Below are 72,089 nucleotides of genomic sequence, written 5' to 3'. Positions count from 1 at the left end.
TTCTTCACACTTGACTGTTACAAGATACTTGCTATAAAAATGCAAGCTTAATTGGAACTCCAAATACAGCGGTCGGCGCCCATTAGGGCGCCCATGGATATCCATGTCACCCGATCGTTAGCTATTGGCACAATAATTGAATTATGGAAATCATTAAACGAATCAAGCTAAAGGCGGTCTAGGTACACCGCCATGGTGCGCCAATACCAGCGAGGATTATAATTTATAGCATCGCTAACATGTTCCATTAGCGTTTGGCAGATTGAAGCCGAGCCATCCAAGCCCTGCGAGCGAGGTGAGCCTCGCGAGCTGCGCCAGTGGTCTTTAATTGCACCCAAAACGGGGACCTGCTCCACGGCGATCGAGCTTCGATCCGCAATTGCAGTGTATATGGTGAAAAAAGAAACCGGACCACGGCGAGAAAGTATGCGCAGGAGCTTGCACTGCCCGGCTGGCATTAAAAAGTCGTAAAATGGTCCCCGTGCCAGGCTCGATTTACCTCAATTACAGTCGTTTACCAATCCCATAGCCAGCCGGCTGGCCGCCCGTGGCCGTGCATTTATCTAATGCTTCCACTTTTCGCACCGTTAAGGTGCTCACGAGGGCTCATTATCGAGATGGCCGAGCGCGTGTGGTGCCAAGATCTGCCGCGTTCGTCACGCCGCATCCCACAGGATCCCAGGCTCCCTTTATGAAACTCGTTCGGTGACCAAAGTGGCCTGGCTACTGGAAGACGCCATTTCCAGTTTTTTCCCCCAATGGGCCGTGGGCCGTGGTGATGTGTCAATAGTGGCTGCAGTTTGCTGGCTTTATTATCGGTTGCACTTAGCTCATTACGGCCAACCGGTCGGACGGCCGATGCGATGTGCGTGATGAGGCGGCTGATGAGGAGGTTGCTGATGATGTTTAGGTGGCCATCGGTTGACATCGGCCGAATCATAATCAACCCGAGGACCGACCACAACTGGATGCCGTGCGGATGCTTCAAGGCGGGCTCCATCCATCTTGATGCCTTTTTCTCGTTTTGTTAGGCGGCAACCCGGAAATGGCGGAAGTTTGTTAATGTATTGTGATGGAGCACGGAGCCAGTTCAGAGGGCTTCGTTTGGGGAACACACTACTGGCAACGCATTTACCAACCGTGGTGTTGGCTGACTCTGCGTCACGTACACTGAACGCTGCCACATTGCCAATGCATTAGCCGAGCACCATCGGGAGGATTCTTTCTGCGTCATCCGTGTTGGCTCCGGTTCCGAGAGCAAAATGTGGCCTTCTGCCGTGTGCGCAACAATTGGCGTGTGGCAACACGAAATTGACGTTTTCCTGGCCGGCTGCTGTCGAAAGTGTCGAATCATTTCTTGCGCCACCCAAACCGCGAAGAAACGAATCCTCTTCGCCAATGCTTACCGAGCGGGAGTAGCTTCGACCACGGCGAGAAATGACTTTCAGCAGGATTACACGAACCAGCGGCAGAGGTCCTAGAGGTTCGGAGCATCCGAGGAAATGATTTATTCTTTTCTTGGGGCCAACATTTTGCAGACCCGACCGCGAACATTGTTGTGTATCAACAAACTGTTGATGCGACCGGCCGGTTCCGGTTGCAAATCATGCGTTTTATTGCTTTTAAGAATCCCACCGAATGATCCGTGGCCGTGAAGCGCGTTGTGAGACTGACGAAGAGATTAAGCAAGTCAAGGTCCTCCACAAAAGAAGCTTGGCTGTGGATATTTTAAAAATAATCTCGCCGCTCAATTGTTGGATGATGAATCGCAGGATGATGCTTTGCGTGGCCAAAAGCGGGGCTACTAAAGCGTCCCGTAGGGCACACATCCGTTCAGTATTCGTTCAGCATGGCGCTTTTATTGAAATCTTTTGAAACGAGACACACAATACCCGAAGGTGCCTCGTTTAGGTCAGTAATTGGCATCGTTACTGACAACACTATTCACTTATTCGCTCGGCCACTGGCCGGGCGGGCCTTGAATTGCCGCTGGGGACCGCACCGAGCAGGCAAGGGACACTATCAATCTGAAAGTTATCCGAAAGATGCAAAGATGGTAATGGTTTGATATGTGCACCCCGAGGTCGGAGATGCACAGAGCATTGTCTACACACAAGAAGGGCGAGCGAGCATAAAAGCGTGTCGCCAGACCGGATTCGCGGGATCGTAAAGCGGACCCATCGATCGATGCGACGGACGGTTGACAAAAGCACTGAAACTGGGCCACCGATTGATCACGGCAACCAACCAGCGTTACAATGGACTCCTTCCGATTGTTTTCCCGTGCACTCTTTCTCATTTCGGTGCTATGTATCTCGCTCGACGGAGTCGCATTAAAGGTCCATTAATGCGTGTATCGGGCGAGGGCTTACGCCAGCAACGCCTTAAAAGGCATCCGCCGGCTATCTTCGGCGCGCGATCACGGCGAAGACCACGACGACGACGACGAAAGCAAAAGCCAAGCCAAATCCTCCGTAACATCGAAGGCCGTCGGTACGCCGGCGGCATCGGCGAGTGCATAAATGTTTACGATATGCGAAACAGATTGGTCGTAAATATACACAATTCCTAATGCTTCGATCAGTCCCGATCGTGACGGCGAAACTTTTGCCAAGCCGATTGGCCTTTGGCCACGGAGCGGACTTTGGCAAATATTCGCAGCATCAGGGGAGCCCGAAAGGGCCGGCCAGTTACAGTATGTTCACAGTGACACTAATGTTAAATGATTACCTACGCCGATTGTGTGGGGTCCTGGATTGGCGACGGGCCGGTAGACCTTTTGGGGTCAGAACTTTGCAGAAACATGCTTCGTGAGCCCGGCGACGTGACAGGCCGTATCGGCCAATGCCGGCATCCTTTTGATATTGATATGTTGGCCTGGCTTCTAGTCGTTAGATTCGTCAACGTCTCGTGGTCCTCGTGAGAGGGAAAAATTCACTCTTTGTTTCCCCGGTTATGATCCGAAGTCTTTAATAAGTGCCTCGCCAAGTCCAGCCCCGCCGTTGCTTAATTTAAAGTCCCTCTTAACGGTTTGTGAGTGTGCGACATCTGCCGTTCGTTCCGTGTCTTTTTAGTGCACACCACCCAAAACACTATCCAGAGAGTGTGGTCGTTAAGTACATGGATCCAACGCTGCACCTCGGATAATGTTGCGGCTCCCGGGCGAGACGATGTACCTCGGCAGCTAGGCTTTATGAAGGCAATTAAAGTGTTCGCTCCTGAAAATCCTGTCCCTCGCCGGCCCCGGTCGGAGGCTGTGGTGTTGTTGGCTTGTTCGGGAGCCACGTGTATGTGGCTCTCGGAACATAAAATCCACAATGTACGTGAAGCGAGCTCGGGATGTTATGATTCGACCTCGCTACACGTGTGTGCGTCGGATGCAGCTGCATACACTGTCCAGGAGCGCCGGGAGCCATAGTTGGCCCAACTCGCCCAACCGCTTAGCGAAGCTCGTAAAAAGACTGTAGACTCAAAATTAGATTTCAACGTAAAAGCCCGTCTCGGTGCATGCTACGGAACGGGTCGCGTGATCCCTGGCCGATGGAAACAATGGAAACAAATCCTGCGCACTCATCCTACGCCGGCCACCTTCCGGTCTTCACACGCGGCGATCTCATCGTCCTTGGCTCACTTTCACCGGCGAGAAAGTTTCTCCGGAAAATTCGTTTATCCTCTTCCATTTGTGGATTTTCCACTCACACCAGTCGGGTCTGTTTTTATTTCGTTCGAACCGACACGCCGATTTGGGGAAGGTTCGTTTTTATTGGGGTGGTGTCCTCCTTTGGTGTCGGACCCCCAAAGCATGGCTTCTTCATTTCGATGCCAACGACGACACGTCACAGGTGTTGATGGGTTTACAATCTTCGCACGTACCACAGACACGTGAAAAGTGGCCGTGCGTGTTTTAATCGTGTTTCGCATGTTTTTTGCCCCGATTCGAGCAGTTCGGTGGGGGTTTTCGCATTTGAAAATGGCCAGCACATCGTGCGACCGTTAGGTGTGCCACATTCGGCGCAGGCGAATGAGCCGCAAAACCTGTGTCCTTATCATGGTGATCATAATTTTCATCATCCTCATCATCATCGCCACCACGCGGCCGGCTACTGTAATGGACACTCACGCCTTCCCAGATTGACGTCTCGGCTGACGTAGAGGTTGTCTTCGCGGAGCGAAGGACAGACAGGGGATGTTTTACAACCACACGGGCCAATCATGTACCGAGCGCCCCGTGCACTTGATGCACCCGAGACGGAGCTGCTCAATCTACGCCGTGCCACTACTACGGGTGCTGCTCCGTTAGCTCGTCGGAAGATTTATTGACCGGTTGATTAATTCGCCGGCGGCACGGTACGCCGAGTAGACGAGAGGGTTTTGTAGACGACGCCGGCCACCGGGCCAGTCGTCTGTACCGCAAACCCCGGTGTGATCCGTCCGTTTCGGCCCGAGGGTTCCAGTTTTCGGGTGTGGAAAAACTGAAGATGTGCTTGTGGTTCGGGGATAGCAGAAAGAGGTACAGAGTAAAAGCGGGAGTCACCTCTAGAGCCAGTGGCATTCGAAGTGATTTACGTAGCCCGGTGCCGGTTGTGAGCCAACCGTACTTTGTTCTAATTTGCTGCCACAACAAGCGATGGTTACGATCGTACAGGACGCCCCAACTCGGCGTATCCTTGATCCCTGAGCGCGGTATCTTAAAGATGTGACATATTAAAGAGAATCCTATAAGCGAGATTAGTAATGCCGAGAAAAAAGTGTACTAAATTGTGCACTAAAATCATTCATAATTTTATCACAATTCAAGGGGCTTCAATAATTTCGACTCAACAATGACCTGCTCGGTTCCCAAACTAATTATTAAACTAATTTTAATAGCTGTCCCCTGTTTGGCTTCCAACAATGGCGGATCCACAATCTCCACAACGTCAACTGGACTTGTGGGTTGTGGGAGACTTTCGGCATCGGGAGTCCGCAAATTCCACTCGACATTCATTTCATTAAAACATACTTTGCAATCAGCAATACAGCTAATGCTACCCGGGGTTTAATTAGTGTTGCGTCCACCGGGCACGGTCGCCCGCCCCATCGGCGCCGTTGCCCCAAATAACCCTGGACGCTGCCGGGGAATGGAATTCCATTTCAAAATTTCGTCACTCCCGGAGCGCCCCACTTCGTGCGCTCCATTCCGCGGCACGGATTGACATCTAGGCGGTGGGCCAATCGGTGGCCCACGTCCATCATCTAATTTTCAGCCCATCCATCGGGTGGCGATGGCGTGGTGTCAAATCACGTGAAATTTGCCCAAAACGGTGGTTCCGCCTAATGACCCGGTTCCCATCTAATGTCGCGTGGTCCCCCCACTTTAGGGACGACTAGATATGGACCATCGTGCGAGTTCTCCACACATCATCACCTCAGCTTCTGCATCGGGGTTCGGGTGTTGGCGTGGAAAAAAAGAAAAGTGGCCTCTTGCGTACCCGTCACTTCACGTTCACCGAGCTGACCACGTTGCTGCAGTACTAAAATCGAGGAAATAAAACCCTACGATCCGGCCGAAACCTGCTCGGACTTGGGCTAATGGTGCTCGTAAAATCTATTTGTAAACACGATCGTTTCGGGAACGCACTTTTGGGTTTTTTTTATTGCGCCCGGATTGGAGGGCTTTTCGCGTTTGCGAAATGGTTTCAGGCCCTCTCGGAGTGTGTCTCGCCGTTGCTGAGATGTTTTGTTTTATTCGAAGCATGTAAAAACCTTTAAACGGCAGTTTGTCGCTCGCTCTCTCTCCCTGTGTCTTGTGGATAGACACTTGCCGATCGGTGTCTGTCGGTCGGCTGGTCACGCAAGAGGAATGATTTCAAATTTCCAGAATTAATTGCGAAATAAAACATTCGAATGGGCCACGTTCGACAACATTTTCGTTGCGTAGCGGACGACGTTTGAGCGAACAGAATTGCCCAACAGGCACCGGCAGCGTGAGTGCCGTGAACGCTACATTCCATGTTCTGGTCGCTGTACGACACGTGGAAAGGATTAGATGTTTGTTTTTTGTTTGTTTTTGGTGCCCACACCAACGGCCGGAGGCACACAATCATGTTAGCAAAGTGTCAACGAACATTCCGACATCCCGCCGGCGAAACGTGGGCACCGCTCCAAATCGTCTTACAAAGCCGATCTAATCCTCGCGGACGGCACACGGGAAATGTTGTGTCTTTCGACGCCCGCGGCGCGTGCGGCAACATCTTAGGCGGGGGGTGGGGGCCGGGTTTGCTCACCGGATGTAACACCTTTCGCGTAGGGCGAAAAACGGTCTAATAGGTTCTGCCCGGGGCCGGGCAGCGGGTTTTGGGGTCCGGAATTATTAATTAGTGCTGGCGAAAAATGTGTGGCAAAATTTATTTTTACGCACAGTGACAGATTCCGTTTCGGTGTCGATGTCTCGTTGCGACAGAGAGAGAGAGAGAGAGAGACGTGGTGTAGATCATGTTTTGAAAATGTTTTGACGCCACCGTCGGCAAGCGGAAAGAGCTATGCGCTAGCGAAATGTGCGTATACGCACCCGACCGCTTCAGCTTCCGATGGCCCAGGTGGGGTCAGAGGGTTTCATTTTTTCCTGGTCTATTTTTGCACAGATTTCGTTCACGATACACTGGCGATCGCGAAAAGGGCAGAGATCGCCACACCCGGAGGATCAAAATAGGATTGCTGATTCGAAAAAAAATTAAGATAATATTAAAAGTTAAAATCAATTAATTTGATGAAATATTAGGTTATGGCAAGATCAAATTGGGTAAAAGATCAATTTTAATGTTTAACCTTTCTTTCCTCGAAGTGATCCATCCAGACTACTAACTTTTTAATTTTTACTAGCTTATTGAAAAAATTAAAGCCATTTATTCAATCGCCAAACTATTGAATTGATTTTTAAGGTTTTTATTGATGCGGTGCTAATCTGTTACTGAAGAGCACGAAACATTAAGAACAGATTGTTTGGCAATTTTTATATTTATTTAATGCAAATGTACCTGAAACCAGGCACTTGTTTGTATATTAATTAATATTAGTATATTTGTATATGCTCATAGTCCTCGGTAGAAAACTGCATCACCGAAAAAACGACGCTCCGCTTGGCAATGTCTGTGTGCCGGGGACCCACTATTTTTGATCTGGTTAATAAAACTCATCTCGCACGCACCGGAATGATTTATTTCCGCTTAGTTTTATGTTTGCTTGAAGCGAGGCCACGCAGCGCAGGGAGATGCGAGTGTTGCGCCGGAGACGGACGCCTGACCGAAGACAAAATAAACTTTCGACTCCGCTTTGGGGTTCGCCGTCGCTGGCGAAACTTATGAATTATTCCCCATTTTGTATGTCATAAATTGTGCCACTTATTTTTGGCCACTGGCTGGCGCTTACCGGGTGGTCACACCCCTTGTCGCCGAGCACCCAGAGAGCAGCAGCCGGGCTTAAGGGCGTTGCCCAAAGCCAAACCAGGACAACCAGAGCGGAGAGCAATCGGGTGACGGTAGAAACAAATCAATCAGCTGTCAGCTGGCCGCCGGCCGATCGAATCACTGTCACCGCAAATGTCACTTTCTGGTCCCTTAACGAATGCCAGCCCTTGCCGGTCGCCGGTCTCATCCCCGCGCTAATTTGGGTTCCTCGGCGACGGTTCTGCCTGGTGCCGGCGTTGATCCGGCGATCGATCTCGACGGTTAGTTTGGTGCCGATAATCGACATGCCACACGGCGCAAAAGGTCACCTACGACCGTGGGCGACCGGGGGTGCAAGGGGAAAGAAACAACTCGTCTCATTGATTACCATCTCGCAAGGGGCTGCCACACATACCGTACCGCACCCGCTCCGAACAGGTTCGATGGTAGGAATATTACTTTTCGATCGACTTTTTCTGCGGTTTCGGTTCCTGTCAACGACCACCGAACCACCGGATCAATAGTGGTCTGAGGATAACAAATTGAATCAAAGTTCTAGAACACCGACCCCACACCGGCAACAGCCTGTGGCGTAGATTATACTCCCATAATCCAATCTCCTGCCAGCCTACGCCGGGTGGCCATGTTCTGTTCCGGTCGTTAAGATAACTTTTTGGGCTGCAGGATGCGCAAAAAAAGCCTCAAACTGCGGTCCCAAAGTTAATCGAGGTGCCGCTGGTCGGCTGGCAGTAAAAGAAAAGGTGTGAATTGGCAGTGAGCCCACAAAGTGGCACCGGTTAATGGGTTGCCAAACGAGGGGACGAAATCTAATTTTATGGCTCCACTACAAGTGGAGCCGAATTTTCGAACCAACCGACCGAGTCCGAAGCGTGCGGGTTGCTGCTGCATGCAACCTCCAAACACGTGGCTGCCGTGCGCGATGATTGAAATGTTCGTTTGCCGTGACCTTTGGCCGGGCATGACTAACGCGAGGCAGTTGCAGTTGTCGCACCTCACGACGACCCCGGGGGACCCCGCAACACGCAGCGGCGCAGCATGTAAATGTGCTTGACATTTTACAATTTGTGCCGTTACACGCCGGCTGGCACACGTTCTCTAATCCCGCTCCCGAGAGGGTCCGTGTCACGTGTGGGCTTTGGCGTACGGTCACAACAACAAACCACAGCGATGAAGCGAAGGCTTACCACCCAGTGACGGCCATGATGTCATGTTTCGTTGGCTACGTAGCCAATCGGTGGGCTACGGTGGAGCTAAAAATGCACCGTGCTCTCGGGCTCACGAGTAATCACTGGGCCCGTGCGTGCCACGGCAGGCCGTCGGTCGCACGGTGAGCCCGAGCTTGGTTTTTGTTTCCTACAATTTGCATGCGCTTTGGAGTACCTTTTCAAGAGAAAAGAAAAAAAAAATTGCATAAAGCGATTCCCTCTAACGAGCACTTCCATGCTCCACATAATCAATAGTTACTTCGGGGTTGTTTTGAGCAGCATTTTTTTTTTTCGGGGCTGTTCACTTGGTCGGACGGGTTTCCTCTGGGTCGTGGGCCTCCGGGGTTGAGCCACCTTTTTTTTCGCCACCTTCTTGCGTGACGGAATCGGTGAACGGGGCGCACTCCAGAAAAAAAATCCAGAGCTACGGTTCGTTGGAAAGCGGGTTTCGGGGTTAGCATTGTTCGGCAAACCGTCGAAGGAAATCGAGGAAAAAAACGAGCGGCCTGTGGGAACTAACGTTGGGCGGAGTGAAAGAACCGTAAGGAGACGAAGGTTTTCAGTAGTGTGATTAGTGATGTAAATTTTCCATTGATCACCCATCCGGCAAAGGAAGCTTGCATAAACTAATAAACTTCAGGTTAAATTCTTGTTTTAAAAACAAATATTTTCCTGTTAATCTATGCTACTGAAAACTGAATTCAAAGAGGTCTTCCAAATAACCAACATGAATATGAAACAAGCATATCTTTTAATAAACGCATTGACTTTATTGACTTATTTCAACTCATCTGTTGCGCAGGGGTATTGCCTTTGAAAAACAAACTCGTCGACCAAATTCAACCAATTTAACTTACTAGTGCTACCATCTTCATGTTGAAGTCGGAAACATACTCATTCCTGAATATGTTTATTATCAACATTTAAATTTAACACTGCTTTGGTTCGTGTAAAGCTGCTCACCATAAACCTTTTACATACGTCGTGCAAAAGTCAAATCTACTTAGAAAGACAATAAATTGTCTCCACAGCGGAAATCTAAAATAAAAAAAAAACGGAAGTGTGGCCGCGACAACAATCTGAAACTGCGATCGGTTTACTTGTCCCGTAAAAAGCGCCCATTTACCGAGGCAGTAAATGTCACCGGCAGTAAAATATTTACCGCTCTATTATCAGCTGAGGCACCTTCGAAAACGAAACAAAAAGAAAACGCCGGACGTCTCAGGCCGGTGGCTGTGGTGGCTTAAAGATAAATCCGGGCCGCCGGCGGTGGTGTTATGTGGACCACCAGGCTACGTGACCAAATTGGAAAGCGAACGAAGGGTAAGGGATCGGAGGCCGGATCGGGAAAAAATTAAAGCACCTTAAGCGTCCGTCGGAGCCGATCCCGGAAGTTATGGTAATTTCATCTCCGGACTAGCACACGGACTAATCAACCGGCCGGGACCGGAAACCCCCGGAACCTGCAGCTGCAGCATCCGTCGATGGTGATCAATATCGGGAAGGGGTTCGAACCTAATTTAAATTCCGTAAAGCCCCGAATCCGATTTCCGGTCGCTTCCGTTTACCGTGCTCGGAAGTTTGACTTTCGTCCGTCGTTTCTGCTCGGTTGTTGAGGCGATGCTGGTGAACTTTCGGTGGTTGGTTTGTTGATTTTACCAAAAGGGACTAGAACGCAGGCGAGAGCAAAGTGATTGGATTTTGTACCTTGCTCGTGGAGGTTTTCTTCCCAACCGTGAGTCGGGGGGTGCAGTGTCCAGATCGTAGGGCTTATTGCGAAACACTGCAGCACGCTTTCGCTTTCCTTCCCGCTGCTTCTGGATGACGAATGTGCAGCAGCTTGCGGCCGGAAAAATCCGGTGGGCTCCCCACCGGGCGGCCCAATGGTGTTGGCAATTTATTAATAAACACGCATCCAGCAGCTGAGAAGCTGGGAAAAAATCATGTCGCACAGCGGGCGTTTTGGGCGGGCGTAGGGCGCAGCTCAACATAACGCCGCCGGGAGACCGAGGCGTCTTACAACTGCCGCCTGCAGGCAACGCAATATATCTAATATGTATAAGACGCCGCCGGTCAAAAGTCACCGTCCGTTGGAATGCGGCAGCGTGAGCGAGTAAGCGACAACGGTCGGCTCGGGAGCGAGCGAGAGAGCACGGTCCCAGAAAGTGAGAGACTTTGGTTGATAGTAAAACTGCAAGAAAAACATAACCACAAGGTGAGGTGTGCGAAATTAGGTCACTTCTAGAAAGATGGCAGACGGGAAGCATACCCGACGTGCCGAGGAGATAGCGGAAAGGATGGAGAAATATTTATGCGCGAATGTTAATGAACCGTACAACGGTGGGCGGAAGAGCATGGCGGGATCGTGCCGTGAGCTGGTCGAAAATTGTGCAAATTCAACTCCGTTTCGTTGGCTCTGACGTCAGCCGATCGGGAGCAGCTTCGAGGCGAACCCTTGAAAAGTGTCGGAAAATGGATGCCAAGGATTCTGGCTTCGAGGAGACTTAAAAAGGTGGAATATTTTAAAGTTTGGAGACGAATTGACAAATGACTGCTGACCACTCGTAAGTGGCAGCTTTCGATCTGATCTAATTAAGAAGTTGAGTCACGGTGTATTTTTGGTATTGAAATTACCGAATAGAGTTGGGAAACAGAATTAAACACTTTTGCCATTTTATGGGACCTTCTTTGGATGCTCTTCAGCGGCATTTCATGATTACCCGAAAGGTCAACATGAGAAGACCAATCCAGACACTTATCCTATCCTATCCTATCCGGGCTATCCTCGCTTTTCTGATGAATTTTTTTGCGATAATGACACTTTAATTGATGAAAAAATCGAAATTTTAAATGAATACAATTTTCAAGTCACTATCATAAAAATATAACTATTTCTTTGAATATACATGATTTTGTTACATAACAATTTAATATCAATAAGTGGACTGACCTTCAACTTCTTAGGCACAATGAGAAGGGAATCTGCGCTTCTACTGCTCAGGATTATTCTGTTTTCTGGTTTGGTAAGATTCCAGATTCCCTTTTGACAGTGAAGAGTTAGTTCGCCATTTTTTATGAAACTATCTCACCTTCAATACGCGCACAACACCCAACGCACTTCTATTGTGCAATGATCCCACACTTTATTTTTCGCTCCACTGCTCCATAGGTTTCTTTCAACTTCGCGAAAGAAATCTCCGATCGTCCCCGCGGCGTGCGCCATTCGGTTGGCCCTCCGACAATTAGTCCGGCATGTCGATGTCGAGCGTACACTGACCTTCGATAATTGTCGCCCGCTTAGTATGCTGCCTGCTAGGCCAGCCGGGCAGCATACTTACCGCCGGTCACCCACCGGGAACGCGATGGTTTTGATGAATGACAAAAGTTAATTACGGTGACGGGGTGTAGAAATTGTGCAACACGCGTGCTGACATTTTGGTGGCAGAAAGATTAATTGGTTTGTCACTCCTCGGTGCGTCCATTGGGATGACGTTTCTTCGTTCGGGAACAGCTTTTTTTTTTGCTCTGCTTTGGTTTGGGAGGGCGTGCTGCGATGCTGAGGAGAAATGTGCTCAGCTCAGCCCGTCAGTTCGAATTAGCGTTTAATGATCGTTCGCTTCCGGGATGGGTTGGTCAGAAAGGCAATAAAGAAAAACGGAACACGCTGCGCGGTAAAGCACGAGCACCTTTCGCCGAGAACAGGTTGCCTCGCCGGTGAACCGCGGGATGCTGCCACGTGGCCGCAGGGGTTGTCAATTTCACTAATGGTGTTGGTGCACCCCACCGTCAGAGTTCACCGTGAGGGTTAATGGTTCGTTTAAAAACTAATTTGGGGAGTGCTGCGGTGCGAGAGGTCCCTGTTCCGGACGGGCATGTCGTTTTCGCTGTCAGTGGCCGCGGAAAGATACAGAGCAAGGTGTTGAAACACGAGTGCCCCCGCTGGTCATTAGGCAGACGAGTCGAATTGGAAGTGCAAAATTTTGATTGAAGAGTAGCATTTAATTAACGCCATCGCTTTTTACAAGGTGAGTCTCTCCTGTTTTGGAGGAGCCGTGTCATCGTCGTCATGGACACGACATAATGTCGCCTCGTTATGCTCTTTTGACACATTTTGATTTACCGATCGCAAAGGTCTTCAAAAAGAAGTCGAGAGTGCGTCGGCCGGGAATCGAACCCGGATTAACCCCTTCACAGGAGCAAACCTAAAAACTGCAGCAATTTAGTGAGTTCTGATAGCATACTTCTACTGAATTGGCATTTAAAATAGTTAAGAGTTTTCCTTAAACAAAAGTCCATAGTTTCGTATCGCAAACAATTGTGTATATTGCCGTTGGATTGATGAACACTTTTCACTCTTATTTTCTTATTATTAAACATCAGTAACTGTTGGTCCGTGGACCGCCATCCAGATTGATCCACGCTATGATTCGCACACTTTTTAAGGTCCGATCCAATGAAGAGGTTTCATTATCGATCGGACCTCTTCGGCGAATGGTACCTTTATTCGAAGCATGACTGCGCAGCTTATTAGCATCCCCTTACAAAGTAGCAGTTGCGTCGGGTGCTCGATTGTGGCATTCGCCTGCCGCGCCAAGTCTGCCGCATCTCTCGAGCATCAACCACTGTGATTAACGAAACGGTTTCCACACTATCCTCGCCGGAGACGCATCACCCCAACGGGGGAAAGAATACCTTTTAATTAGGGTACATTACCGTTGCCGCGGGCGCCACCGATGAGTGGGATGGGGGCTAGTGACCCAAACAATGAAATGAAAATAATTTACAAAAAAGCAACACTGATGAAACTCGGGCCCACTCGGATCGGAATCGGTTCCGTGGCAGGGATCTACCGTACCAAACACCACTGGGGGGCAGTTTATTCGCGAGCCTTGACGGCCTTCGGCCAACCATATGGTCCTCGCGAATCGGTTCGGTTGTCACTTTTGCGCATGCTGCTCGCGTGTGGTGCTGCTGGTCGCGCATGTGACGCCGACGACGGCCCTGACGGCTTCGATCGGACGATCGGAGAACTTGCAACCCCTACGGTGTTCGTGTCCTACAAAGCCGGCCCGGCCCAAAAAATCACCGCAGCGATACACCGAGCATACTAATTCTGGTCCGTGGCCGGACCAGCCCGGTAGGTTTCGTTTTATCGCTGAAGGAAGTGAGAGTATCAATTAGGGTCGACGATCGCTGGGATCGTGGGGGTTTTGGGGATCGAATATCGCAGACACAGGTGTAGGGTTACCAAGAGTTGTTGGCTGATTCCCAATTTCCACTGGTTCTTTGCCGAGGTAACGAAGTCAAGAAACCGTCAGCATCCCTTGCGAGATCCTTGCGTTCTGAACCTTTGCAGACCTGAGCTGACAGTGTGCCTGACGCTAGTGACCAAAAATGTAAACAAAAGAAAGGTCAATAATAATGATCGATTAATAAAAACATGAATCAAGCGTGGTTCACCTTGAACTGGAACTGGTCCGCGAAGGGTGCCGTCCCTTTCTGGCTGCCCCAGCTCAGGTCCGGTGCGCTCTGTACGCACACCGCACCGCTTCGGTGGTGTGCGCCTTACGCAATAAGGTCTGCCGTGAGTTTCACTCTTGCCGGCTTCTGCTTCTTCGCCTACTGCTACTTCTTCTGCGGCGGGCCGATCGGGAGCGCGAATCAATGCTCAACCATAGTACCGTTGCCGTTCGGGAGGGGGGTGGCGGTCCACCGGCGGGTTGAAGAGATTGTCCACACGGCCAGAAATGGTTAGGTCGCGCAGGTCGGGAGGGTCCCTGTCGAGTCTACCTCGAAATGTGGCCCGAAGGTGCCACTACCTTCGGCGACCTCACGGGGGCTGCAGCGACCCGTCGGAGCTGTCAGTTGTTGGGATTACTTTGTCCGTCTTGTCCGGGGCGCCCCCCCCCACCGACGCTCCGCGTGGCCGTCATCGTTAAGTACATCGTTTTGGTCGCGCGCCGCAAAACGACTCCGGCAGAGGGGCCGCGAATTAAAGCGTAATTATGAATCGCTTTGCCACAATTTGCCTGCGCGACTGATGAGCGACATAATTCATGGGAATGCACCGTCCCCCCGTTCGATACGGACAACGGGAAGTCCCCGTCTAACCACCGTTTGCGGCCGTTTTTCATTTTGGACTTTCAATTACAGATTATTCCGGTGGCAAAGCCGATAATTCGAAGCGGAAGCAGTTGGACACTACAGGCGTTTGACGTGCTGGAGTTATGCGAGACCCTGCGCTGAGGAGCAGCCATGCACCCCGAAGGTACGGTGGACATGGAGGAACTTGAAGTTCTGTCCGCGACCCCCAGGGATCCGAGACAAGCGAGGCTCGCCCGTTCCACCAGTGAGTGCAGAGGTGACGCAAGGTGAGTGAAGTGACCGACCGTCTTAACCTCACCCCGCAAAAGGGTGTTCCCGCGCGTGTCTGTGTGTGGTGGGGGGCGCCGTGCCCATGTATCGTCGGTTCGGAGGCGCGGGCCGAGAGTTACGAATCGACAAAAAAGTGCGTCCCAAGTCGGGTGTGTCGGCCAGTGGCCGGGAGTGTCGTCGCCCCGTCGGTAAAACAGAGATCCAACCGGTCACCGGACACCGGGCATGGCACCACGAATTATTCTCGCCCGGCGGTGGACGCTGGTGCTGGTGGTGAAGTGGCACGTGGTCCAGGTGTTGCTGGTGTTGCTCCTGTTCCAAACCGCCGGCCAGCATCGGGCGGCCGGCCTGACGCCGACCGTGCCGACCACCGGCCAGACGAAGCTCATGCTGAAGGAGAGCCTCCTGATACCGTCGATGGACCCGGAGAAGGAGGCCAAGGCGATGTACGAGAAGGCGCTGCAGCAGTACGGCGTGTACGGCAAGACGCTAAAGGAGATCTGCAAGCCGTGGATCGCGCGCGGCTGCCAGTGCAGCGGCACCAAGGAGGAGGTGGCCCTCGCTTGCCGCGGCCTCGGCCTAGACGCCGTCCCGGCCGATCTGCCGACGGAGCTCGTCAAACTGTGAGTAGCCAGAGTCCCCGCCAGAGCCTTATCAAACAATTATCGATTGCGTGCCAGGAACTCGTTCGGGATATTTGGACCACCGGATGGCCAGGAGATCAAAGATAGGACCGATCCGTGGTAGTGGGGAACTTATCTCCCTGGAAATGTCCGTCTGACATGAACCTGTCTTGTAGCGAGCCAGTGTATTCTGGACTTCGACTTTGGGAGCAGGACGAACCGTAGTCCGACTCGGACTCGGTTGGGCAACGTGGACCAAGTGGAACCAGGTGAACCAGGGAATTCCCACAAAACTATCATCACCCCAAATGGTGCCGTGTCTGACACGGCGGCACCATGGCACAGACTATTCTGGGACTCGAGCGAAGCCAACCGCTCCTCAGGTGTGACACTGCGGTTCTCTGCGGTTGTTTTTCCAAGACTCATTTATTTCTCTTCTCCACACTCTTCCAATGCACCGGCGTCTAATCCAGGCCGGAGCTACGGACCGATGTAAAAACAACGATGCAATGAACTCATTTTTCATAATACACCCAGGCGGGGCAGGGGTCCGACCAAGGGGGTGTTTCCCCCAAAAACCCACGAGAAGGGACCTCGGTAATGTCACTGGCCGTCGCGTCACCAGCGCGGGGCGTTAGTAGGTGACTATTTTTAAAAACGCCAAACGAGACACAATACACCAGTGCGCGGTGCCGTTACCGCGGATCAGCTGCAGCCGGACGTAATGCGTAGGGGAGACGTACTGAAAGAGGGAGATCTGGTCAGAGGTCTGAGCGTTGGAGTTGCAAACGATACCGCCAGACGTGAACCGTTCTTTGACTCGGCGTCTTTGGTGCTCCAGAGTTTGGGGCGAATTGTTAACGTACTTTGGTACAGAAGTAACATGTTCGTATTTTTAGTACCTATTTTGCATGTGATATCAGTACAATACAATTAAGATTGGATGAAAACAAGTTAGTTGAAAATTAGCGGGCGGTGTTCTTATGACATAGACAAGATTAGATCACTAAATCCAGCTGTCAAAATCACGCTTCAGAAGTTCTATTTTTAACCCTTGCTTCGGCTAAGCAAATGCTTTATTTATTAATTCGGCTTTGAATAAAATCGGTCGCATTTTAACTTTGCTGATGAAGATGATCGAATCTTGAACGACTAAATCAAGCAGATGCTCCGCCAATCTCTCGATCATCGCTGTGTATTTTTAGTTTCTTTGCTCATTTCCTTTTGCGATCGACAAGCATTTCATGAGCATGAGTTCCTTTATTGAACCAAAAGTTCTCAACGATTCCACTCCCTAATGTATAATGTCATGATATCCAAAAGTTGACTAAACTTCCTCGGTAGCCATTACGCGCATGGCGGACATGGCGATTTATTTGAAAGCAAAATAATTATTTTCTTCACCTCAATTGATTTTCTTCACTTCCTGAAGGGCTGGCTAGGGTCTACGCCCATGGGAACCGTCCTACGCCCGGCTGTGGGAAATAAGTTATCATGTTTAGGGCACGATCGTTAGGCCGATACGGTTGGTGGGAATAAAAAGTCCGATCGACCGGCCAATTGGCCACGTTCGTCTCGGCCGCCAGTTGGAGTGTAAAAACGCCAAACGCGTTTCATCGGAACAGGTTTCGCGGAAAGGTGAGATCGGTCATCTCATAGATGGTTCATGTTTTTCTAAACCGTCCCGCCCGAGTAGAGCATCGCGTTGTTGGCAGAAAAGGACAGCCCCTAACGATGGTTTCAGTGAGACTTTTTCTTGCCTACTCCACGCCTCAGATGGGTGGTTACATGGTATCACTTAAGGTGGTTCCCAAAATGGGCACGCATTTCATGGCACGGCATCAGTGCTCCGGGGCGGGCCTGTTAGGAAAACTGGCCAGCGCAATCACGGAGTAAATCCTTTTTGCATCGGCCCACCTTAACTTTCCACAGCCCAGCGTGTTGTTTTTTCAGCGCCGCCGTTGCGTGGCGAACGGGTTTCACCATTAATTAGATACAATAAAGTTGTAAATAAATCAATTTATAATTTCGATTAATATGTTGCATCGCCGATAAGCTTGACCGCGAGGCGCGATCATTCGCCGATCGTCTTGGAGCATGAATTTTCTGCCCGTGTGTTTTTTCGTCCGTGTCCGTCTCATGCTTGTCGGTGCAACCGATGCATTCCAAGGATTGTTGCATTCCACGGCACGTGTATGTGAGTTCCCGTGCTAGAGTGGGTTTGCTCTTCCCGGCAGCCAACCCCTATCAACAGCCCTACCGGGGCGTCTAATCGAAGGCAAATGCACTTATGCAATCCGGTCTGGCGGCAAGGTGACGAGCACATTGGCGTTCCTCGGGCCGAACTGACAGCTCACGCATCACCTTGCACCACGCCCGGTCACGAGCCCGTTGCACCCAGTTTTATGATTGACAGCTGGAAGGCTCCAGACATTAAGCTGCCCGTGACAGCGTGTCACGATTAACGCCGGAATGCCGGCCGCCGGTGGGCAACCGAGGTCCACCGATTGAACACCGAATCGATCGGCATCGACCCGAATGCAATCGGCTGAAGTTGACAGCGACCCTTTCGGGCGGTTAACCATTAAGAAAGCCTTCTGGGCCTTCTGGGTCCAGGGGAACCGCTGGGTGTTCAGAATTGTGACAACCCGTCGGTCGAACGAACCCTCGAATCCGTCGGTCCGGTCTCGGGTGTCCAATTTCGGGAAAGCGATCCGGGACCGGAGCCGTGGAACTGCGGAGCAGCGATCGATGGCAGCGTACGAAAACGATCCTCTGCGTGTCCTGTCTCGTGGCGGACGTCTGTTAAACGGGTTTTCGGTTGGTGGCTTAAGTGGAGTGCCTTTAATAAGGGCCACTGCCAGGAGCCTACGAGGGGTGGGAAGGGCGGCGGGGGAACAGTGGCGCTTAATTGCAGGCATGACATTTAATTGACTGTTAAACGTGGTATGATTTATGCAGCAGGATTTGGTTGTTGTTTTGCCAATTTTGTTTTTTAGTCCATCATAAGCTTTACGGACGGACAGGTCTTTTGTGGCGGCGAATCAATTGCCTCGAACTGGGTACATTCACCGGAAGAAGTTAACTAAAATAAATCCTTTGAACAAGTAAACAATCTCTTTATTAATACTGCATTCAGTACACATTTATTGGCAAACAGCTCATCTTCCATTTTGAGTGTTTTTGAGCTTAAATAGGGAATGATGAATTGAAGAATGATAAATTTCAAATGAAATTATTTTTATTATAACCAACCAATAAGTAGCAGATAGCCTAGCAAGCACTAAATCCCAACTGTGAGGAACATTGTGTCAGTTCTTGAAGTTCTGATCAATTCTAAAGTATTTAAATTATTTCTTCAAACGTTGTTTAATTTTGTTCGGCAAATTGTCACTCTAATCAATAAACTTGTTTGAATATTTGTCTTTTACAAACAATAATATAATTAAACCAGTAGTTGTTGGAGGTCTTGTGTTAAATATCGCTCCATCAAATAATGGCAAAATAGCGTCTTCACCACATATTGGCCCACCTATTACGATCAGTTCGCGTGAATAAAGCCAAAAGTAAATAAATTATTTCTAGCCTTTGTCGAAAACCGTATCCAAAAAAAACACGATCACTCGACTGGATTACATGTTTCGACCGTTTTTTTTGCCCATTTGTCACCTAATCCCCATCAGCCGAAACCTGCGCCGAGACTTTCGGTCGGATATTGCAGATTAAAATGATTTGTCGAAATGGATTACGAGTCACCGACGCTCCGTTTCGGCGGCCACTTTTGCGATCGGGACGCACCGTGCGAAAAGATGCGATGCACTTCACAGCTGGCTTCGGGTGGCGTTCGTAACTCAAGCACTGCAACCGCCCTGGTGACCCCCGTGAGCACAAATCGTGACGAAAAAGCACGCAAAAAAAAGACACGAAAAATATTATTTACGATTACTGCCGTGTGACAGATTTTGATGCTGGCTGAGGCCGGCCAAAAGCAAAAGGATGCAAAAAGGCAGATTGTCTCTTCTTTGCCTCTCTTTCTGGCTCTCTCTCTCTCTCTTGTTCGTTCGGTCGCTTCTATCTCCCCTTCCGGCGCGTCATATCTCTCGCCCGTAACAACCGTGTCGTCGGGCTGGTGAACGATCATCATTATGGGGGCTGGGACATGTCATTACCGAAATCCGTTTCGAAACCCGCCCGCCACATACACGATCGGTGCATTTTGGGCGGTGTCTCCAGCCCGGAGTCCGCCTGGGGGTCACGGGAATTTATTCCGCCACCAGACGGCGTCAGACGATGTGACGTGTGACGCGACAATTTGCTGCGCCCCGGGGGCGCACACTCAATATTATAAATATGTTTTAATGTGCACAATAATTGCATCCAGAGTGCACAATAAAGCGCTAAATTATGGGCGTCGCCAGGGAAGCGCTACTTCCTTGCGGTGCGTCGCCGACGTCGCGCGGCCGATGCCGGCCCGATGTGACCGAATAATAAAGAAAGCCACGTTAAATTACGTGATTATTAATTTTATCTGAGTTTTTGTTTTCCACCTTCGCTGGTGCGTGTTTCGTGCGTCTGGGTCGTGTTCCGGTTGGAGTCGCGGCTTGCCATTTTGTGTCCACCGATGCCAGCTGCACCGATGAACCTATGGATCGGTGCACTTTGGCCTGCGACTGGAGGAGAGTGATTCTATAAATTATGTGCAATTATTATTAATGGAAAAATCCGTTTTCGGGCTCCGGCAGCATTTATGGTCAACTTTCATTAATTTGCCAGTGCTTAATGACACTTTGGTCGAGGGCACCCAAGCAAGTGATGCGCCCATGTATTTGTATACCACCGTATGGGCGAGCATTTATTTTCCAACTTTTAATTTTTTATCGCCCCTGTCGGTCGGCGAAAGGACCCCAGACGAACAGCGGACGAAGAAGAAGCAAACCAACCGACCAGACCATGCCAGGGAAGGATGCAATTAGGCGACATTCGGTGCGATTTACGGCCCAAGTTTAGCAAATAAGCGATCCGGTTACCACACACTCCACCCCGCTGATGGTGGTGTTTAATTTTTATTTACCTTCGTTTTGGCCCTTCCACTCAACTGGCTGGCTGGCCATCAACGGGCGCCGTTTTGTTTTAATCATATTTCTGATTGGCTGATTGATTTATTTAACGACCCACCCAAATGGAGCTCGGCCGCCCGACCGGCTAGCCGCGGAGGTCCCTGGTTCCGTTTCCGTCGTTTGGGGCCAATAAAAGCACAATAAAGAAAACGAAGTTGTGTTTTCTTACACACTCGGCCAAGATACTGATTTATTGTCATGTGCGTCTGGATCGCGACGCCTGTTTCGGGGAGTGCATTATAATTGGCGAAGGCGAAGATTATAAATTTTTGTCCCGCCCGGTCCCGGGTCCCGGGCGGCTGAGTGCTAACCTTCACATCCGGCGCCGGTGGTGGTATTAAGGTGATTGAAGATCCATGCTCCCATTGCCCCATTGGGGGACGGTTAATTGCAAATGTGGTGCTTTGCGAACGCCCAAACGGTCTCCACTGGTCCCGGTCGCTCCAACGTTAAGCCTTAAGCCATCCATTCTGATAATCGGAACGGCTAATGTCCTGTTTGTTGTCCATCTGTGATCCGACAGCTTGGTATTTGGTGAGTTGAGCCGAACCAAATGCGGATCTAATGGAGGAACTTAGTCATAACCAGATGCGAGTAGGGCAAAGAGAAAGAAACCAAGAGAAAAAACCTTTTAAAGCCAATAAATCGAAGCGAAGTATCGGAGCCAATAAATTGCACAAAAAATGGCCCATTAAGCCGATTCCGCTGGTCCGGCCGCGACGATTGACTGCTTTCGCGCGCCTGAAATGGTGGCGTCCGTGGTGCTATTGATTTCAGTTTTATTGCTAATAACCCGTTTCGTGTTCACATTCAAACACTGTGAACGAAAAAGGAAGCGGCCAAAAAGGAGTCATTGCTGTGCGAACATCATCGCACCGTTTCGCAGAGCTCCGTGTGTTTTTATGACTCTCTTCGCTTGGCCGTTGTTCGAAGCCGAACGAACGAATTATGATGTTTTTCTTCGGCAGTTTATTGGCAGATTTGGAGCAACAGCTCCCAGCTGGCCCACCGTGACCCGGCATCCGGCGAGTACTCGCGAAACAACGGATGATCCTTCCCAACATACGGGGCCGGCGGCCGCAAGAGCGATCCGTGTCTGGCGTCTGACGTTTCCCAAACGTCAACAAGTTTCCAGACACACCGATCCCGGCGTTCCGATTGCTCCCCGCTTTGTTGCGCGGGTTTCCTCGCGTGTGTGGCCCCGAGGACTGATGGGACAAAAGAATTAAATAGCTCCAATTGCCGTGACACATCGTAAACTTCTTCTCCCGGATTAGGAGTTTTCATGCAGACGGACTATGGCGACGAGAAAGAACGGGCTGACCCACAACATAGTGTTGTGGAGAGCGCTGGTTCTCAGTTTCGTTTAATTGACGTATCAGTATCCGTCGAAGGAATGCGGGACAAATTAAAACTACAACCCCACCGTGCAAGCTTTATTCAGATAGTTTCCAATTTAATGACCACATCGTCCCGGAGACTCCTAGGTCTGCTGGTCGGGGCGCCGGCGGCTGACGGATTGTAATCAAAAACTCAAACTCCAAAAACCGAAGCCCCGGGGAATAATCAAAACTGTGTTTTTACGGTCCATCACTCCCATCGCTTCACACTGTTGACGGTGTCGGGCTGCGTGCCGAGGGTTACCAGACGACATCCTGGCCAGAGCAGCGCCGGAAACAGGGCTACGAAACTAATTCGGTGCTCCGGATGAGCTGCAAGCTCTCCTAACCTAATTACGTAACGCTTGTACCGAGTTCTGTGGACTGTGTCGGCTTCGGACTCGGAAATGTAGGTTAATTTCCTTTTGTACACTTGCATCCCGTGGTTGGTCCCGACGCTCGCACAGCCAACGGTCAAATGGAGACTTTCCTCGAAAGGAGGACACACCGGAGTGGATGCTACTAGCGAGCTGGCTGCTCCACTGTCGCCTCGATGTCTTTACGAGTTTTAAAGAAACTTGCGAAAGAAATCTCTTCTGAAACACGCTCTCTCTTTCTCTCTCTCTCTCTGTCTCGCTCTCGGTCGATCTGAACCCTCAGGAGAAGTGCCAAGAAACGATTCATTGAAATCGATTTCGTACTAAAGCTTCCAATCTGTACGAAAGACTGTTGCATCGGGATGCGTCGGCACCGTGGTCCACCAGTGTAAAGTGGAACAGTGTGGGGATGGCGGGGTTTTACAGCGGCGGTGGGCGTCAGTAAGTTTCCAGCAAATCCGCCTGGGAAGAAGATATTGGAACGGAGCACGGATCTGGACCGGCAGAAGCTGCAAATGAAGCTGCATCGCCACGAAACCTCGACACCCATCTCCCCGGATACATAAAACCCGATGAAATATAACACTAAAACGCACATAAAAGTTTAATAACAAATGCGATGTCCTGCGGGTCCTGGTGGTGGTCGCCGTGATCGAAGTTTTTCCTTCTTCTCCGAGGGCTGTCCTTGGGCACAGGTCCACAGGTTCGGTTCGGTCGGACGACAATGCTGCGATGCGACAACGTGTGTGGTGACAATGATACCAGAGTTGGCCAGTAGCAGACGACGAGATGATGTTATTGGACGGTGTCGATAAGGAAGCATTCGCTTTGGTCAGGGGCCACCCGGCTCCTAGCTTATTGCACCCATTTTTTTTGCCCATCTCTTCCCACCTATCGGGCGGAGGACGAAACAATATAAACGGAAACTTCAGCACAATTGCTTATCGAACGTTCGCCGGGAACGGCTCCCAAATGGGGACTCCCGGTTGGGACGTTAAATTTAAAATTACACCGAGCGGCCAGTAGCCTGCGAGAGCACGGCTGGCTAAGCCAAGGCGTCCGGCGATTAACGGAGCGATAAAACGAATGTGAGACAGTACACGAGTACTTACACTAGTTTTTATGCGATTTTCTCAATGTACTCGACGACAAATGGCCGTTTCCTGGGGATGTTCTCGGTTTCTCGGGTGATTTTTATTGGGCGATGATGCGTTTTGTTGATTTCCTGGCCTCATAAACAGAGTTGTTGATTGTACGGAGATTTTTAGTACTGCTTGGTGCGCTATGAGTGTGATCCCGACCATTCGAGCAGTTTCGAGCAGTTCGTTGACCCACGTGACGATACGATTTTTAGTGGCGAAATGTGATGAAGCGGATCATAACAGTGTGATATTTATGCTCACAATGTATTAATATACTGAAATCTGATACGATCGATCTTGTTTTCCACCAAAAACGGGGCAATTGTGTCACAAAAACTAGTCTTCCCAGGAGCGTAGATAACGTAGATTCAAACTTTCAAAAAAAACTTTTCCCAGTTTTTCGAAGGACTCTTTGATTGTTTCGCTCGGTCAGCTGCCTTCTTTTCCTTTTTTTCTGAAAATCAGTTGCAGCGAATGAGATGAAAGATGAAACTTTGGCCATCGTCAAGGAGCAGCATGTCGCGTCGAAGCATTTCGAATGTCGATATCTTTGTTTACGGGCTGCGTACATTTGCCACCCAGAAGTTTCCCAGAAGTTGCAAAGCCTGATGGCACTCCACGATAAAAGTCTGCCAAAACCGAAGCCCGAAAAAGCAAAAGCGGGAGCATTAATGCACTCCCATTTGCTTTAGGTCTAGACGATCGGAACACAGACCGGTGAGCCGGCCAGATTATGAACGGCAGACGGTAAAACATTAACATTAATGCCTCCATCAGCGGGTTTGGTGTTTTTTTGTTTTCGGGACGCCTCGTGAGACCCACAACACATGTAAATTTTTATGTTTGGATTCTGTCTCGCCCGAAAAGAGCGCTCCCCTCACCGATTGTAATGGCCGCCGGAAAGTCCTGTGGAAAAACTCGCGACCAAACAAACACAGAAACACACGTTATCCCTTTGCGGGCATCGCAGTCGTCGCAGCTCATATTGAATGCATCGAGACGCGTTCGGAGCGCAAAATCGACAATAAAAACTCCCGGAATCGCCCATCGAGCGCTGCTAATCATCGGTCATAATCTGCTTGTCTTGGCCACATAAAACCCGTCTGGCTCATCAATTCAATTAGCCCGCTCAGATCAGGGGGGCGGGCCGCAAAAGTGGCAACTCGTTCGGCACGCTCAAATCACCGAGATCGCACCATTCCACGTGACACCCGCGTTTGAGTGGTGTCTGCTTTTCGGCAGCAGAACGCCGCGATGATGCACCAGAGTCTGAAGAAAGTCGTTGGCGCGCGCAAACTTTTAATTATCGCACCCGCAAGCAAATCACGCTAAGTCACGGAGATTATCTGCCCAAGATTTCTGCGTACACAATCCCCTTTGAAGGGCGTCGTAGATTTGAACCCCTTTTTCGTTTTTCTTTGGCTGGGAATTGGGCGAAGTGCCACCAAAACAAAATGCACCCCAAACACGATCGAAGGATAACGGATGGGCGGCGGTCCGTTCGCTTTCACTGAGGCCGCGTCTGGGCCGCGCATAAATTTACCGTCGATCCCGACGATGCTTCAATGCTTGAGACCGGTAGTAAATTGTACGGACCGCGACATGGCCTCAGTCGGGCTTCGGACAGCGGCAAAGGGAGTTACCGGCAACGAACTGTGCCCCGCGCTGGGAGCCTCCCTTTCGGTGGCCGTCCTGGCCGAATCCTGAATTTATGTCGTTTAATTTGTAATTAAGACATGAGCAATATATCGTCGGGGCTTGGTGGAGTTCGTTTACCCGGCGCCTACCCGGACCGGGCCACGATGGTCCGAGGAAGTCCAAAGCCAACCGGCCCGGGACCGGTCAGAGCGATCGCAGGAAGATAATAAAACACTATTTACATTCACTGCGCCCGCCGAAACCCGTTCGATTATGATGGGCGGCCGTTGTTCCGTTTTCCATCGGGTGAGCTTATGTTAATTGGTTGTTCCCAGTCTACCGAAAGCGGGCAATAATTTCGTTTTATTTTTAAACAGCACGAAAACATGTTGTAATGTCGACCCTAAGCGATTCGGCGTTGCGTTAAGAAGGAGCAAAACATGGCGCACCATTTATCTCTCCCTTTTCGAGTGCGTCGTTTCGGTTGCGTGTTGGGTGCTGTGATAAAATGAATCTTGATTTCATTTGAACACTCGCGATAGCCTTGCTGACAAATTTGCACCGTTCGATTAATGTTGGCGTAAACGTAATGATGGCCACGGCATGATGGAACCTGTTGATTCGGTTGCTGCAAAAGCTTTAAACTTTAAAACACTAATGCTAGCGTGCCTAGGCACCGTTCAGACGAGGACGAATCCGTTAATTGCGGGAAGGCCACCGAACCTGTTTGCAATCGAGCCGCGAGCAGCGAAGAGATTAAAACGTTCGAGCTTCTTTCGTTCGTCGGGGTCGTGCGTAGGTGCGCTTACCACATTACGTTTATGATATATCGTTAATTAAATCACATCAAATGATTCTGCATTAACAGCGCCACCGTGCCATTAAATCGGGGCTCAGTTTAATTTCCAGAGGAGATTTCTTTAACGAGCCCCAATTACCTCAAACGTACGCATTCAATACCAATCCCGGTCCCGGCGATGGGAAAAATAAATAAATACATTTTATTTGAACAACTTTCCGTTATTGCCAGACGCACTTTCGGTGCCAACTTCTTTATTGCATTTATTGCCCTGCCATCCGGCTAGCCAACATGCACCATCAATGGCCCCCGTAGCGCCGGATGTGCCTTTGCGGATCGGAAAGGGCGTTGATTTGTGGCCTCCCGGCTGCTGCTATGGTGCGGAACGATTTGCTTCTGATTTAGGAGCTCAGCTTTATTGCCATCCGGCTTACACTGCAGCCCGCCTAATGCATCATTTAGTGCATTGCTAATGCGCCGATGGCCAGCCGGGCCAAGAGTTGTTAAATTTGTCCCAATTCCGCACGGAACGGGGCGAGCAGATCGATTACCTCTTCTCGCAAGACCAATGGAGCCAGGAATGGGTTTATTTATTTTCGCCTTTGCCGGCTTCGCCGGCTTACATGTTGGCGCACTCTGCTCCGAGGGACTGCTAAGGACACAAATACGGTTACCTTTCTGGGTCAGTCGGACCGTAGCAGACCGGCCACCATGCTGCGCACCGTGCACCGAAATAGGAAATATTTTTGCTCATTAAAAACAGAGAAACTCCGACCGAGCGATCGATCGGCCAACCGACTTGATACTCGATCTCCCGGCACGGTCGGGACCCCCCGACGGCCATAAATCCCAGCCAATCGGTCGGGCTTTCGGGTTTTTGTACACTTTTCCCACGAGCCGGCCTTTTTTTTGCGCCGGTCGTTATGCGATCGTTTCTACCGACTTTTTTTTTGTCGGACCATTTTTATCACGCCGCCGGCAGCATAACAGAGAACTGGGCATCAGCGTGCGCCGCACGAGGAACGTAGCATAACGGCGATAAAATGATAAAAATTCGTACGCCCGTCGGTCTTGTCGGCCTCGGACGATCGAGCTGACCAACTTTGTTGCTTCTCTCGAGCCGTACGGAGTGATGTTTTATTTCACTCACTCACTTTGACGGGCTTTGATGAAAAATGGCAAAATAAAATAAAATAAATGAATCATATGCTGTGGAGTCAGGAACGGCACGGCATCAAGCAAAAGGCTTGCCGCGTGTTCGCGCGCTCGCAGACGCAGGTCCTTTTTTGGGGGTTGCGTACGATGATCGTAAACATTCTCGAGGCCATTTTTAATGCTTGCCCAGGGCATCCTACCCACGTGGAGTGGATTTGCCATATGGTGGAAACGAGTCCTCGTCACTCTTAGGATATGTTTTATCACCTGTGCACCGTTGCCGCAGGAGATTTTCGCCGGCACCGACCGGCGATGGACCTGCAACGATAACACTTTGTGGAGCGCCTTTGATGTGGCGACGACAGCAACAGTCACCGCAGGTTGGGCTCGGTTAGGCTGGCCACCGGTAAAAAATCACTGGCCACAATGGTCGGTGGCTGGTGGGCGTGCGATAAGGTAATTAATCATTTTGGCTAGTTTCCAGCGTTGACATTAATTCGCGATGGAACGGTCAGAGGCACGCATAAAGTGATGGAAAGGATGCTCGGGCGCCCGTCGGTTGATGCTCAGCTTGAGCTGTCATCTGTTGCAGGATTACGGGGCACGGTGCTTTACTAGGGTTAAGTGTCTGGAACGGTGACAAGGAACGGGTGCAGGCTGGCGTTGAAAGTGGATTGCGTGAAACATCGTTCCGCGTATTTTGGCAGCCACAGTAAAAATGACGTGCACCTTTGTGCATGATGGATTAATTGTTTTCCTATTTTTTGTTTTATAAACTGACCGCAAGCTGATATTGCGAACAACAAGATATAATTCTTTCACATATTGCGCTGGGTCGATGAGCCCGCAATTCAGAAGCAACTTTAGGCCATTTGAAGCTCAAAGTTTGGATAAGTCGTACATCAACATAGGTCACAGGATACCCAGACTGAACTCAGTTCCTCAAACCTCAAAATGAATCCCTTTGTTGGGTAACTCTATTTGAGGAGGCAAACAGAGCTTTCCTCTAAAACATCTTTTACTTTAGAGAAACTTCAACAAAGAGAAGTGTTCAACTGTAATTCAGTGCGTTAAAAGAACATCATCGAAAAAGTGTCCAGCTATTTAAATTACCCACCGACAGTGGCATGTCGACAGGCGCTGGGCGATGTAAGCGAATAAAGCGAGAAAAATGGGCCACACTTGGCACTTTTCTTACCGTCAAGATTTGAGAGAGCCATTTTGCAAACGAGTTCTTCATCGCGCTCACTTTACCGTAGAAATATCCCACGGAACGCCCTGCGGAGCGCTCGGCGATGAATTATATATGCAGCTATAGTGGCATAAAATATGCCGTCCATTAATATAACTCACTGGTTGATTTATTTCCTATGCAACCGACCAGCCAGCCAGCTGTTGCGTGGAAAACCCCTCTTAATCTGTCCCTTTTTTCTAACCGAACTCAACCGGTGGCCACTTCGACGTGTGTCCGTGCACGCAGATGCGCTAGAGAAGTTGCGGCGTGTTCAGCACGACCACCGACGGCCCTTTCCTTATCTCGAGACGTTATCGTGTTATTAATTTCTCTTTTTAAATATGCTTGCGCTTTGCGGGGCGGGTCGTCCTGACGGACAGGCAGACAGAACGGAAGCGGACCAGTGCCGTGCCGTCCCGTGCCAAGACACGGTGTCGCATTAATGAACAAATTAAGTCGCCCCCCCCCTCGCGTGTTTCTTGAGGGCCACCCGGCCACTTGTTCAGCCGGAATGTCGCCACCGGCATGGGACACACGATTTATGGCCCGCCAGTGCGCGGAATATCGATGGACCGTCCCTGTTTTTTTTTCTCGCTCTGCTTGCGGCCTCTGGCTTCTAATACGCGACTTGCCGCGACTGCTGGTGGTCGCTTCTTGCGGATTCAAAGCGTGCGCATCGCTGAAACGGTCAGGATTTGTGGCTGAAAGTAATTAAAACTGCGTCAGAGTGCACCGGCGGCAGCGTTGCACCTTTACGTTTAATTACCGACCCCGTCCCGGTTATGCCCGTCCGTCCGGCAATCCACGCCAGATGGCACGATTGATAGCCCAGCTCGCAGATTGTGGCTCTCGGCGAGATCTGGCATCGGGATGATATTAGATTACGCGGTGCGGCGCGAGGCGACATGAGATTAATTCGCACCCGTGACGTTGGTCCGGAGGACCTTACCCGCAGGAAGGGGGCTGCGTGTGTGCCCGTGAGGCAAATGAAGTCGTTTGCATATTATTTATCTCGCGCCATCGCCAACTAATCAATACACGCGGCAAGGCGTTGGGGCATCGACGTCCACGCTCCTGGCTCCTTCGGTGGCTTCCGTTCGCTTCATGGAGGAAACTTTTGCCAACTGACCCAGATCACGGTGGCGTTTGATAGATAACCTGGCCAACCGACGACTCAGGCTGATTATTCTCCGTTACAGCGATTGTCACATAAATCGTTTGCGAAGCTGGAGAAGCAGTGTTCCGCACGGGATTCCCTGTTTATCAGGACGTGTTGATGGCAAGCAAATACTACACGGTGTTAACTGGAAGAAACTTCTTGATGACTGGCCGGATCGGATCGTTTAATCAGCGTTCCCCATCGAGCCTCAGATCATCATCGACTGCATCGCCTCCAATCGAACTCGGACAATATACCGTAAAAGTGTCTTAGCCACTTGAGATAAGCTTGCGTTGCAGCGGAAGTGATAAGAGTCAACGAACGGGTGGTGAAATACTATCGGCAGCGTACCGACTGGCCAGTTTGCAACAGCGTGATGGGTAGCACGAACCGGTTCCACTGGGCAGCCATCGGCGGCACGCTTTCCGTGCTGAAGGAAGCGACCCGATGGGAGGTAAATTCGTTGGACGAAAATCACAGAACTCCGGTCCTGCTGGCGGCAGCCGCTGGCCAAGAACGTGCCCTCGAGGTGACCCTAAAACGTGGTGGCGATTTCACCAGGACGGATCGCATGGGTAACACTGCCCTACACCTGGCGGCCTGCGGTGGTCATCGGCAGTGTGTCGAGAGTTTGCTGGAGGCCGGATGTAGCCCGTTCGAGATGAACACTGCCGGTCGGACGGCCCTGGACATGGCTCGGCTTCACCGGGAGCTGAAGGTGGCCGATCTGTTGGAGCGATACGTGCTCGGGCTGGAACTAAGAAACCCCCCGAAAGTGGTCGATCTACGCTTTCGGGCGGCGAAGAATTACGAAAAACTCAAACTCCGTTACGGGGCGGTTATCTCGCTTAACCTCGGAGACAGTTTTCGCGCACTGGAGGAGCACACGGTGCTAGAGGATAGCGTGTAGCGAAGGAGCCATGACGGAACTGGCACTTGGCTGCGGCATCTGCTTCGTAATCATTCGGCATTTGGTATGGAGATGTGGAGTGTTACCCGGATACAACTTCCAGAATTAATGGGCGACCTCGATCGGTGGTCCGCAGTTTCGATGGAATAATCAGCCGCTGTATGACCCGCAGAAGAGCAAACTTACAATGGCGTTCCCTCCATTAGGCGGCAGAGCTTCTGTTCGCTTTCTAGACTACCGAAGCTGGCTGGGTCAGCAGATCACCGCCCGCCTTAGTGGGTCGGCGGTTCATGAAATATTCATTCTAGGCCCGTGAAAAGTGGAAAACAGTCTCCGGACCGGACCGGACCCGGGGGTATGCAAACCTCCAGTCCAGTGTTCGCCGTGACGTGCTCCAGCTGGTCGGTGGTTAACTGGCCGCCGATTGGTATCCAGTCAGCGAGCCGGCACTCCATCAGCCACTATCCCCGAGACGGCAATAAAACTCCACCGACCCCCCCGAGGGTGGACCGAATTTCCATAAAACGAAACCAGTGGCGAAAGTGAAAGAAAACCCATCATTTCGCGCGAGGAACCCTCAGTGAGTGACGTGGCAGCGATACCACAGCATGGTGAGGCCACCTAGATTGGCTTCCGAGCCGAAGCACCGAAAACCGATTTGCGTCGTCACTTTCGATCGGGCCGCTGGACGTGAAAGTGAGACAGAGTTGATACTGGAGCACACGATAAAGACGATTGCTTTGGCTGTGGCAGCGAGTGACGGACCAGAACACCTCGTGGCACTGATAACGACGATGGCATTTGGTGCTATCAACAGCCCGTGCCGTGACGGGACCGTGTTTCGTGGTGATCCGTCGCCATAAACGAGCTGCCACGGATTTGGGTGTATAGGATCTCCATCGGATCGCTTTCCGAAGTTGACTCTCTTTTCCAGTAGCTTCCACAAGATGAAACTGCGCGCCTTTTATGGGTAATCTGAAAACGAATAGAAAGTGTACTTTAATACACCAACATATGCGGGATGTGGTCCCTCAAGATGAGCCTCTGGTGCTGGAGATAAGTGGGTACTGTGGGTTTACAGCACGCGAGCGAAGCATTCGCGAGATCCTAGGCTGCGTGCCATAGACCCTTAACAGTACTTGGCCTAACTGGAGCGCGTTTAATAAAAAAGATACAAAATAGGATGATGAATCTTTTACCTTGCTGTTCTGCAATTCGATCAACGGTCACGGATTCCCTTCCGAAACGGCCTTTTAATGGAGTCGAGTGTTTTTTTGTATTGTAACTCCACAAAGCACAACTCAGTCAGCGCCATAACGCTAATGGAGCCGAGTGAATGAGAATTGTTTTAAAATAAATATTTGCGCTTCGCGCGACCATGAGTGCCAACCGATTTTTGTAGTCCACCAGTCCCCAAAGGCTAAGGCCTGCCGCGGGCAACCAGAAAAATCGAAACTCCATAATGGCAGTCGTAAATCGTCGGGAGCAAACATAAACAAAGGCTCGGGGCCCCCCGGCATGAAATGGCCATTTGTTACTTTACTGCAATCTGCAAAGCGCTGAAGTGCATTTCATTGATTTCAGGACATTCATCAACTCGTCCGCAATCCACCGGCACCGAGTTATCACACCTTCACGCTTTCACTTTCGCCGCGCCGTGTTGCCCAATGAAAATAGAGCAACGTTGGAGTGTCCTCAACCTGATTGTGGGCCATAAAGGACATACACAGTCAACTCTGGGGCTTACGACTCGAATGGGTGGCCTCGTTGACCACCGGGACCGGGAGATATCGGGAATCCCGAAAACAAACCAAAAAGTCGGTTGGAGTTTTCCAGCAGACTTTTAGATTTAGATCACTTTCGACACGACAACGGTCCCGCACCACTTTGACCGTTGGCTCTCGGTGGCGGCAAAAAGTTTCGACCGGCAATTAAACGCTCGGGAGTGACCGAAAAGTCATCTCCATTTTCGGTCACCCCCGGTCGGTTGTTGCGTGGGGCGGAAAATTGTCCTGATTTATGGTGCCAGCTGCTGCCAGCGGTGTCCTGTCGCCGTGAGCCTGGAGCCACTCGACGTGATTTGGTCGCACTTTTTATCGTCCTTTTCGTCCCGTTTTTTTCTGCGCAACACGCAGAAACCAGTCGGCAAGCTAGCCAGGGAAGGCTAGGGGCCAGGGAATCCTTCCTCGACTCCCACGCTCAACGTTCGGAGTCGGCAATCTCGGGATCTCCGAACACACACTCGTAAGTCAGCGCGTCGTGTGTGTTGTGCCCGTAACTTCTGTCTGGGATCAGACAGCAGGAGCCAGACGGCTAATCTCGTCCCTCGGTTTGCGATTGTAGCCGGCCAGTGGTTTCGCTTGTGTAAATCCCTTCCCTCTCTGTTTCCCCCGCCTGGGAGGGAAATCCCACCTCGTCACGCCATCACGGTTTGCGGTGGGCTGCCGATCGATTGGCGAGCACCCTTTTGACCAGACCGGACGGCGGTCGGTTGACTTTTATTCAATTATGCCACCAATCAAACAATTTGTACCGGAGGCTGCTGCTACTTTGAACTCTGCCCACGGGGGGGAAAAGAAAAACAAAATGGACCTGCAACGTGAAGCGTTTCCGGTCGGTCGGACAAGTCACGTGGCGCACCGACGGATCCTGGCAGGAAAGCAATTTATGCTGCACGTTGCTGTCGGTGCACCGTGGTCGGGCGCCGGGTCTGCAACACTGTGGCGAGTGGCATATCGGTTACATGGGCCCAAAGCCTAATGGGTTTTCCGTGGTTTTCCCGATCGATCCGGTCAATCGTTCGACGATTTGTTCACCACATCACTGCACCGGTGCGCGTACCGTAGTCCGTTCGTTTTCGCTGTTTCGCATTAAATCGGATGGCAAAACACGCGAAAACGTTTGTTAGGCTGTTTCATTATCATATTCATTCAATTTGCGCACGCAACGTTCGGAGGCGTCGCAGAACGGGCTGGTCCGCAATTAAATGATTTGTCGGATGATAAGGCACATCGGGCAACATCAGGGGGTTGGGTAAGCTAAAGTATACTCTTCTAGTAACTGCGTCAGTTCCATAACCGTCTCTGTCGAGTTCGCTTTAAATAATGTATATTAACCTTGGTATTATGAGAGGCAGACGACCTATGCGTGTAAGAACCCTGGGATGACAGCGAACTGTCAAAAGCCAACCATTTGACAGCTTAAGAGTAAATACTGGTTTTTTCAAAAGGTTATCTACTTTTTAGTGACACCAATATTTATTAACCCACTTTACTTACTTCGATGAAGGGAACGAGAAGATTCTCACCGTGAAAACCGGACAGACAGCCGCAGCGGAAGGCCAGCATCGAAGGGAAGATCCTCCAAGGGTTGGCTCGCTACGAAGTGGAACTAACCCCGGATCCAAACGCAAGCACCCACTGACTCCGGAGATCCACCGGAGGGCATATCAATTCCAAATCTCATTAGCAAATGAGTCGGCATCCATTTGCAATCATAATCGCGCAATTGGCGAGCTGTCTGAACCAGCCTGGCCAGCTAGCTACCTGCGCCATCGCCACCGTCATCCGGCACCGTAATGGGCGTTAGGGTCGGCTCGTGTATAGTGTGGCTAAGAGCATCCGATCCGATTTCATTTTCGATGTTCGAGCGAACCACCAACTTTTGCCCGTTTCCGTCCCTGGTGTTCGTTTCCGGGCACCCCACAACTACACCCTGTGCCACTTCCGGAATGCCTGCCGCTGCGCCTGGTATGAACGACAGCTAATCCGCGCACTAGGAGCCACCTCGAGGGGGGTGTCCTCTCGTATTACGCTTTAATCATGCGCGTTGTTCTAAACTCTGCCCAAGCCGGTGACCACACGGTTCCCGTCAGGTTGAGGTGTCCCCTCCTGCATCCATAAAGTCCACTTAGAGCAACTTTAGCCTTCGGCCGACAACACGGGAAGCGCCACGGGGAACGGTTCGTCTAAATGTTGTAACGACATTACGGGCAATTTATTAAAAGTTTGTTTATTATTTTATTCATAGCGTGATTATTATCATTAAAAGGCACGCCACTGTCGCTGCGTGACGCTGCAGGCATTTCGCTCTCCTAGATGGCACCGCCGCGCGGAACAGGTTAAATTGATGGCAGGTAATAACAGGCGTAATCAAAATACTCCCCAGTGCCTAGTTCGTGCAGGTAGCGCTTGACACGCATCGGGGGAGGGCTAGAAGGCGCTGATAGTCGACCCCTGTTGACACCTCGCTTCGATTCCCTTGGGAGTCACAAGAGCGGCCTGGCGGCGGCTTTGTCGGTCGGTTATGCTCACATCGCACGGAGGAGGCATGTTTTGCATGCATTCCGGTAATAGCTGCCGCTCGGAACTCCGCTAACGTTCGTAAAAGTGTCACCACAACTTCACCTTCCGTATGCTCGCAGCAGCAGCAACAGTAGCAACATATTAACACAGGAAAAAGTAATATGCAGGCTGGGCGGAGCTGGGCGTACGTGGGGCCACGATAAATTGCGTGCAGTTTTCCGAGTGGAACCTCGCTCCCCGATCGTACTTATCGGATGTTACACAGCGCGGCACACGTAGCTCTAAATGAATTTTGTCGCCCATTACGCCCATTACACGGGGGCCCGGTTTTATGGAGCGCCGTGGTGACAGTGACTGTGCGAGTTACATTGTAGGTCAACCAGAAGAACACTGCTTAGTTTGGAGCACACTTCAGATTCGCCCTTCTGCTCAATGGGACCGCTGGTTTGAAATTAAAGTGGCGCTGGAAAAAGACGATCCGTTGGCATGCTTAATGACAACCATTAACCTGGACAGATGGTAAAATGTGTCCGGCAGCATCATGTCGGCCGTGTCCGAGCACAGACCAACGTCCAGCAAAGGCGGTCCATCCTCTGGCGGTCCCTAAACAGCGTCCAGCACTGGGGACGGTGCAGGATTGCAAAAATACACTTTCTAGTTGCTTGTAGCGAACTGCTTCTGTGGAGGCCGTAACTTACAGTTGAACTTCATTATGTACGCCTTTGACCCGCCCCAGGTCCACCGGGGGCAGTTGAACATGGAAATGAGAAGCGTTCGACACCGGAACCATCGGGTCGGGTATCCCTGCCGTGGATCGTTAGGCAACACACGGGGACACGATTAAAGGTTGCTAACCTGGTTCGAAAGTTTTCTCTCACGAGAAACGGAAAAATGAACAAACATCGCAAAAATTGCCTGTACGGGACTGCTCCGAGCCGGACGGAGCCTTGCGGCCGGGTAGAAAGGGATTACGGCAATTATGGCAACGTAAATCAACAGATCCTTTCAGGGAAGAACTTGGTACTGGGTTGTGCTTAACATAAAAAACTACTTTGAAAACACCAACCGAATGGATAAAGTGGAAGTAATGTAAAATTAGTGCTTTTTCAATTTTTAAACAACAATTTATTTCCATTTTTTGCACACAGTCGATAGCACTAATGACCGTTTCGGATGTGTCGTCACAACTGGACTCAGACCGAATGTCGTAAGTCTCTGGGTCACTGCTCTGAGTTATTGGGCGTGACTAGGACTCTTTCTCGTAGTTAAGGTCTGGTTTTGTATTGAACGCTTCCGGCCTCATGTTCCATGTATGAGCCCAGTGTTTTATGGTATTTTAGATTATTGTATTGAGGCCAACATTTGTTTGGATATTTTGTTGCATCAATAATTGGATAATGAAACGATTAAAGACTGTTCCTGGAAAACTGCAATGACTTAAGTGCCATACAAAAAATTGATATAAAAATTTAAATAAATCAAAATAAATTACTACAGCAATTTTGGTACAATATTGGAAGAATCTATCTAACAACTATCCAAGAATCTTTTCAAAGAACTTATTAGAACAAGAGAATTGTCATACCTATCGCTCCAGAGCACCATAAACCCGCTGGTACTAAATTGGCTTGAGGAAAACAATGGCATTCATTGTTTTGCTTTTAAAATAGTCTTCGAAATGAAAAGCTTCCACACACCGCTGCTGCAGACAATTGCCTGTCCAGTTGCCTAATGAGCTTCCTCTGTACTGCGAAGACAGTAACCGCAGGCACCTTCCTTTCTGTTTGTAGAGCACGAATGCCCCGTTATTGTAAGGTGCCACGGACACATGCCGCCAGCCCCAGCACCCGGCCATGTGCGGTCGTAATAAACTTATGCAATTTCGCCACTCAATTGCGCGCAACTGCACGTGATCCGTCTTGAATCGGTTACCGACAGAGTGCATTCAAATGCAGTTCAAGTGTAGTCACCATCACGCCGCAGAGCATTATTCATGGCCCCGCCGCGAACCAAGACGCCGCGTGGTGACAGCTGGGCCGGAACCGGAACTGGCGCACGTTCGGTTCGCACGGTTTGTCGGCTTCCATTTCCGGACGCCCGACCACGGACCCCGAACACCGGAGACCAGCAATCTCCGTCGGTGGCTTTGGCGAATGTCGAAGCATCAAGTGTTAAGGTCCTGGCATCGTTGGTCCTGTCGCGGCGCAATGTGGCGCAACAGCTGCCAATTGTGTTTTGTGTGCAGCACGACCGCGCTCAAAGGATACGTGTGCAGCGCACGGGTTAAATGTTTTTGATGTTGCCAGCATGGTCACTGTTGGTCACAGGGTGGGCAAAAAGGTGGCCAAAGCCGGGCTATAGGAGCCTGTGTGATCTGTATTCATTTCATGGCCACGAATTTACACCACACGCATTAGAGCCCATTTCTGGGGGGAAGCGCACTTCTTCAGGACTGGACATTCCGACCACGTCTGGTGTGGGTTCGCCACACTGTGCCGCGTGCGGGTTGTCTAGGTATAGCCAATCAATCTGGTCACGGAATTCATAGCCAAAGGACCGGCGTGGCCCACCGGCGGAAACCGGCTCGCATCGAATATGCGTGGCGCGCTCGAATTTCTTTTCGTTTTATTGGTTTATTTTGATTCGAATTCCGCGCTAACGTCGCGCCAGCCTTGCCTAGCTCGGTGGACGATAAACATTGTACGAAGCTCGTGCTTGGTTATTCCTGGCACGCATACCACCCGGACCTCTGAACCCGGGGCCAACGACCGGCATTGGTGAACGTAACCGTCTTGTTTTTTGCACTCTGCGGCTTTGGTGGTTCTCTTGGTTAATCTTTCTTTTATGTTCTCCCTTTGCCTTTGATACTGACACGTGTCATCTAAGTAGGCCGGTTAACGCGTTTGTTGTCTTATCCCCATAATCCAATTTATTAGACGCGTTAAGGCGCATTAAATTACTAGAGGCTCGTTTCCCGAATTGAGCTGTGACTTTTACACTCGCTCTTCATCAACTTTTAACTCCTCTTTTTCCTTCACCGTTCATTTAAATTCTTTCACCTTTTGACGATGAGCCATTAAATTTATTTCAATGAAATTAAAATTAAAAATTGACAGCCCATTGCATTTGAGGTCAAAACTGTTTCGTTTCCGTTCGCGACCTTTACCAGGTGTCCCTCGTTACATCCTGTATACATCCTGTGGCACATTTTTTTGTTTTTAAAATTGACCCACGGCACGATAAGTGCAGCAACGGAGTGGTGCGCCCATTTCGAGCGGCACCATTTTTAATTGCTTTTCGGGTTGACATTTTTCGGTTCGGAGAAATCTGCCAATAAATGCGCAAAAAACGCACGTGTGTTACAACCGAGCAAATAAATTGGGACGAATCAATGTCCAGCGGGCCCCAGCCGTCGACAGGAGGACCCCATCGACAGGAGGACCCCATCGACGTCCTCCTCGGCGCTTTGGCCGTTGGCTGTCTCTCTTCTCTTTGGCCACCGTCGCTGACATTTGGGTCAAGTGTGTGGCCGGCCAGCCTGAGTTACCGGTCTGGGCCCAGACCCAGACGAACGACGAACGAATAGCGATTTGTAGTGCCCATTACTTACCGCACGCCAATGGGAGCGAGCAGTTCAAGTTGCAATATAAATGCCGCGCCGGCCGCGGGCTGCGGTCTTTGGCTCCTTTCTGTTGCCGTCGGTTTTGAAGGATGTTTTCGATTATGGCACGACAAGCATTCCAATTTGCATACTACACACTCGCTTGCATTTATTATTAATTTTTTCTCTCTTTCTACTTTCGCCCACGGTGGGCGGGATTATTGTCGCGGTGACGACGCCGTCGCCGTGGCGGTCGTCAGCGTCGTCGAGTTGTTTGAAGAAAACGCTCGTATTAATCATCGAAATGAGCGACTGCACCACGGGTCCAACCCGAGACCCGGTTGATTGTTGTATAAAAACAACATTTCAGCAAAGTGTCACAATATTTCACGGTGCATCGGTCGGTCCGCTAATGTCCGGCGCATCCTTTTCGCGTGGCGTGGAATGTTGGTTCCGTTTTTGGCACTGCCATTCCTGTCAACGCCACGTTTGCTTTCGTTGGTTGGGCAATATGTCATACCCGGAGCCATCATCTCATCTTCCTTTCGCTAACGCCGAACATCTGGTTTGCTGCTGCGTTGTTGCGTAACCGGAAACAATCGGCCAACTGAAAGGGCCGGTTATCAAAACTAATTTGTTGTGAGCGGCCCAGAAAACGAAACTATGAAACTGCGGGACGGAGAAAGCGAAATTAAATTATACGCTCGATTTGTGGGCAAATTGTGTACCATTTGTCCGGCGAGCCTGGCGACCCAGCGCGACACCCCCGTACGTCACCGGGCTGATAGATTGAGGGCCCCACAGAACCCGGAGCCCGTTTCCACCCCGCCGAGGGTAATGGAAATGAAAATGACCATCCATAAACCGCACAAACCACACCCGGTCGGTAGGAAGGGGTTTGCGCTCTGATTCCTGCCAGTGTGCCAGTTTGTTTTTTGTGTGCGGATTTCCGACCGGCTGATGGCTTACGATTGTGACGGCTCCAGTAATGTGCTGTCTTTATTCGTGTGGCTCCCACGGCCAGGGCTGGGCTTTCCCAACTACAATTTACCGGGTGGCTCCCAAAACGCGCCGGGCCTAACCGCTATGATCACTTTCAATCTAGGAAGGGAACATAGAAAGGTCTTCGCGGCCAGACCATCTTCGGTTTTTTTATGGGTAAGGGCAACCTTCGCAAGGCCATCGAATTTTTGTGGTGGGCTCCAGCGCCGCGTAATCGCTCGAAATGATTAGTAAAAACACGCGGTGGGTAGGCACCGGCCACCGGCGGCACCGTTGTTGATGGACTGCAATTTATCATGCGCGTATTTACAGCCTTTAACGGGCGGAAAGTCCGGCGCTGGCGGTAAAATGTTCCAATTTTCCCAGTTGGACGGCGAGGGGCCACCCAGCCGGGTTGGTGGGCCCCGCCGCACAGTAAACGATCGTTTCAATATTGTCGTCGAGGCCAGCAAAAGGAGAGATGAGATCCTGGCAAATCTCTATGGCCGTCATCTGCCGATTACATCCGAGCGGGCCCGGGAGGCCCGGGTCTGCGGTCTGTATGAGAAGCTTTGGCTCGTAAGCCAAAGCATTACCCATGGTGAGGCCCCAGCTCCCGTCCACCAAGATACCGCTACCGTAAGGCCAGAGCCCGGGTGCGCCGCGTGCCGGGTCTGAAAAGAAATCATCTGCCATTAGATGGCCATCATGCACATCGTGACTCGGGATGAGGCAGCGCCCAATGATGTTGTGCTTTTTTTTGCTGCAACCCCCGGGTGCGCCCCCTGGGGGGTGTTTGTTGTTCTACGGTCCGGCCCTCCGCAAACCTCGGCCTCGGCCCACCCGTTGAGACCATTGAAATTGTTAAGCGATTGTTACGCGCGCTCTGCCGCTACAGCAACATTTATTCCAGTCATGCCCTATTGAGAAGGCATAATAAAATGTGTCCCTCAAAGTCCTTACCATAGCGCTCCGCGTCTCCCTAATCCGGTTGTAAATAGGAAGAAACGGCGAGGGACTCATCCGGCGTGTACAGCGAAAGTAATGACTTTCAAACGTTGCTGGCGCAATCCGCCCCGAGACCGGGTTTGATTGAATTAAAAAATGTAATCATACTTTTTGCCATTCGGCACCGTTGTTCTAGTTGGCAGCCGGACTCGGTTATCGATGGGCCGATTTTTTCCCAATTAGATGTACCATGCGGCAGCCAGGTTCAATCGTTGGCGTTGTTTACTGTTGGCCGTTTGGGCCGTTTTGGCCATTAAATCCCCATCCACTTCCGGACTACAAAGTCAGCGTTTCGTAAACACACCCTTGGCCACCTCCGGTCTCAACTCAGCGGCAGCCTTTCGTCCACCGCCGGCTGGGCTGGCAGATAGATATTGATATTCGATGGCCCCAAAAAACACGGTGTAAAAAACAGCAACATCCTGTCCGTGGCAGTGTTGTTGTGGCGTCTGGTTTCGCTCCCAGGGTCCCCAGCAGGGTCTGCATCGGAGTAATTATTTTTAGTTTGGCAAATTGATAGCAAATTTCAACGGACCACGCGCACGCACGCCCGGTCCATTCCCCATTTGCTTTCTCACGCTGACGTGCAACATAAAAAAAGTAAACCATCCTCGGGTGCATTTTTTCACGCTCAACACACGGTGCGCTTTTCTCGCCCGGGACCGACCGGGAGAGTCGTTAACGCATCGTTTTGCATCGCTCGCCGGGGCGTGTGTTTGTGGCCCTTGTTTTTTGGCCGCTGCGGTGCCGGCCGACATTAAATATAATGCATCCTGACACGGTCTGGCCCCTCTGGGTGATGAAGTCGAAAATTTATAAATTATCCATTCTTTCAGCGCGCGCCGATGAAGCGGCAACGATGGACGATGGCCAGCCAAACCGACTGAACCGACAGAAAAAATGACGTGGAAAACAAGTGCAATGGAATCCAAGAAATGGCCAAGAAACCGTATGTTCTTGTCCGGGGCCCGGCCGGCTTTCGGTGAAAAATTGCATTACTGTCAGCGAGCGGCTTCGACACGGACCCATCGGAGTTCGCCGTGTTGGCCATATTTTTGAACGGTTTCATTCTGCTTGTTAATGGTGATGCTGCTACGCGGTGCCCTTTCGTTCACGTTGCTCTCGATCTCTGGGAAAGATTTGCTGCAGCAGCGCTGACAGGGTCAAGCTGCAATTTGGTGGCACGTTGTACGAATTTTCTCACGAACAGCCGCAAAGCGCGGCGGTCCCCGACACGGCTGTCGAATCCATATTCGAACGGAACGAAATTAATGACGATGTTTGACGAGATCGTTCGCCCGCCCGCCGGGAGTGAGCTGCAGAGGGACAATCTACTGCCAGCCGGGCCAGCGGTTGGCAATAAATGAAGTTTATATCGCTTGGGAAAGAGCGCGAAAATTTGCGCGAAACTCGGTTAACATCGTGTTGCGAAGTTTGATGCACCCGAAAGGCAAAAAGTTCTGCCGACTTGATCGAGGATTTTATCTTTTACAAAGTTTTCAAGTGAAGTGGCTTTGTGGAATGTGGAAGGTAGCGCCACGTTGACATTGAATCCGAGCAAATCGAGCACGTTGCGAACTGCCTACATTTAAGCACAGGGTAAAAAAATGCATCATTTACTGGTTTGGAACCACAGTTTGAGCAAAGAGAGTGAAGAAAATTAAAATACTCCTGGGAGTAATCCAATCAAACGTCACTTTACCACGCGATTTACCACTGGCACCGATTTATTCACAAAGCGGAACACGAAATTTCAATGGCTGCCCGCGACGTTGCCGCTTGATTGGGCCACTCGTAATAATCTTGTTGATTGAAGGGTGGCGAGAGCCAATGATCATAATGTTGTTACGCGGATAGCGAGCTTCGCAAAGCGGAAGTGAACTGTGTTGGTGGCAAAAAGGCTACGACTCTAATCTAGTTTGAGTTCATTTTTCAACTCCGCTACGTAACTCTTCCAGCGCGCACTCTTTTATGCTTTTTTGCATCTACTTTCCAGCCAGCGCAGCCACTCGTTCCAATGTTTGACGGTCGACGCACAGGAAATTTATTTAATCGCAACTATCTCGAAGCCACCAGTCAGCCTGCCAGCCAGCCAGCCAGCCGGTGCAGTGAAACGATAAATAATGTCTCAGTGGGGCTCTTTTTACTGCTTCACCATCTTCTGCGTCACTCGGCTTGGGGCCAATGCTGGACTACGCCATCTCGTGGCGCTGCTTGATTGAAGAATGGGAAAACATCTCATCAATCATTTCTATTAAATTTATTACATTCTTGTAACTGATCTATTCGGCACCGTACCAGCCGGTGGGAGGAGGACAGGAGGCTACAGATCGGATCCTCGCCTCAGAGGATGCGCGTCATTCAAGATTTTTCCCCGTACCACTTCCTGTTCCGCTCCTGCTCGTTCTTCGTTCTGCTCGAATTTGATTTTTTATCCTTTCGTGTCCTGGCATCACCGGATCGACTGAGTGTCGGCTGACTGCCGGGCCGGTTGTTGCTGATGCTGTTGAAGCTGAGCACACAGTCGAGCTAGAGTGATATGCAAGAAATTCATTTCCGTCGACCGCACCGAAGCGGTCGGTTCGGCAAACGGGCGATCCGTCACTTCCGGTGCCTTACCTTATCGTCCCGGTAGCAGCAGTACCCTCCTCCGCCCCCGAAAGTTCGATGAAAAAAGATACTTCGGTGGGCCCGATTCCATTATGCGAATGGCTCTGCTGGTGAAAGTGTTTGCGGGGGAAATGATGTGTTAACGACACTTGAGACATTCGATTACGGATTAACGTCCTGCCCGATTGATGATGGCCCGTCGAGGGGCCGTTGATGATTATTTGATGAGCGATGTTGTCGGACGGGGTTTTTGGAGAAAATTAATTTTCGTCCACAAAAGTTAAGTCCCAAATTTATTGTCGCCCGTCGGGTGGGGTGTGATTAATTAGAACTTCAACTCTTTTTGCAGAGTATTGCTTTCTTATGGCAGATTCCGAAATGGAATAAAATATGGTCTCTACGCTTTAAGCTGTAAATTTTCTGGCGACCCCCTTTAATTATGGTCTAGGAAAGAGTTGTTGAAAAATGTACAACATGCACTAATTGCTGCCTATTAGACACCGATCACGAGCACGCACTTCCGAGTCTCGTTCATGGCGGAGCATTAAGTCCTGATCGAAGCCATTTGTTCACGAACCACACCGTGAACAGCGTGTTTCCTCAATCTAAACTTGTTTTGTGCAAGGGTCGAGGGTGATTTATGCGATCGCGTTCCACTAAATCCTTCACGAAAGTCACGAAAACATTCGCCTTTCAGCACAAAGCGAGCCAATTCGCGTGGCGCGATTCGCAATGGTTAAACATTAAAGCACGTCACGTGGTGCTAACAACGGCTAAAGTCGTCGCCAGCTGGCGTGGTTCTGTTACTGTTCCACGCACGCAATCCAATATTTAAGGTCAGGACCAAGCGTCTCCGAAGGGTCCGTGAGTGCCTTCGCACCGGAAACGGAAATTTGAAACGAAAAGAAACCATCAATGGAAAGCGGAACGCCGTTCGACCGGCGGCTAAGGATTCGGAAATCGAAATGACCGATGCGAGCACACGCAACCTTTCGCGCACGGTGCAGTCTTCATTAGCCCGCCTGAGAAGTACCGCGTGGCAACGGCGTCTTAAAGAGATGCTCCAATTTGTTGGCCTCCCGCGTCGGTTCGCGTGCCACCACATCGTAAAAGTCGGAAGCAACCGGGCCGGATTACGCTAAAAGAGGATCGTTTGTTTGGAGCCTTGAAACCAGATAAACATTCTTGTTGGGCACCTTTCTTTCGCGGTGCCTTGATTATCTCACCCGCCGTGGAATCCTTGGTGGCGTGTGCCACCCAAAGTCATTGACTCCTGCGAGAGGGCGTTGGGCTGGGCTCAACCACCCACAACGCGATCCACAAACAAAAGGTGTTCGTGGCCCGCGCTCGAGAATCCGTGCGGGTCCTTACGGTGAACGCGCTGTGTGCGAATTTACGACTTAATAGCCGCTGCGTATCGGTTTCGGTAGCTTCCTCTGAGAAGCGAGATCCTAAGCGAGAGGACGTGTGGCACATCCTTCATTCGTTTATTGTTACCCGCCACCGGGAGGAGGCGGAGTTCTTTGGTCGCTGGGAGGCCGCTCGTAAAGTAGTGCGATACGATACGAAACGGCTCTCCTTCCGACGAGGCGTTCACAGGAAACGCCCTGAAGTGGAACATACACATCCAGTTCTATTCAATACCACGGTGCAATGTGGGAGCCTAAGGCACACGCGGGGCGTCTCTACTTTTTGTTTCACGTATTTCTGTGCCGCTGATTAATGCATTTCCGGTGCGGGTGCCGTCTTCTAGGGGGAAAAGAAACCGTTTAATTAAATGCAAACACTTCATCAATTTACACCCAGAACGCCCGAATATTGGGCGGTTTCGCGTGGCGCACATAAACAAACACGGACGGCACGGACACTTGAGCAAACAGAGGAACCGTGCAAAGGTTCCTTTCGTCGCTTCCCGAGATCTATTGTTTGTGATATGTCCTCCGAGGGACAAGGAGAGAGAGAGCGAGCGAGGAAGAGAAAGTGTGGCTCTTCAGGCTGTTAAGGCACATACGATGGCGCGGATGGTAGCACGATTTTTCTTGGTCCACAATCGTTATAGGAATTTTTGTGTGGAGTTTGTTGATTTGATTAAGCTCGGCAATATATTTGATGACACAAGTATCGTTTCTGTCTCTCTGTCGGCCTTCGAACATATTGCTTCCAACACAAAGGAATTTATTTGTTTGTTGGAGCACCGAGCAGATTATCATCGCGTCGGAAAGGGAAATGGCTTGTCACTTTATATGGTTAGTTGGTTAATTATTGGGTTTGCTTCGAAATTGGCAAAGCTTGGAGCATTTTGGTTGATTTTTAGTACAGTTTTAGTACTATGGCAAAATCGGACAGATATCAAACAAACAACATCAAAGCGCGACAAACAATTTACCAGAAAATCATTATTCAATAAATCGAAAGTTTCTCTATGTAATAGGTACACTATAAAACCCAAAAAATCAATTTCTTGTTCGGCTTCGCCACCAGTAAATAACGGTTAGTTGTGTGCTTTCGAACAAAATAAAGTCTCATTCCGCTTGGAGCATGTCTCGTGACCATAAATAGCGCCATTAAGCACCATAAGCGCCACCAAGAACCGCTGTCGGAAGCTACATAATTCAGCAGCGACGAAAGTGTGTCAGACAATTCAAGCACAACGATCAACAGGCACGATCAATGTCTTCATCATTTGAACTGCACTCGAAGTCATCCGATTCGCTCCGTGTGTATACCCAGTGACATGCATTTTCCGTTTTCCCTTCCAATTTGGACACGCCACACCACAGTACAGAGCAAACGAACGGAACGGAGTGTCTTCTTGCTTTGTTCGGCCTGGTTCAGCATCGACTGGAGCCAAGACGTGTGATTCGATTGATTTCACATTTTCAGTGCAAAATCTCCTGTACTGTAGTTGTTAACCGGTCACTGCAGTGCTTTCCGACGGGTTTGCTCCTTCTAAACACACACCCATCGATGCCCCGTATGCCGATTGTTGTTCTGTTGGTTCCTCCCTGCGGGTTGCCAGTATTTGCATATTGGAAAGCGAACGAACCATCGTTTCCCAGCAGCAATCGATTGCGTTTTTTATGCTACTTTGTGCCCATCGCGCCATGGTGGCTCCTTGGCCGCGTAGCACGGTGACCCAGAAACCAAACGAACTCCAGCGAGACGTGGGAAATGCGTTGTAAAATGTACAATACTGCGCCGGAAAAAAAAACACACACAGAAACAGAGTCCTTTACGAAGGGTACGAGCTCCCGGCGGGATAAACACGTACTCAAAAGATTCGCTCGATTCTCGATTCCAACATGCGGCTGCTAACTTGGCTCTGTCTACGCTTGTCAGCGGCGTTAGGGGAAATCGGAGCTCCTGGGATTCTGCGGGTCGTGTGTCCTGCCAATGTCCCGGATGCACAGCAGCATCGCGTGCAGTTGATGCTGGTATAATTTTGCATCGTTTGATTGAATGTGGAAATGGCGAATGAATAATGCAACTCAAGTGTGATTACACGGCTGCTCCTTCCCGAGACTGGCGGCGGAGAGTTGCGAAGAGAAATTGGCAAGAAAAGATTAACTAAGACGGAAGGGAGGGAACACTTAGGTGGAAACGGTCCGTCAGTTTTCGAGCTGAAGTGCACTCGAACCTTTCGCGAGGGAGAAAGATGATCGTCAATGTACTAACGTCACCACGAAATGCGGCCAACAGCAGCGCACGGCCACAAAACCGTCACACCATTAAACGCAGGACATTAAGAATTTTATCGCCCCTCTTGAGTGGGTCATTTCGTTTTTAACAGCTCCAAAAGGGCAAGATCACAGGCGGCAAACTGGTGCACATGCAAAGCGCCCCGGTGGTGCGGTGATGGATGTCTATCGTCCCAGACGACGACGGAGTTGGCTACTCCGGAGCCCCTCGACGTGCGGCCGAAAGTGGTGCTTGATGCATACAAGATGAATCTCTTCATTATTCCACCTCATCTAATCAAAACGATGCTTCGATTTGATGTACTTAATTATGTCTGACCTAAACGTGGGACGACTGACTCACGACAATGGCGATGACGACGACAACGACGGAGGCTGATGGGTCGTAACTAGTGTGTCAGCTGATGAATTGCAATCTGTATGGGTTATGACGATAGCCCCCGCGACCTCTAAACAGCTATGCAACAGTTTACTTGCCAAGTCAGCGAGTAAGAAAAGATATCTTAAGAGATCTTAAGAGCCTACTATGGTTTTGATTAATTCGTGCATAAGTATGTCTTAATCAGCACTGAATTGGAGACTATGAAAAGATTTGGACGCTCTTGGGTTAGATTTTCAGTTAACATAAATATTTTCGTGAAATAGAATTGTTCACTAAAATTACCTAAGCCCATTTAAAAGTGTGTTTAATGTATGAATTTTCACAAATCAAATTTTAAGTTTGATTATTCCAAAAAACTTTCTAAAGACGCTCACCTTGTACAGAAGCGAAAGTCTCCTTTATTTTCAAACACCGTCATGGCATTTTCGCAAGTTCATAGTAATTAAAAATGCCTGCGCTTTATAAAGTAATCCCAGCATTTCACCAGCAAGGTGAACTTCGTTAAGCATTAGTTGCTGCTATGTAGTTCATTTTCAGAAGTAGGCAATCGAAGAAGGCGTCTGTCGTAGAAACGTTTGACGTAACAACGGCACCGAGTCTCAGACTTCACACAATCACCACGGCTGACCCTGAAGTGAGTTCATAAGCCGGGGTTATAAATATTTAAATATAAACTTCAGCCGCATGAGTAACGGTCTAAGATCCTAGCGGGACGCAACATATTCTTTTCCATTTTCCACGGAAGCCGGCGGTGAAGATTAAAAATGATGTGTTGGCGGTCGTCGTGCCGGGCGTTCAAGTTTTGCGCTTCAATCCGCTTCAAGACCCGGGACTTACAGTTACAGTGCACAAAGGAAGCAATAGTTTAGCGCCGTGCAATGTCTCTTAGTTCGCCGCCGCACCAAGCAGCGGCAGCCGCGGCGGAACGTGCGCCGGTTCCGATTCGCGCGGGAGTAACATAACTTTTTATGATTTACGAGCCGCTATTTTTCACCTAACCCGAAAGCCAGTCACCGGAGTCCTTTCGGTCCCGTAGCCACTAGTGGTGTGTTGTGTGTGGATGGCTTATTTTTATAGCACCCGGTGACATTTATGGTCAATTAGTTTGGATTATAGTGATTTTCGCGGTTCGTTCGCGGTGCACGGTCCCAGCGGCGGCCGTAAACGTCGTCACAGGGAGTCACAATCACAGACGGCCGACAAAACAATTACGCAGGCTTTTGGCACGGGTGGCCTTTGCGAGTAACAGCCTCAACAGAAGTCACCCCGAAATGGGGACCATCTTTCTGTGGGATGTTAATAACATTATCATAAGCCATTAACGCTGGGCGCTTGGTCAGTACCCTTTGAACCCCGCCCAAGGGCCCGCCGATCGGGAACCCGTTTCGGAGCCAAACGGCATCGCCTTCCGGGTCCGGTGCACGATTGTACAGTTCACTCACATACTGTGCGCGCTGCGAAAAGCCATTTACGAGCATCGAATCATCAGAACGGCCATCGTCAGTTGACCAGCGTCGAGGCGGAACGCATTCACCACGGTCCGGTGCAGTGTCCGTTCATGGTTCACGTTTCAGCTGCAATCCGTTGTACCGAGAGTGTGATCCGATACTATTATCCTGATTTTGAGCTGCAGGAAGGGGTTAAAGAACCGTTTAAGGGCCGGAAATAGTCGTGCAGCGATTGTCAACCCGGGCGACCGGGTTGCCGAAGGAAGTGCAGGTCTCGCGAAACGATTCCGGCATCTCCGGAGCGGATCAACCCCATCAGTGGGGCCCGACTGCATCGGACCGACGTGCCATGATGAAATTATTATTATCGAATCATAAGCGAGCGAATCCGGTCCGCGCACGGCGGCCCCTGTAGACCGGACCGTGCTATATCATCCCGGTGTTACGTGGACACCCTCTTTCGAACGTCATCAGGATTACGATCCGAGCGCCTCCCGCTGGGTGGGTGCACTGAGTGCCATCAGCTCGATGATGACGCCTTCGGGCGATGGAGGCGCCTGGTACGCCGTGACTCACTTCCGACTTTTCATTCGGCGGTTCGTCGTGGGCAGTGCCAAGTGAAAGCGTTCCTCACGAATGCTGCGCTGCTCGCTCCGACTGCACTCGCTGCCCCGTGACCTGATGTCCAGTGTTTTATGTAGCGTAAATTATGCTTTCCGCTTATTTGAGCTTGAAACAATGACCAACCGGGATGGGGAAAGCGTCCAGAAGAGGACACTTCCGTCGTAACGTACTTGCGTGGCACCGGGCGCCGATGCAATGCGCAGCGGTCGACGTAACCCCGCACCCGGCCGGAGAATAATGGATGGGAGCTCTTGCTCAATGACAAGTGAAATTTGATCTAGTTTTGATATCGATCCCGGTCGCCGGTCCTCCGTCCGTCGGTCCTGCACCGAGTGTCCTCGGCCCCGGGCTGCTTCGGGCGTCCGCTTCGATGGCGCTTAAATATCGTTACAAGCGGGAGAAGTCGGAGCGGTCTTCGTGACAGTTTCATCATAAATAAATGATAAATATGACGCAACCGATTCGCGGTGGCCGTTGCGAAAATGCCATCACAAGTTTGCCGCATTTTGACCGAAGTCCCGGTCACCGTTCTCGTGACCGAATTGTTGTGTCCTTCTGTGGCCTGTTTTGGTTTCACGGTAAACACGAAAAAGGAACACATATTGCCCGGCGCCATGGAGGTCAGTGCGATAAAATGCAGAAATGGTATCAATAAAACATAGAGATAATGCAGAACGATTTAGAATCCTTCACATATTTTTAAAGGCCAACGATAGTCGGATAGTCTTATTCAAATTTGGTTTATTGACTATTGCAATTCTTTTTCAACCGTCAACGTGATTATAATGATGCCGATGGATACAGATGGTCATTCCTTAAGATCCTTAAGATTTAGCGAGCCATTGATCGTTCGAAGTAGCAAAAACTTAAAGGATTTTTTATTTCCATTTGTTATGGATTTTAAAACCATTTCTAAGTCTCTCATCTAAATGCAAATTTGTTACTAAAGACACATTAACCGCAATGGACTTGCTGTAAACTTGTTTAGTGTCTTTATGGCCAAAACGGTCACACCGCCTTCATCACGCGTTCACTCGTCTTCAATTACAGTCGAAATAGGATTTTTCATTCGATTCTACCTCATGTTGTCTCTGTCTGTGTTTAGCTACCCTGCCGTTGGTGGCATTGAAACAAATGGTCTTTCGGTCTGGTGGTGCGAAATTTCGCCAATCTCCTGCAATTCTACACTATCCCCCGGTGCCAGACAGTGCCTCCACTCGAAACCCCACGAAACCTTACGTTTCGTGTATCTGTTGTTCCTTTGGCGGTCCAGTTCCACTGGGGAAGCCTCTCGGTGTGAAGCAGCAGCTCTTCGGATTTCAATATCATGCTGCTTGATCCCGGCACCGAAAGTTTGCTGTTGTGTGGAGGATCGTTTTTTTTGTTTTGTCGTTCACTTTCGGGTGCGTAAAACTTCTTGATTCGTTCACTCGACTGAGCCGGAGACAGACGGCGCGTTTCGAGTGGACCTTCGCCCGGCGACTGCTGCGGACTGCAGAGCGTCGTGCAGCTAAGATGCAAGCCAGCAAAAACCGGGCCAGTATTGCTGGCTGACAGCGATTAGAGTGCCCGGGACACACACGTCGTTTGCAGTAACAGGGTACATCCTGTGGGCTCTCCACCACAGTAAGGCCAACGGTGCTACCGAGAGGTGGCTGGCGTGAGAGTGAAAGTTTCCAGTTTCGTGACGACTTTCGGAACGACGGGACCGCATCTGCCATAATCCCCCCCGGTTGGGGAATTCGATCCGGTGGGGCGACTGCCGGGGCCAAAATAGCCGGTGGTCCAGACAGGCCAGATAGACACCGCCAGACGTTTGTGCCCAACAAAACGGATCCCCAGCTTTCCGAAAGGGTGCTGATGAATCGCTTCTCGCACGGGATCGTCAGAATCGGAAAAAAGATTCGGTTGCGATGATGGTAAAATTTATATCCCACCGTCAAGAGGATGGCTTCGGGATTGGCTTCGGGAAATGATGGTTTGATGAATTTCGTGTCCCAAGAAGGGAGCGGCGCACAAAAAACATACGAGGCGCGACTCGAGTCAGCACTAAAAACACGGTCCCCCGTGAAGTGATCCTGCTTTTCCCGGTGCGATGGAGACGCCTGGTGTCTCTCGGGTGGCCAATGGAGACGCCTGGTCGCTGACGTGTTTCCCCACTCGCACGCCCGTCATACGCTTGCTCTGTGCTTGTCGTGGCGACGACGACGACGACCGATTTGCGTGCAGAATGGAAAGCCATCGGGCAATGCTTACACAATTGCCCCACATAACACCGAATGTCCTTAAATGCCTTTCCGATGCGGCGACGATTTGACGACGCCCGGTGGTGATGAGGCCCCAGGATAGTCCCCGCCCCAGCAGATCGTCGATTTAAGGAGTCAGCCGGCGGCTGATATCACCAAGTTCGAGCATCGCAGCATCGGTGACATCGCCGGTGGCTGGGTTCCGAAGCCCACTCCGTCTCCCTGGCCTAGATATGCCATTAACAATAGCGTTTCACGGAATGCTCGTTCGCTGGATTCTTTGCGATAAATTGCTTCTCCGCACCAGTGTGCAGTGTGTAACAAGAGCCAGCGCGAGCCTCTAGCATCCCCACGGGGCGGGCCCGTCACATTCCTGCCCTATCGACGTGCCGCGCGCCATTTTAGCGCCATTGATTTTATCGCCCTTTTGCTGGCGCATGTCGCATAGTTTTGTAGCAATTCGCATCGGCAGCAAAAGTGCAGTGGCAGGGAGTGTGTGGCTACAATATTTGCATTTCTTTTTTGTTTTCTGCTTGCCATCCGTACGGCAGGGCTCCCGAGCAGCTTTCCCGATTGTTTTCTCCATCTCCCCCGTCGGGCAGATGCAGATTTGCGTAGAAAAATGTTTACTCTATGTCGTGTGCCGCGGTCATGGCATCATGGTCACCGGGAGTGCGGGCAGCAGCAGCCACTCACTTACCCAAAGACCATTAGTTGGCGAATCATTATTTTTATGGGATGTGTGAGGGAGCTTTTCCTGCTGTGCCACCGTCCTGCTGCTATCGCCGGCAATGGTTATTGCCGCAAGGGACGTGTTTAATTTGTGTTCGACTGCAACAAGCGGTTACGGTTGGGGTTTTTGTGGGAAGCTTCACACCTCCGGCTGGGTGCCGCTCGTGGACGCCCTCGCATAGTAATCTATCCCACCAGCAATCCTTCGAGCGCTTGTGTCAATATTAGCTCAGCATAGCATTGCGAGAAGTGTTTGAGATTGGAATTAAATTTCACTTTACGACTAGCATTTGCTTGTTTTTGTTTTTGCTACTTCGAGAACTGAAATAAAATGCTCATTTTAATTCGTTCTTAGTCAGAAATAGACAGGATACTAATGCGGTTAGAATAGAATATTCGTTGCTGGAAAAGAAGTAATACCTCAACGAAACCATAACCCGTTTTGAAAGCTAAAGTAGTTTACTCCTTTGAATGGTTAAATTCATTAATTTACAGTTATTGGATATTGTTTCTTTTATTATCATCGTTCTGTTTCCATTTTATGTTAGCTGCATTAATCGACTGTAACCAGTGGTCAGAGCAATGGAGAATTCGTTACAATTCTATTTTACAAAACCATCTCCTGAACGCTTTGGGTCTTTGGATCAAACTTTAAAACACTTATTTCATTGCACGTCAGGGATTCCCGCCCATGAGAGACTTGGGCCCTTGCAGCGAAACAATTTCCTAACCATCGTGTCTCGCCGACATCACACCAACGGGTGTTGGAGAATCGGTAATCCCGCTCGACTGTCTAAACGGGGCGCAACGGGCGCTCGTTCGAGGTGCTGGCAAAGTTGAATTAGTTAAACTTTGCCTATTATTTGTACACCAACCGAGCTTCACGTATGAGTAAATGGACTTCCAAATCGCGCGTCTCACGGTCTTATCAATTTGCTGCCGTATATCATTTTTTGCGGACCCGGGGCGCTGGGATCCTTGGGAAGAAGTCGCCAGAAATTCTTGTGATCATTTGGTACGTGATACCTCACAAACAATGCACTCACAGTGTCGGTGAAGCACCCCGGGCCCCCTGGTAACCAAATTCACAAAAGATTTATTCAAACATGATGCCACCGCCAGACAACGTCGATTTGCCCTTCGATGCATCCTTCCTCGCAGTCCAACCGAACCGGCCAGGCCGGGGAGCGTAACTTTTGCACTCCGAATGCATAAATTGTGTGTGGCGAGAAGTGGCGAGAGATCGAGAAAGTTGGTCGTGGGATTTTTGCCCGTGACCGGCGGCCAACTTTGTCCCCGTGCTCTCGAGCTTGGCGATCCCAAATTTGGTTATTTTCTCCGCTGCACCACCACCACCGGGCAAGAAATTCAATTCCCGCTTTCGTCCGAAAACCTCAACCAGCTCCTCCGGAGCAGTGCTGAGTGGGGGGAACCGGCAGCAGCAGAAGCGTTGGCCACTCCAGAGCTAGAGTGGCCCACGAGAGGGTTTATGTCGAAACTTTCTTGAGCGCACAAATTTGCTGTTTGAAAACGGTTTTTCATGCGCGCTCCGATTCTTTTTTTCGTACCTTTTCTTCGGCTTCGACTAGAAAGAGGAACTTTAAATATTCTGCGAATTTTTACACCAAACCAACGCAGGCCCGAGTTTCGAGTGGCTTGCGTTCCATTTTTCATCTCGATGCTTCTCGTTAGCTTCGGCCATCGAGGGAAAGCTAATTCGATGCTAATGCAGCCCCTGCGAAAGGCTGAGGTTATGTTGAACAAATTTTCGAGGGCTTCCCAAGAACGCTTGCAAGTGGTTAACATAAATCAATTTCATGCAACATCCACTCAGAGGTCCCCTGATCCCCGGTTCCAGAACGGTGGCCGCGGTCTTCACATCTTACAGGGCCACCAAGTAACAGCCAGGAGCGGGCCCGGGCCCCGGAAACGGATTGCAAAATAATGAAGCAAGAATTGATGGCCAGCGTGACCTAGAACGCACCGGGCGATGGCATCACGTTGCACACGCTGCTGCTCTCTTTTGCATTTTTCATGAGCCGGAACCACACAATAGCAGCACCGTGCAGCAGCCAAACTTTCGGCCAAAGCACTTCCGGCCCGGGACTGCAGCTCAGGAAAATGATCAAGCGATCACGGTTTTGGGCGGAACGGAACCCGGACCAGCCAGGCTGGCCAGTGATGCATGATTTATGGTGGCCCCGGGTTTGACCGGTTGCATCGTGTATAAATTAGCGTATTATCTTGTTCCCGGTTGACATTTTCCGGTTCCGGTTCCGATGGCTGTGCGGTGATAAACAACTTTTCGCAACCCGCCCGAACGTGGCGAATCGTAAAAATAAAGGCGAACGAGCGCGCGGGCGCGCCGGTTGAAATTTAGTGGAAAACTTTTTATTTTCTCCATTAAAGAAAACTCGCGCAGTCCGCAAAAAAAATCGAACAAATTGTTTTCTCGCTTGCGGTTACATTGAAGGGGTTTTCCGTTGTTGCATCTCCCGGCGCTTTTATCGGCCTGCAGTGTGCTCCGCTTGGCGCTTACGCCGATCCGCGCGCAAGGACACCACCAAGGAAGCTCGCGCCTAAGCGTGCCACGAGGCGTTGGAGATTGTGTGGCGCAGTGAGGGATGGTGAGATCGGCAAAACGGGACACTTCGCTCTACCCCAGAAGCATGACGCACGAAGGATCGAGAGCCCAAAGGTTGGGGCAGAGATTGCAGAGTTCCTTCTTTGTGTGCCTTCCCCGGAACGGAGGCCAACTTTACGCCGAAGCCACGGCAAGAAGCTGGGACGAGGTGTTCCTATGATAAATGATTGTTTTTCAACGTTCCATAGACTGAAAGATGGCACTATCGCTACCGATCTGTGTGCTGTGGTAAACATGGATCCGGTTTTTGAGAACGGGGCTCCCGATTTCATTTTTTCGTCCCCGTCACGTTCGCCAAATCTATTGCCAATGTGTGTGTCTGTGTGTGTTCTCGTCCATCGTTTTTGCCATTCCACCACCGGACTGGGCTTTTTATTCCGTGGCTTTTCATCATCAAGATCGGGGCCACTTTTCTCCGCCTTGACGCTGCCGGTGCGTCGGTCAGCAGCCAACCGGGCGAAGGAACTGTTTCAGCTTATCACAAACGACATCCGTTTCCCGTTCATTTATTATTACTACGGAGCGACGGTGGCAACGGCGGCGAATCTCATTTGGCTGTCATAAACATGCTCGTTTCGGTGTAACTTATGACTAGTGGGAAAACTGGCCGATTATCCTATGGCTGGGAGCTTTCCGCACCGCTCGACGGGGTTATCGCCCAGCTCCGTGGCATAGTTTTCCATGTCGATGTCCGGCCTCTTTTCGAACCGGCCTCCGGCTGGTTTTTGTTTTTTTTGTTAGGATAAAATATTTGAAGACTTTCCGCATACGTTTTTTGTCCAATTTTCGAAACGTTTTTTGAGACTCGAGACTGGGATTGATTTTTTATCAAAACAAAAACGGACGGCTTGACGAGAGGGAAAATTGATTGTCTACCAAAAACAGTGAAGAAGCGGAAGACGATCATAACAATGACGAGAAGATGACGGCCGGTGTCGCCCTTTGTCGTGCGAAAGAACAGAACAATAGGCGCTAAAGTGTCGCTCGGCTGTTTGGCGAACGTGTTTGGCATTCATTTATCTTTATTTTCTTTCGGGTTTCTTCGGCGCAGGTGGATTTGAGGAACATCATTAGCTCTCTCTCTCTCGACTTTTTTTTTAGTTGGTAGATTTTTTATTCGACTACTTCATTAGATTGGCTTTTATTTGATTTGCATAACAAAGTGGTGACACCGCTGGAGAATGTTTTCTTTGTTTTCAAAGTCTATCAAAGTGAATAGACAGATGACAGGCATCCTGCGGTCATTAATGAAGTAATTCTAATATTACCGAATGGAAACATAACATTGCCTACCATTGATTAATGGAAACATAATTTCACACCACTACGCTGAACAAACAGCTGTTACGATAAAAATAATGGCAAAACTTAAAAACATAAATAATAACTTCAGCTTTAGCTTCAAAGTAATAAAATGTTGTTATCTGTTCGCTCTATTCACTGTCCTAATTTCCCTTATTTAGTCTTTCTTTTCATGCACCAAGCAAGATAATAGACAACATAAATGCTAATTGTTGGCATTTTTTGTATAAAGAAGTAGGTGGATTTGTTTTCAGCAAATTCGCATGAATTGTGGGGAAAGGATTTAAAAACGCCAGCGACGATTTATGCTGCAATTTTTCATCATTTTTACAAGAAACCTATGCGTATTGGAATTAATTCAATAATGAAACCTGTTTACAACATAGCTGAACTGAAAATTGACCTCGTTAGCCCATCGTTGGTTCGGGAAAGTTTCATTCGCCCGCAAATACCGAACGAACGATGAGATTCACGTGATCCTTTTCTCCGTGACACTCCCTAAGCACCATCGGCTACCGTTCTCATGTCACCAAAACATATTTGCAAATGACCCGACACTCCTGGCCTGGCTGGCCCCTTTGGCACGTGGTCCCCGTTTTTCGACGATCCTTTGCCACCATTTGTTGACACTTTGCGTTCCCTCGTCTTTGTCCCCCTCCACCAACCGCTCTGGTGCTCCTGTCCCCCCGCCGAGCCTACCAACCGACGGTGGCGTCATCTTCCGGTGGCATCAACACTCGGATGAATGATTTACTGCGTGCGTCTTGAAGGCGGCCGGTCGGTCGGGGTGCTCCGTACAGTTGGTACAGAATTTTAATCTCTCCATCGTCTCCGGCAACTCCGTGCGTCACCTGGTGCCTGCCCCGAAACCGGAGCCCATCCGTTCTGATGACCCATCGAAAAACGGGGTCCGCAACCGGAGCCTGTGCGTGGTAGTGCGGCGGCCACCGGGGCCAAACGATGTGAGTTCGTTTTTCCGAAATCACCCTGGAAACGATCTCCCTGACACGTCGGGATGATAAATTGGTTTCGGATCCGTCCAGCGACCCGCGATCTCCGCCGCCCGGTTGTTATTCCACGGTGGGCAGTGTTGGGTTCGGCCCACAAAAGTGTTTGTTTGGCCCCGCTTTGTGGGATCCTCTTTGTTATTGGGTTACCAGCATCTTGAAGGTGCCTTACAGCGCCCCAGAGGAGCCCATCATTTTCGTCAACGTCAACAGAAGAAGCAGAAGAAGGAACGAAGCGGCACTCCGAGAGATAACGGGCAAGTGTTGGCCGGGCCGAGAAATTGGCCAGACCGAGATTCTCACGGACCAGCCGTGATGCCGTGGGGTGGCTGAAGGGTCCTCGCGGATGAATGCGCCATTAGCTGCGCCCGTTACGTGTGTATTATTTGGGGTCCTTTTCTCAACGGAGGTAGAAGCAAGCAGTGTATCAAATTAGTGTGCCGCGCCGTGCTTCGCGGTGCTGATAAGGGGCCCGAAAAATGTCACCTTCCTCGGGAGCAGAAAAAAAAACTATAAACCGGAACACGTCATGATGGATTTATTTTTATGGCCAACTCACCGCCACCGAAACCTTCCAGCCCGGCGGAGGCGGTTGGTCAAAATAATGGGCCCGTGGATTTTGGGTTGGCAAAGATACCTATATCGCGTGCCTGCCATCTGGCCAGTCAGTGCCTTTTGGTCCCGCATTTCCCAGGAGACTCCAATGAAGAGGAAAAAGGTTTTACGAGCAGAGGCGTCTTTTGTTTCTGGTGGTCTTGCCTTTTTTTGGCCAGTTCTTCCTTCACAACGGCCCACTGTGCAAAAGCCGTTTCGAAATGAGGATTCGATCGTAAATGTGATCGATCTATCAAAATGGCCCAAGGTTGTGCTACAAATTTCTTAGCTCCATACTCTGGGAGTGTCTCAGCTCAAGCGATGGTGACATCATTTACCGTTCCGACTGCTGGATTAGGGCTCGGAGCGTTTTAATAAAAATGAATGCTCCAGTTTGGTGGGATTTGAATCGCGGACAGTCCGAGCCACCTAGTGACTTCCGGTTACAGAGTCCCATTTCGGTGGCTCCCAAAGCCGGCGCATGTGGATGTGCAATAAAAACGGCGGCCACCTAATCCTCGGCGTAGGCTAGGCTTAGTTGGTCCCATTTCTTGGCCACCGACCGCGGCCACAATGCGCCAAGTTTATTAGCTTCCCGTGACCGGGTTTTTATTGCGTTTGCTTTCTACTTCCGGGTGCAGCACGATGTCTTCGGCCGGAAAGTTAACGACGGGCAAATAATAATACAAATAAAATAGAGCACCAGTCTGTTGGCGTGGCGGGTTAGAATGGCCCCCCCTTTGGTCGTGGCCGTATTTTCGGGCCACGGAACTAGAAGTGGCTTCTTCCCCGATCGGAAAAGTAATTTTTAATAAACTAGGTCAAACCTATTACGGGACACCCAGGCGCTGCCACTTATCTGTGGCTTCTATTTAGCAGCAGTGGCCCACTCAACCGATCGGCACAACGAAACGGCCGATATTCAATTCGACGACCATAAATTATCGCATTCAATAGTGGCCACCGCCACCCCAATGGCCCGGCAAAGTGGTTCTTTATTATTTCTCTTTATTGGCCAACGCCTCGCCAAAAAAAGACTAGTTCCAACTAAGAAAAGTTTGCCGCATTGATCGGAGGCACTTAATTTATGGGTTTTACAGTGTTGGATCTCTTTTTTTTACGACACCCCGGCCTGTGCTATCTACCGCCGTGAGGACGTCTATTATGGACGATCATTGAGAGCCACTTTCAAGCATTATCAGCCGGCTAATGATACTCGCTAATGGAGCTTTTCTTTAACCACCCCGTTTCGGTTTTCTTGTTTTTCTTCCCCAGAGACCTTAGTTACAACAACATAACCAACCTACCAAATAAGTCGTTCGACATGCTGCCAAATCTGGAGGAGCTGTAAGTATCGATTAAATGGCCCACCCCGAACAAGGTATCGCTTGCACCCGAGCGCGCTGTAATTATCGCTCGCCTTCGGCTGAGCCCCTTCGGGGGCCAAAAAGTTGCTCGAAAACTTTCACATTCCATCACCGGAACCTTTCGCTCGATCCGTCGCCGCGATGTTGAAGTATATTAAAATAGTTTGATAAACAAGTGGCGACGGTACGCATGCCGTTCCCTTCCCCAATTCCTGCAGGTCCAACTTTCCGGTCGGTTATCCAGCGTAATCAAATGTAATTACACATCGATATAGACCCGGGTGGCGAGTCTATCGGGTCCCTGGGACCAAGTTTCGCCTGCACTTCCGGATGCGGATGGAAAATCTTGTCTATAATTAAAAACTTCCCAATCCGACTCGAAAGAGGTAGACGCTTTTGGACTCCTTGTCCTCAGCAGATCGGACAAGCTGATGACCAGCGTGATGAAGAGTGCCAGTGCTTTTGAAGCCGCCAAAGTGTTGACAAAGTTTTCCCATTTCCCTTGTTTAATTTATTTCATCTGTCCGAGGCCGAGGTCGTTCACAGAAACTAGAATTTAAAATGTTATGATTTCGAAACTCAATTTAACTTGGAGAGTCGGAAACAATTTTTGAATATGGTGTTATTTCATTTGAAAGTGTCAGTAATGAACAAATAAGAGAAAAAATTGGAACAAGCTCTTAGTGCGTGATGGTCTTATCACATTGTTTACATTAAAGCCCTCATAATGTTTATGCTTCTTTGAAACTCAAATTTGTTCACACTCAACATTATTTTTTCTCTTCTCACGAACTTTCCCCGTTCAGACTCCTTTCCCACAACAAGCTGGTGACCGTCAGCAGCGAGACCTTCTTCGGGCTGGCCAGCCTGAAGAAGGTGGCGCTCCAAGGCTGCGGCCTAACGCGTGTTCCAATCGAAGCCCTGAAGCGCGTCCGCACCATAATCCATCTGTAAGTCACCTGTCGAGGATTTCGACTGCGCTGCGTTTTAACGTTGTTTCCACTGATTGCAGCCACCTGGACAACAACCTGATCGCCGACGTGGAGAACGTTACCTTTCGCGGGTTTCACCAACTGAAGAGTTTGAGACTGGACGGCAATCTGCTGCAGCGGGTTCCGACGGAAGCCCTGATCGGACTGAGATCATTAGAAGCTTTGTAAGTTAATTAACCCGGGAAAAGTTTCCTTCTGGGAAGGCACTCAGGCATTGGGGTCGGAAGCTGCACTGGAACCGTGTATCCCGGATACGCCGGAAGTGATTGAAATTAATTGAATGCAAAACTGGACGGGCTCGCCCTGGGCCACTGTTCCGGCGAGCACTTTGTCTTCCTGTCAGGATGTGTCGAGCTTTAAGGAAGGACTTGCTATTGAACTGTTCTAAGATGGGGTGCACTTTGCTGGAAGATGGGTTTGGGCGTGCCGTGATGCCCCTTCACATAGCTTCGTTCGCTTGACACGAATCTCCTCCATTGGTCGCTCTGGAAACAATCGCAACCGACTGGAGTGACACTGGAGCCAGAGGCACGGTAACACAGTTTTGTGGCATCAATATTTCATAGCCCTCACGTCACGCTGACGCTTCATTGTTGTTGTTGCGGGCAATCCACCATTTGTGTGACACACACGTCCTGCCCTGGTGGGGGCCCAAGACGCTGCACACAGGATCATAAAGAAAAATCGAGTGCATTGTGGACAGTGTTGGAATGCTGCCAACCGCCCAGCTACCGGATGTGTTTCGTCGGTTAAAACCGGTCCCACCGTAAGCGGGTTGCCACGACAAGCGGGAAACCGGGCCACGACACTATTTCATCCAAATGGCGGTGCCTCGGAAAAGGCGGATTTCAGAATTCCGGGAAACCCCCGAAAAACTGCGATGCACGCGATGCAATCAAGCTGAAAGCCACAACCTTGTGTCTTTGTCGGGGTGGTCGGGAATTGATTTTGTTTCCGTTTGCCTGCCACGAAGCCTTGGGGAGGGGGAGGGTGAAAAATGATGTCCCTCCGGTCGCGCCGACGAACGATGACTAACGACTCGTCTTGTGGCGCAATGGCACCCAATAAATTCTCTTCGCTCTGTTGTTTTGTTTTTTTCCAGAAACCTAGGAAATAACTTACTTACAATAATCAAAGAACGAGATTTTCCAGTTTTGGATAATTTATACATGCTGTGAGTAGCCGCCTTCGGGTGTTATCCTGTTTCGCGAAAAGTTGATAGTTTCTAAGCTTTGAATTTCAATTTCCTACATTTCCATTCACAGAATATTAAGAAGAAATCAACTAAGTGACATTACATCCGGTGCTTTAACGAACCTAACTCGACTCAAAGTTTTGTAAGTAAGAGGGCATCCGAATATCAGGGATCGAACCGACCAAGAGGACCAAGTTTGCCGTCTGCTCCTTTCTCATATCGAACCACAACAATAACAAACGAAACAAACCCAGCCCAGCAGCGCTAGTGAGCGTTTGTACGTGATCGCTGCATATGCAAATAAATCTGTCTCCAAAGGCGATGTTTCGGTCTCGTTCTCTCTCGCGCAACATATTGGGAAAAAAAGAAGGACACTCTCGCAAGGGCCACTGGCGTCAAAACAATTTACTGGCCCTCCACCCGCCGGTGGGTGGGTTAAAAGTTTATCAAATTTATTTGCATAAAAAGCATAAAACGCGCCGCGCTGCTGGGTGGCGTTTTTGGGACGATTAAAACTTTTCCCTTTGGTCGCATTTCCCACATTTCCGTAATAAGCAGTAGTGTTGGGTGGAAGCCCCTTTCCGTTTTCTGATGCACTTTTCTCGTTTTCTCTCTTTCTCTCTCTCTCTGACTCTCTCTGTCTTCTTCGATCCACAGAGATGTAGATGATAATAGCCTAAGCTCAGTGCCTGTTGGCCTCGAGAACCTAATGATGCTGCAGGAAGTGTAAGTACGCCGTCGTCCACCGGCAGTGGGACCGCTTTGTGAGATGCTCCGTGGCCACAGCTCACCACCGAGGAGCATAACTTTTCGACCTTTTGACCTCAAATCGTATTATAATCGGAGAGAGCGTAACAAGTTCCCAGTTAGTCCGTAACATAGAATCCGGATCACATTTCGAACTCTGGAACTCGCTTCCGAGAACGGCCTACGGGGTGCTCACCCAGGGCCCGTTCTTTGACACTAATTTTATCTTTTAATTCCAATTATCTGGTCGCTCCGTCCACTCCGGAAGCAACCTCCAACAATTACCCCCAACTAAACGTCCATTATTGGGAAGCTCTTTTACGAAGGATAAAAAAGTTCAACTCGACACGGACACGGGACCAGACAAGGGCAGCGAGAAAAATGTCCGCACAATTAACTTTCCCCCGGACCGGGTGCTTTTCCCAACTAATTGGATTTACCTTGCCCATTATCCGTGTCCGTGTGGCCTATGTTCCGCGTCGTCGGCCGTCGGCCACTGACACCGAGAAAGATCGCTTCCAATACTGTCCCCCGTAAGTCCGGCGGAAAATTTTTCCACCAACGGACCACTGGTCAACGGACGGACGGAAGCGTGCAACAGTCCGCGGCGAATCCTAGAATGATGCTGTGACGCCGTGTCTCCCGCTGTGCTCATTCATTATTCATAAGCCTTTCACCATTTCTGCGCTCCGAGATTTACGTCGTCGTTTTCTATTAGCTCGAAGAAAACGCTCCCGTCAGCAGCTTCCCGTCAGTGGGTCCCCGGCGGGCCCCCAAGAGGGCACAATGGCGTGGCAATGGTTTTCCTTGTTTTTTGGTGCCTTTAAAAGTTTCCGAGAATTTCATTATTAAAATCATCCTGCATCCAGACATGGGGTCAGCCATCCATTTCTCGGGGCACTTGCGGTGCCGTCAATAAAATGGATCACTTCTGCCGTGCGGTGTCCAAAGAGGTGATGAATGTCGTACCTGATTAACAGTAACTTTACCACCAGCAAGGCAAATCGAGGAAATCTATTTTTAAAGTGAACCCCACGAGCATCTCGCAACGTAGGAACTCCCGAAGAGCTACGTCCTGAAGCTGAGCTCTCTTCTCTGCCCGCTTCCAGCTCAGCATCCGGCAATCGCATCCGATGGCTATCGAAGGGCGATTTTCCGAAAAATCTAGTCTCCCTGGAACTGAAGTCCAACCCGCTGGTTGGGATCAAGGCGGGCGCCCTCCAGAACATGCCCCGGCTCCGAAAGCTGTAAGTTTCCCTGCGTTGTCCTCGAACTCGCTCTCTCACTCTATCGTTCCTTCGGCAGCATCCTTTCCGATGTTCGCGGCCTCAATGAACTACCTCCACTGGATGGCTGCACGGCGCTCGAAGTGCTGCGGTTAGATCGAGCCAACTTGTCCAAAATACCTGATCATATTTGTAAGACTTCGCCGCGCTTGAAAAGCTTGTAAGTAGCCGCCACTACTGGGCCACCATTTTGACTCTTTTATCTTGCTCTTTCCTACCTACTCACTCTCTTTCTCTCTCTCGCTCGCTCGTTCTCGGTCTACTCCGTTGGTTGCTGCTGCCGTCGCAAGGGATTTGAAATCCAATGTATTGCAAAGCATTCCAAATGTAACAAACTGTCGTGATTTAAGAGTGCTGTAAGTATGCGCCACACAGCGACGGAAACTTGGCCAGGAAAAGCAAACGAAGAAAATCACATCTCACCTCTCTCTCTCTCTCTCTCTCTCTCTCTCTCTCTCTCTCTCTCTCTCTTTCTCTCTCTTTCTCCCTCGTTCTCTGCTCATCCTCCGCGCGACGGCTTCAAAAATAAACCCTTCACATCGTACGCCGCCGCCGGTTTGTGACTTTCTGCTCTCCTAACCTCAATCTCGGTCCGTAACTGTGGCGGATGTCGAACCAATCGACCACTCGCCCTCTGCCTCTCTCTCTCTCTCTCGCTCTCTTCCTGTCACGCTGTCCCAGAGACTTAGCCAGCAATAGGATAAGCACACTGCACGGTGCCCCGTTCTCTAGTCTCGGTCAGCTGCACGATCTGCTGCTCTCGAACAACGAAATCGAATCTATTCCGCACGACGCGTTCATCGGGCTGCCCCGGCTCCAAGTGCTGTAAGTATTCCGTGAGGAACGTCGCACGGCGCGCGAATAAATCATCGGTGAAATGAAATTCAATTGCATTTTCTGCTCTCCCTCTCTCTCTCTCTCCGCCTTGGTTCTATTGCTCTTTCCGTGTCGGCCGAGGGAATGTTTTTCTGCCCTTCGACCGCCATGTTTTTTTGATGCCATTCCTACACTCACTAACTGTACCGGACACCGGAACCGCACGCAGGGACATGGAATCGAATCGGCTGTTCTTCATCCACCCGGACGCTTTCCGGGCGTTGAAGAAGCTCGAGGACTTGTAAGTATCCCACGGGAGAAAGCGGGGTTGCGTTCGGAACGCCAGAATGCGGTCATTTGGTGGTGCTTCTGACGTCCGACTTTCGTGTCTCTCTCTTTCTCTCGAAACAGAAACTTGGGCAACAATCTGTTCCCGCAGCTACCGACGGCCGGGCTCGAGCGGTTGCTGCACTTGAAGACGTTCAACAACCCGAACCTGCGCGAGTTCCCGCCACCGGAGTCGTTTCCCCGCATCCAGACGCTCGTCCTGTCGTACGCCTACCACTGCTGTTCCTTTCTGCCGCTCTCGGCGGCCGCACCGAAAGTTCCTAGCACCTTCAACATCCGCGAGAACGTCCTCTTCCCGACCGACAACGAGTTCGACATGAGCCTGTGGAACAACAGCTACAACGACATCTGGCCGCAGCTGCGTAAGTATCGTAGCTCGAGTACGTGGAACGTGTTTTTAAAGGACGTTCCGCCTGTCGGCTAAACGTCCCCGAGATGGTCACTGAAACGTAGCAGATTTCATTAATGGTGTACCGTGGCAACGGGCCCTCAAGAAATGAACTTTTAAAGGTTTCAAGGAAAGGATTTGTTACAAAGAAAGCCACAAAATTCGAATGCTGGCTAGCAATACTCAAAGCATCAGCATTGCGCCGAAAGGTATGCAATGTGCCTTGCGTTTCAGGGTGTTTTATTTTAAAATGCCCTTGAGACTCTATACCCACTGATTCGCTTGAATCAGTCTAACGAATCAACCCACGGCACGTTGCACACAGTGCACGGAACACCTTTCGAGCCTGAACATGAACATTTCAAGGAATCGACGCCAAAAGTCGGATCCAGACTGGCCACGCGTCTATCGTAAAGTAGAGCTTCCAAAGGCGGCCGGGAAGGTTCAATTAACTTTCTAGGACGATGTGGCCTTGGCCTCCCCTGCCACCTTGAAGTAAACCCACTTTCTTCATTCGCAGAAAACTTGAGCAAAAAGTTTGGCACCCAAATCAGTGACCTGCTGAACGCGTACGGTGCCGAGTACGGTAGCTACCCGGGCCACCTGCCGACCTTCCCGGACGAGTATTTTGAGGACGAGCTGGGCATTACGCACGCCTCGCCGACGGCCCAGCCCGGCTCGATCCAGTGCCTGCCGGAGCCGGGCCCGTTCCTGCCGTGCCAGGACCTGTTCGACTGGTGGACGCTGCGGTGCGGCGTGTGGGTCGTCTTTCTGCTCGCCATGCTCGGCAACGGCACGGTGGTGTTTGTGCTGATTTTCTCCCGCTCCAAGATGGACGTGCCGCGCTTCCTGGTGTGCAACCTGGCGGCGGCCGACTTCTTCATGGGCATCTACCTGGGCTTCCTGGCGGTGGTGGACGCGTCGACGCTCGGCGAGTTCCGGATGTACGCGATCCCGTGGCAGATGAGCGCCGGCTGCAAGCTGTCCGGCTTCCTGGCGGTGCTCAGCTCCGAGCTGTCCGTCTACACGCTGGCGGTGATCACGCTCGAGCGCAACTACGCCATCACGCACGCGATGCACCTGAACAAGCGGCTCTCGTTGCGGCACGCCAGCTACATCATGACCGTCGGCTGGACGTTCGCGATCACGATGGCGGTCCTGCCGCTGCTGGGCGTGTCCGACTACCGCGTGTTCGCCGTGTGCCTACCGTTCGAGATCCAGAAGGGCACCGGCAGCCTGGCGTACGTTGTATTTCTCATGTTCATCAACGGAGTGGCCTTCCTCATCCTGATGGGGTGCTATCTCAAGATGTACTGCGCAATACGCGGCTCCCAGGCCTGGAACTCGAACGATTCGCGCATCGCCAAGCGGATGGCGCTGCTCGTCTTCACCGACTTCATCTGCTGGTCGCCGATCGCCTTCTTCTCGCTGACCGCCGTCTTCGGCCTGCACCTGATCTCGCTCGAGCAGGCCAAGGTGTTCACCGTGTTCGTGCTGCCACTCAACTCGTGCTGCAACCCGTTCCTGTACGCGATCCTCACCAAGCAGTTCAAGAAGGACTGCGTCCTCATCTGCAAGGCCATCGAGGAGTCGCGGGTGACCCGTGGCATTGGCCGCTGCCGGCACAGCTCCAACTTCAGCAACCGCCACACGCCCGCCAACACCAATTCGCTGGTGGAGCGCTCGTCCAAGGAGCTCCCGCCGCTGCTCGGTCCCGGCCAGCCTTGTAGCTGCTCGGCGAAGCTGCTCGAGCAGGAGACGGCCCGGGCGCGGATGCACCACCACGGCCACCATCAGCCGCATCTCCTGCAGCAACACCACGGGCCACTTCACCACCAGCCGCAGCACCAGCAGGCGCCACAGCAACCGCAGCGCCATCAGGGCGTGTTGCGGCGCACCTGGAACCGGCTGGTGTTGTGCGGTTGGGCCGCTCCGGGAGAACGCAGTCGGCGGCGGCCTGGTCGGGGAGGGGACCAGTACGCGTACCAGATCGCGGAGATCCAGCAGAAGCAGCACAAGCGGGCGGGTTCGGTGTCGTCGAGCGAAAACTTCAGCTCCTCGCGGTCCGACTCGTGGCGCAACGCGCAGCACCACTGCGGCATTCCGCTCCGGCTGCTCGACCCGCGGCGTCGCCACACGTCCTGGCTGATAACGCGCAAAACGTCCCAGGACTCGAACCTGTCCAGCTCGCGCAACGACTCGTCCGGCTCGACCGCCACGCAGAGCACCGGCACGTGGCGCATTTCGCGCTCGAGCGGCAGCACCTCCGTCGCGCTGCCGGGCGTGCGTATCGATGGCGTCGGACATCCGGTACCGGGTGAGTTGAGGGGAGAAGGAGGGTGGGGTGGTCTATCGTCCAGACGATGACGATGTCGATGTCGAATGGCCTCACAAGCTACGCACAGCCCAACGCGTGAGAGTTGCATCCAGGGTTTCCAGGCACGGAAGATGTGGTCCCAGGATCTCAGCGCCAGGAGATCGTGAATGCAACGAACGGTTTTGGGCCTCGGTTGTGGTGTCAGTTGAAATCGCAACGGAAAAGTTATACAAACAGAATGCGCCTAAAAGTATGCAAACAGCTCGTTTGACATTCTGTGTTTTGTAAAATAGCTAAACTAGCTGTTAAACAATCCTCAGCAAATGTCCTCAAACGTGTGATTACAACTCGTTACCGCTGTTTCACAGGAACCGCCCGCCAATCGATCCCCGGCGGCAAACCGAGGCTCGTGCGCCAGTCGGCGGTGCAGGAGGACACGCACGAGCTGTCCTGTTCGCCGCCGCGCCTCGGCGTGCGCTTCCTGCCGACGATCCCGTCCGCCGCCGACAGCAGCGTTCAGCTGGACGACGAGTCGGCCGACGCGGCCAGTCCGACCTCAAGCCAAAGCGGCATCCAGCCGGCCCCCGCCCCGTTCTACGCCATCCTGCACGGCAGCGGCCACCCTCAGGCAACCGTCTCTAGTCTCAAAGATAAAACCAAACCCCCGTGAGTGGCCGAACAGCCGCCGGTGGCCGCCGGTCGGGTCGAAACCGCGACCGTGGAGCAATGAACGGCGGAATGAACGGATCCCCGCGAGGTGTTTGGCGGTGACACCACTTACTTTGCCTCCCTAACCTTACTTAAGTATTAATTTAGATTCCACAGCGGCATTAGCTGGCCGGCCGGACTTCCGGCGGAGGAAGCTGCAACACCCTACGCACGGACTCCACAGAGCATAGCGGTAGCCAAGCGAAAAACGAAAGTCCTCTTTCGCTTAACGGATCCGTTTTCACTGCCCTCGACTTCCTATTCCTTTAGTAATGAAAGAGGCCCATCCCGCGGTCTTTGTATAAATGTCCGTTTGTGTATGAATGTGCATATGTACGTGTGCGTGCGTGTGGTTCTTAATGGCAAAAAAGGGACACCCGGAGAAGGAAGCTCCTCGGGAGCGCCGACAAACAGAAGAAGAAGCGAATAGCAGAGCACTGTGTGATATTAAAACAGATTTTATATAGCAAACTAGCCGCAAACAGAGTGGCCGTTTTGTGTTGGCGGCCACCGCTGGCATTTGGGTGCTCGATTCGAAGAAACAGAGGACTGGAAAGAATGTTTTTTTTAATTGCGCATCCCACGATCTGTTCCCAAATCATGTCTCCCTTCCTTCAATTACTCACTTTGACTTCCACTTTCCTCTTGCTCTCCTTTTCTTCTCCTGATTTCTCTCCTCTCCATAGATTTTATAAGTAATTTATCAATTAAATTAAATTAAAACTAAACTCGGCAGAAAGCGATTCACCACGAACTTCAAACGTTAGCAAAAACGGCCTAAGTAGCGAGCACACGAACCGTGGTGCTTTTCTCAGAAATATCCCTTGCCCCACAGTCAAGACACGAACCTCAAAGGGTGAATTAGGTTGCATGCAACAAACGCGTCAGATTGCACGCCAGTTAGCGGCATTTTCATCGGGAACGCACAGGAAAATTTGAACACGCTTCAAACGTTTTTTCACAAGGAACTAACTTTTTGGATTGTTTTCAATCGATAGGTTGATATTGGCTCGTGCTCAGTGAACGATATTTTTCTAGGAAGGAACGCTGTTTATTCTTTGCCCTTCACATTGCGAAATGGAAACCTTTAGCTGGGGAAAATGTCAAGAAAATCCAAACTGGAGACAGTTGATAGATGATACTGGAACTGGAGACAGTAGAATAAAGATGAAGGCGATTTGCGGTCCCCAATCGGCCAGTATAGGAAGTGAACGCGAAGTGGCAGCCGTCCAGAGACAATAAGTAGGAAAACCAGAGACAAACTAAAACAACAAGCACACCCAAACGCCACCACAGGAGCAAAAGATTGTTACTATATTCCGGCAAGTGCTAGATAAAACAGGATGATAAATAATGTTGCCGAAGGCATTCAGAACGTGACGGAGGTAGCTAAAACTCGACTCGTAAAAGTAAAACCAAAATAAACTAAAACAACGCAACCGTATTAAACTAACTAACTAACTTGTGGTTCAAATTGAATTAAGAGAGCTAGCAGTGGTCGAATAGAGGATGTAAAAAACAACAGAACCGAGAGACCCAGGTACGAACACAAACTATATTTAAAACGTACTTGTAAGAAAGGTGCAAATGGAACCGAAAACTGCCAAACAAAACCAGTGAAAGCAACTACTAACGGCCACCTAGAGCGAAATGTTAAAACAAACAAAACTTGCCCAAAACAATACACTGCCATTAGCCATTGCTTTTCCTGGGAAGCGGGACGAGAACCGGTTTAGGTAATTTTTAATGGTTCCACCTTATGCTCGGTTTCGATCAATCGGCCACCGTGACGGACGATTACAGTATTAAAAGAATGGGCGTGAAAAGGGTGGAACGTAGCCGGAATCTTGTTCCCAGTTATGTTTCGAAAGAAAACCGAAAACACAAACGCACAGGGTGACAGGCGAAATGGTTATTGGCGCACGAAACGCCGTGGATTCGCGTGGCCATTATTTTACGGCGACTATTAGAGGAGCCCGGAGCTGGAACACGGAACGGAGCGTATATTTATTGTAACTGTGGCAGGTGGTGAGGATAAAACCGGGCAGAAATGGGTGCATCGTTGGGCCACGGTTTTGGGCCCCACTCCGCTGGGACAAAAAGTTACTCAAAAATCCCACGAAAAGATTAATGAAATGCGATTAATTCTCGTCTGATACCTTCGCAGCAAAAGGTGCAAAATAAAGTGAATATTTAAATCAAAGCATGCCTTATGATCCTTTGCACTGCGGAAAGAAACGCGAACCGGGGTTTTGATCAAAGACAGCTAATTGGTGTGTCTTCAGTTCAGCCGTCGTCATTGCTGTTTTCTCTTCTCCATCCACTAAACAAACCGCCAACATTGATGGGAGACTAAAACGGCGATGTTTTCTTTTCTGTACCGAAATTACAGCAAACTTTTATCGAACATGGCGCCGAAAGGGCTGAAAGATACTCACCAAAATGTTGCCCGACGGCACCATCAAAGTTAGTCAAACGTTCCCAGGAAAACCCTCCTCGGGATCCTTTGCAGAAGGGAGACCCGAAAAGTTTAATCACCATCAGCAGTGGCGGTGGCGGAATCTTCGGCGGAATAAAATCGGCGCAAACCAAGGTTGGCCATTTTGCGGAAGGATGCCTTTGATTTCGGCATCACGACGTGCTAATTGGTCCGGTGTAGCGTTATCAAATTAACCGAAAAGCGAACCGGCCGGAGCGTGCCCACTTCTTACCGGTGAACCAAATAGGGTCTCAAAATCCGCGGAACCCGCGGAACCTTTCCGAATTAACCGGCACTGGGGACACCGCGGCAATCGAAGCTTCTCAGCCTTCATTTATCAACTTCACTCGGTTGAGCCCTCGCATTTGTCAACGGCAACAGAGCAGGCTACTAGATTCGATTAAACGCAGAGACAGTAAACAGTAGGCCCTTCAGTAATTGACGGACGGGCTAAAGAAAACAAAAAAAGAAAACCGCGGCAAACTCAGCCCTCTAATGACGTCAATCCATCGATGCTCATTATCGCACTTTGCATTTGTCATCATCCGTCCGGCCGTTCAGCCGCCATCCTGTGGCCATCCCGTGGAGTGCGTATCGTAAAAAATGTGCGCCGGACACAGACGCACATACGACGGAGTCCTTCGTGTCCATAAAGTAGGATTTTATTATCCTAGCGCCGGCAATCGGAGGTGGAAAATACCCCGACCCCGACTGGACTGGTGTCCAGTAAATCAGCGCCGCAAGTTTTGGATCTCGCCCGCCTCGAAAAAGGACCTCACTCCGAAGGTAGCGGGCCGATAAGAGGGCCAATTCATTCGGTTCGGTCACACGGCGGGTTCGCTGTTTTTTTTTTCGTTGGCAGCACGAGACAAGACACTCCCAGGGCAGTAGTACTCCCGAGGGAAGCACTTACAACCCCGGAGCTTCGTTCTCTCTACGCACACGGGAGGATAACGGGCATTTGGCACCGATAAACGAGGCCGTAAAGATGCATAACGGCATCGTTGTGGCCTCGTTCGCCAGGACACGGCACCGGCAGGAGGCGAAGGGCGCTGGGGTTAAAAGTTGTACCGTCGAAAAGAGAGAGAGAAAGAGAGAGAGAGTGAGAGAGAGAGAGAGAGAGAGAGAGAGAGAGAGAAAGGGAGCACATTATTCAAATCACGGCGCCCCGGAATAGGAATTCATTTTCGGCGAGGCACTTTGGCTCGTTTGCGAGCGACTTGCCCGAACTGAAAGCGACCTCAGGACGAGCGTTTTACGGGGTTCTCTAATTTAATCACTAAAATATTAAACTCCATTCGAATGATCGTCACGATCGTCCCGCCCGCGGCGGCTCACGGTTCACGATTTGTCGCTTTATTAGGCTCCGGAGGGATCCGGAGATCATCTCGTGGTGCCCTCGGTCGGCTTGGAAATAGCTCAATGTCGCTCTCATTACCACCCCTCGGGGGGGTTGTCCCCGTCCCCGTCCATCCACCATCCAGCGTCCGCCGTTTGTTGGGCAAATAAATAAACGCAGCCCGGCCGGAGCCGGGGCGCCGGTGGCACGTGCAACGACGTGGAACATCATCACATCAATGATTAATTTAAAACGGCTCCAGGATGTTTTGCTTTCCCTCTACGCCACGGCCCCGGCCCAGTCCGGTCCAAGGCGGGCGCCAAGGATCCGGCTGACGTGGAGTGTCTACAACACCGCGCAACGTTCTC

The 72,089-nt window shown here is 50.6% G+C and overlaps 1 protein-coding gene across 1 annotated transcript; it reads left to right on the top strand.

The window, feature by feature from the left end:
* The first annotated feature begins 15,250 nt into the window (after positions 1-15,250).
* On the top strand, positions 15,251-67,865 carry LOC131208191 (leucine-rich repeat-containing G-protein coupled receptor 5). The gene is made up of 15 exons (XM_058200843.1): positions 15,251-15,648; positions 59,015-59,086; positions 59,913-60,056; positions 60,119-60,262; positions 61,201-61,272; positions 61,364-61,435; positions 61,951-62,019; positions 63,150-63,287; positions 63,346-63,486; positions 63,617-63,682; positions 64,008-64,151; positions 64,372-64,443; positions 64,554-64,852; positions 65,399-67,195; positions 67,564-67,865. Exons 1-15 carry the CDS (start codon positions 15,251-15,253, stop codon positions 67,863-67,865), a joined length of 3,930 nt encoding a protein of 1,309 aa, XP_058056826.1.
* The last annotated feature ends 4,224 nt before the right edge of the window (positions 67,866-72,089 follow it).

This window comes from Anopheles bellator, chromosome 2 (genome assembly GCF_943735745.2).
Source record: "Anopheles bellator chromosome 2, idAnoBellAS_SP24_06.2, whole genome shotgun sequence".
NCBI lineage: Eukaryota > Metazoa > Arthropoda > Insecta > Diptera > Culicidae > Anopheles > Anopheles bellator.
Note: the sequence above shows the minus strand (reverse complement) of the source record. Positions and strands in the feature narration are given on the sequence as shown.

Coding starts and splice junctions, on each gene's coding strand:
- LOC131208191 (XM_058200843.1), top strand. CDS start 15,251: ATGGCACCACGAATTATTCTCGCCCGGCGGTGGACGCTGGTGCTGGTG. Junction 15,649..59,014: donor CCGACGGAGCTCGTCAAACT/GTGAGTAGCCAG, acceptor TTTCTTCCCCAG/AGACCTTAGTTACAACAACA. Junction 64,444..64,553: donor TTGAAGAAGCTCGAGGACTT/GTAAGTATCCCA, acceptor CTCTCGAAACAG/AAACTTGGGCAACAATCTGT.